This window comes from Colias eurytheme, chromosome 1 (assembly GCF_061535395.1).
Source record: "Colias eurytheme isolate Ceu_HAF_F1 chromosome 1, ilColEury1 Martin Lab GWU primary, whole genome shotgun sequence".
Classification (NCBI taxonomy): Eukaryota; Metazoa; Arthropoda; class Insecta; order Lepidoptera; family Pieridae; genus Colias; species Colias eurytheme.
The window spans coordinates 4,020,967-4,093,055 of NC_142980.1; the positions used below are offsets into that span (position 1 = coordinate 4,020,967).

Here is a 72,089-nt window from a genome sequence, read left to right on the forward strand (position 1 = left end):
ATTTATTTTACACTTTTTTAGGAATAAAACAAAAATTACTAAGGGATATGGCAAAGATATGTAAGTAATTAAAGAACGTGGTCGCTAGAACTACAAGATATCTGATATGTAAATAATTCTTCTAGTCCACTGAAATGTTAAATTTTGTGGCCGTTCCCAGAAGAAGCTTTTTTTTATGTGGGTCTACATATAGATAGCCCGGTATAGAATGGAATAAGTTATAAACGTATAAACATTAAACAAGTAGATTTTTTCTCAATATGTATAAAAGGTCTTTCCGAAAGGACGGCTCACGGCTGACATTTTTGGAGTACTATAAAACAAACAAAAATTAAAATAAAGGTCTGATGTCATTTGCAGCAAAGTTCAATTTTCAAGATAGCGCCCGCAAGACAAGGTTACCCCCTACATATAAAACAATTACTCAGAAACGCAACCGTCAATGTAACATTTCTATGGACTACAGGTTATAAAATATAAACAATTTGGTATAATTTTGGCATCGTTAACAAAATGAACTAACATAACTTAAAATAAACAACATTGAAAGATTAAAACAATCTTCACAAACAATAATCAACAAATCATAAATTATTATTTTCTAAAAGGTACTGGACTCAAAGTTTTCAAGATTTTCAAATTTACAAGACTGTGAACGTTTACTTGGTTGTGTGTCTTGTCCACTGCGAGCGCAGAGCTGCCATCAGATCGCTCCGATTCGGGACCTTTTCGCTGGTTGAGCGTGTGATCGGAGCTCCCGGAGCGAGTTGACTGGGGCCTGGAACGCTGAGAGTGGCTCCGGAGGGTCCGGCCTGTGGCTCAGCCACTTCAGCAGTGCTCTCGGAGGGGCTCACGGGCACTATCAAACGGACGCGGCCGTCTTGACCAGTTGCAGTCAAGGTCCCACTATGGGATAGCGGCCTTATGAATGGCCCCGCAAATTCCGAGCTGCTTGAATCGGAAGATGAACTAGAAGAACTAGATGTGTCGCTGGAACTGGACAGCGAACTTTGCGAATTCCCAAGGCTCATGGCTTGAGCCATGGCTTCTATTTCATCAGCTGTCTTGTTCTTCAGAAAGCTAGAAATATCAGAGTTGCTGAGATGACTTTTCAACGGTGGGATGTTCGGAAACGCGTTGGTGTTTTGATAGAAGAGCTGACCCTTAGCTTTAGTATCTTTATCGTTGCAAACCATAATATCTTTGAATTTCGATATCAAATAAGACTGTATTTGCTCGTTGGACATTGATCCAAAGTTGGGAGCCGAGCTGGGGCCGGCACGCTTCTCAGACGAATCTAGATTCAAGTAGTATTTATTCGGATCAAACTCATCGTCGTCTGAATCCTGGCTCACTTTAGCGCTATTCGTAAAGAAGTCGATGAGGTCATCTTCGTTCCTTGCTGAATTTCCATTACACGATCCTTCCGCTTTTGACCCTTTGTGGGCTCCAGAGGTCTTGGCCTAGAGATTTTGAAATAATTACAGGATATGTATGGGTACATTGTTCGTCTTAAAAATATGTGCTTATTCAGATTGAATTAAACCTTATTCACTCACCAAATTTACTATTAAAAAAATTACCTTTAGAGTTATAAATGTATGTCGAATGTTTTGGTTCAGTTTGGTTTATTTCAATACTGAATTACTGTATAAAATATTACAACAACTAACACTGACAAGGACGACGAACTTTTTTTTTTACTTTGGGAAATGCACTTACGCATCCCCCTCTACGTCATTCACAACTAGACTAAAGCTAAGCAAACGTCTTTTTAGTGAAATTAAAAGGAGTCATTTCAAAACAATGACATTTGCTTTGCTTAAGTTTTACATATAATAAAAATAAAATAATAATAAACATTAGATGCAATTAAAATAACACACACAGCAAACAACAAATGGATTAACCAAATAATTAATGATGAGGTTAAGGCAGAAAACAAAAAAACAGGCACAAAATGAAAACAATTTCACAAAAAAGCAACTTTTCTCGAAATGGAAAGTAAATTGTGTATAGAGATTTATAAGAAATAATCGAAATGTAATAATATATGAAACCGAATATGTAATCGGATATAAATTGTATCATACGAAGTTTTATCAAAACGTTATTCACAACTAAAATATTTGTATATACCGAATAACATTAGTTTAATTGACTAAAATTTTAAACGAAATTTTTAAACAGGCTTTTTTCTCCAGATCAGCGTTTATCGACTCCTCAAAACGTTTTTTCGAAAGAATTTGAACATGGTTTGCCAAAACAAAATGTTTGATTTTTGTCGCGTATCCACGAGGACATTGTTGGCATTGTTGTTATTAATATAAATCTATTTAGACGTGTAGATTGCAGGATAATAAAAAATATTCTTTCAATAAAATAATAGTGACGAAATATAAAAGGATTTAAAAAAAATATTCCACAAATAAAATAAAATAGTTACGAAATATAAAAGAAGCACATGCAAATGAATTACATGAAATTCTATTATTATATTACTAATGTCTGTCTGACCAGAAACATTTTATTATAATGTTCAATTTTTATTATGTTTCAGTAATTTTGAAATGTGGCGATGATTTTGATATCTTTGAATCTTGCCAAAGAAGTTACACTTCTGACACGAATGCTTGGCACACACGCTCTTTTTTTAAATATCTGGTCAGGCTTTGACTCTATGTAAAGTCCACAGTCGTGATATTATAATGTATCTACTATAATTTTGTAGTTTAAACATGATTCACTCTTATTATTATTTTTTCAAATTAAACACACGACTGAGACCCTTCTCTAAGCATAAATTAGTTAATTGTTAAACGGAATTGTTTGTGAAAGTGGTCGTAATAGAAATAAAATACAAATTATATTTGCAACCCTATGTAAATATGATAAAAATGTTATTATTAAATTACTATAAACAACAAACATTTTCCTTTTAAAAATTGAATCTTTTATAAGGCAAACTTGACAACCCTATGTGAAGAAACTTTAACACATTTAACAACCACTTTCACTTTATTTTATATCAAAGAAAGAGAGTATAAATAGGCACATCAAACCAAACTTAAGCGATTGCTGAGGTGGGATTGTAGGTGACATCTAATGTAAGCCCACTGTTTCAATAAATACCTGTGGCAGAAGTGTGAGCCGCTCTGCGTTGATTGGTCGAGGCGATCCCTTCTCGCTCGCTTGTAAATGATCAACTAAGCCCGCAATGTGTTCCAAGAGCTCCCTGTTGTGGACTATCAGTTGATGGGTGCGGGTCTAGAATAAATAAATATTACAAGACAATTTTGGATTGGATTTGGATGTGGATTATGGCATAAGACCTCATTTATATAAATAAAAATGAAAATGATATTTTTTTTTTACTTTTTGGTAAGGCACAAGGAAGGTTCTTCTGGAGACAAAATATTAATATTATTTTTGAGTTTGAGTTTGAGTTTATATGATAATCGTACCTGAGCCTCACACCGAGCCGCCTGTTCTGCAGCAAGCTGATCACGCAACAGCATGAGTTGCGCGACAGCTGCCTGTGTCTGCTGCGACTGCTGCTCCAGCCTCTCCTTCAGCAGCTTCAGTTGGTGCTGGGCGCTGAGCGGGGTGGTAGCGTCATCTGGCAATGGCGGCAGCTCTTTGACCTTTGTGATGCACTCTGGCAGGTCGGGCAAAGTCGGGCTTTGCGGGGGCAGCTGTGGATGTAAAGGTGATTTAGTAGTTTAGGAATACGAAAAATTACTGAAATAAATGAATTTCTAAAGGCTTACCACATTTATTTATGCGATAGAAAAAGAAGAGAACTTGATTAACAAGATTTATATACTTTGTAGCTTATATATTTTACTGCTTACTATATATTTTACTGCTAACTAGAACTGATATGTTCAAAAAATCTATAAACTTTAGGTTACTAAAAAGTCGTTATGTTTATTTCTTTTCCATCTTCACACGTTTTTACTCAGAATATAGCTAATCAATCAGCACAACTACGTATTTAGTTACAATAAAGAACGGAATGAAAATCAACCGTTACAATAAACTCGGAGTAAACAAAAGAAAACCTTAACAAGAAACTCAAAAGATCGTTAACTAAGTTATAATTGAGTCAGTCAAAATTTTATCAGAAAACTTGTTGTTTTCTTTAGTTACGGAGGGATATATGTATATTGTTACAGACCAAGAATTTTTTAAAAAGGTTACTGGCCTTTTTAGACTAATAAAAATATATGGAACGTTGTAGCTTACGATTTTTTCTGATTTTATCGATATAGTTATTTAACATGGTTTTCCATATTAATTACACGGTTGATAAAATGTATAATTTTTTTTGTATTCAACAGTAGGTAGGTATCTATCACATTATCTCATACAGATACAGCCCTTAGTAATATTGTAAACAGAAAAGATATTGTTTATTGTCTATGTTTCTAATGGATATGGATTCTAATGGATAAACTCAAAAAATGAAACTAAGATTATTATTTTGAAAATCTTTAATCAGTTAACTATCTTGACCAAAGCGTTTCCCTTCTTTCACAGATTTTAATAACTCAGGCCCCGGAATCACAGACACAATAGAAAATCTATTGGACCGATCGGGCCGTTCGGGGCTCAATGGGTTAAAATTATGTTCTCAATTTAGAATAATTATAAGTAATGCTTGTATGTATACTTACTATTTAACCTGAACCTAAACATTAATTAACCCTCTGTCCACAAAAGACAAACCTGTCTAGATATATTAAGCGAGCGATTACCCCTAATGGAACGGTTAGACCGACATCGATTCGATCAGTCGTTGACATTGATTAACGTTGACAAGATTCCGTTTACCACAAAACGTAGATTGGAACGCATTCATCAGGTAAATGGCCGACAAACAGTTTGTGAAGGCAACTGTTAAGATATTCGAAACAGTGGTAAAACAGAAATATAAAGACACATCGCGACCGATATACGACAAAAGATAGATATGCGTGAATTTAATTTTAAATTGAAAGTTCCGTAGCATAAGGTTTATTTTACAAGCAATTCATTATAATAGCCAGAGCCCAAGAAAGTCAGACCTTCGTTATTTTATAAAAGCTGAAAGTTTGTCTATGTGTATGTCTCCAACATAGGTAAGAGTTATATAATAAAAAAAAAATAAAAATCTTTATTAACCAAAATATTCAAACATTACATTGTTAATGTGACAACAGTAGGATTAGTTCACAAGGTTGCTAGTACAGTGATGTCCAAACTAGGCTAATGCCTGTATCTTGGATATCAGAAACGGAGTACAGGTCACTTTATTACGACGAATTATACAGTACATCATATAATATTATAATTATTAAAAATGAATGTATTTAATACTTTAATAATATGATGTATTCAGAGGTAATTTTAACAATGATATACTTAAGAACGTTTGGCAAGTTATACTGGAACCATGAACGTCTTAAATGTATTTCAACGGGGAAATAGCTTAACAATTAATAGTAGTCTACAATGACGAATGATATAGCAATTTCTCGGTGTAATATCTGAAAGGGGACAAAGCTGTGATGTATTCCTGTATTACCTGACCTAGTGAAACGTGTACATTGTACAAAGGACCGAATATCTTAAGAAGGAATATAGCTATTCATATTAGATTTGTGAACAATGAACTAGATTTGATAACCAATTTTACTATAATATAGAAAGGTATATCGAAGCGCTTTCAATTTAAAATAGCGGTGTACTTTATAAACAAACTGCTAGGGTATAATAGATTTTTAAATACTTTGAGCTGATTCTGCTTACAGCGCAAGATATTGCACTATACTGTAGAGTCTCTGAGTTTTGATGTTATTATACTTAATTGAAGTTCTGTATCGAAGCGAAACTCTATCAAAATATCGTTGGTTCTAAGAAAACATTATCCAGAAACCCTCAATAATATTATCGTCCCATTTCCACATGGGGGAGTGTTACATACTAAAAATATCGAGTTTCCACAGGTGTATTCGTGCCAAAAATATTGGTTTTATTTACCTGACATACAATATTTGCATAGCAAAGCGGATCGGACCCTATACATTCTTTGTGTGAGCTGAAACTTTGGTCTTTGCATAATGACAAACCGTCGAATGCTTGTGATTTGCATCTAGCGTCTTTTCAAATGCAAATAGTTTCTGAAAGGGTTCGTAAAATTTTAGCATAATTTGACGGAATTGAAGGAATTTATTTTTCAATCTGTGCAATCTCCCTTTATTCCTAAAAGTTTAAAGGTTGGTACCGCAATAGGTTCTGTCTATAGTGCGAGGCTTTATCTGATGCTTACATAATATTACATCCTTAAAATATAAAAGTTTTATTGATACTGACTTCAACGCAAGAAAAAAAATATAGCTAATAATAATTCTGCCCAATCTTTATAATATCTAGTACATACAAAAAAAATATAAGAAGACTTGTAATTGCTTTAAAATGCTTTTATCAATTTTTCACAAAACACACGGGATCGGGAACTATGCGGGTTTTCCTTTGACTTAATACGTAAGCGGAACCACGAGCGAATATCTCTAGTATTAGATATACTGGTTGCACTCTTTCCTATTATATTTATTTTAAATACATCTTCAAAGAATATCCTATTTAGAAGTTGTTTATAAACAATTTATCAATTACAAAGCACTGGTTTTTATCGCTCTTGTCAATTCAAACACATTCAATTTTAAATGCGTAATTCATCGAATTAGATTATTAAGAAACTCTCTGATTTAACAGAGTTGGACTGTTAAAATAATTATATGCAATAATCTTATTTAAAACATCAAAAAATCGAAAATCGTGTAGTACGTGTATAATTTAACATTGCTTGTAGTTAAAAGTTACAAAGAAAAATAATAAATTAAATTCATACAATTAAATATGGTTATTTATTTAAGCTGCACTGTAAAACTTTTTTGTATGATCGCCAAGGTACCTACATTATAAATAAATAAAAGGTGTTCTAGGATTGCAGCAATCCATGTTTAATTATTATTTCAGTTACCTGTATCTTTCGGTATTTCAGCAGGAATTATAATTTATTTATGATCTTAAGGTTGGTTACATAATTTATATTTTACTAGCTTTCCGCCCGCGGCTTCGGCCGCGTTTTCAAAGAAAAACCCGTTCCCGTTGGATTTCCGGGATAAAACCTATCCTATGTCCTTTCTCGGGTATCAAAATATCTCTGTACCAAATTCCATGCAAATTAGGCGTGATTGAGTAACAGACAGAGTTACTTTCGCATTTATAATATTAGTATGGATGGACGAATATTTTTATTTTTTAAGTCCTACCCTGTCTGTTTACTGATTAGTTCAAATCCCACTTCCTAGAGAGTGTTACGTCAAGATTGGTTGAGCCAAAAGTTCTTACTCCCAATGATATTATTATAGATTTGATTTATTATTATACTTCTCTAGATTCGATGTGGGAGAGCGTTATTATGAGTATATTCTATTTTCAGTTTTGATATTGTTTCTATTTTTATTAAGTGGAAATTGTATAAATGCCACGATCCAATAATATATTGTGTATGATACCATCTCAATTTATTATGACGTGTGAGGTAAGACTGTATTTTTCCTTAATCAAGAAAAGAATATACATATACATATAGATATAGTATAGAATAGATATAGAATATAATATTTGAGTAGTTGTCGTGACGTACGGCTTAATTACCTTTGAAATGTAAAAATATCGATTACTCAGGTTTTTATTTCTAGAATTTAATGAAAAGAAGAACTTAGGTACCTAATCACGTAAGTATAGTAAAATCTCTTAGAATTATAAGATGAATAACAAGCATATAATAATTATATATCGAAACTGTTTAATTTTTTTCCCGTCAATTCTATGAACAAGTCTTTGATTTATACTGAAAAGAATATCATGGGCTTCTTTTTAATAATTAATGTCCCTTCAGTGGAGCGACAAAGTGATTTTTACGACGGCTATTAATATTCCACAATGACGTAAATTCTGTGGCTTCAATAATCTTCTTTACCGTTTATTAATTGATTTCATTTTTCAATTTTTCCTGAGGGGAAAATGATTATTCTTCACTTCCAAGAACACATAAATTACTTTAATATTCGTTTATTTTTGCGGCATCTTATTATTAGGTTTATTATTGGCGCCTCGTATTAATCTTTTTCGTGGAAGATATATTCGAAATTCCTTCATATTGGGTTAAATTTATTGTACAATAGAATTATATCATTATCATTCTTTATGAATAATACTCTATATGTAACTAAGATTAAAACTAACTATTGTGTCATATTTATATGCAGGATCATAATATACATATTGTAGATACAAACCTACACCAAAAACTTAGAAAAATAGATATATGTCGAAATTTACAGACACTATTTGTAAAAGCTCTTAATCACTTAGTCAGATTCAACTGAATACATATGTGTGGAAAAATATTCATAGACAAATAGTTTGTTATAAACAATCTGCAAACTGTGCCTGGTATAAGCGGCTTTTATTTTCTGACTGAAACTGAGGTTGTTTTTAATTGTGTTTGCACCCAATGCGTATCACAAAGGCTTTGAAAACTGTCATGTTTGAATAGAAGCGGATCAATCATGCTTGGTTTTAGTTTCGATAACATTTTTGAAAGCTTTTAAAATACTCTATGTTCGCTTCAATCAAATGTAAGCGAAAAATATAAAAGGGAAATGCATGTAAGCAAATAGTTTAAAAATTGACATCACAAACGATAGAGCGCGTCGTTTCAACATTTTTAAAGATATTTAATGAATTGAATACTAGACAATATTCAATGCAAGAATACCTATCCGGTATTTCAATTTGGTCTAACCCAGCCGGGAGATAAGTTATTGCGAGAGCTTGCCAAAAATTAAGAGCAATGTTTCTACAGAATCTACGATAACTCACGACTGGTTTACGTACGGTGGACGAACTTGCGTCCAATTTGAAACACTGATCTATGACATGAATTATGAAATCCAAAAAATATGAATAAAATAAATAAGAAGGGTGTCCTGTGTTCGATTCCCGGTGGAGAAGAAGAAAAAAAAATGTCTTGGTCTGGCAGGACACAGAAGGCTGATCACCTACTTATCCCTAAAGAAAATCGATCGGTGAAACAGATGTATAATGCCCCTTACCCCACTAAGGGACACGGGACTTCGCTTTACCTAACTTATTTGCTTCTATAATACTACTTTTACTTACGGGGGGCAATTTCCTGCTTTCCTTCTTTGGCGGCGGCCGCGGCGGTGGCGGCTTGTTCAGGTTCAGCGTCCGCGGTCGCTGGTGGACCTGGGCTCGCTCCTGGCGGTTCAGCCCTGACGTGGACGCTTCGCACTCTGACGCAACATCTGATGTACCAGCTAAAAATTCTAGTTTAAGTACGGAGTCTTATGCATAATATAGCAAAACGGCAGAAATAAGGTTGTACGCCTACACCATTATACGCAATATACAGTTTTATTTTTTCTTACTTAAGATAAATACAGTGCAGATAAAAAGGACATATTAATGTTTGAAGAACGATGGTGACATCAGTTGAAAGAAAACTAGTTTTGATAAAGAACAACGCATTACATTTAGCTAAGTTTATGAGAAAAGTTTTGCGTCGAACAAGAAATAGTCGAGAGCTTTAAGCATGTACAGTTTAAAGTGGAAAAACGTTTTAAAAAGTTTTATCAATTATCAATTTATATCATATGATACTAAAATAAATTTGATTTAATAATCCCATTTCATTATTAAGTTTAAATGATATTTAATAAATTTACGTTTTTCACATGATATTTTAAAATCAAAGTAAATATCAAAAATGTATTCATTGAAACGGATTTATTAAAAAGCGCAGCTATTAAAATGTGGATATGTAAAATTCATACGCATCATAGACAATCAAAGAGATTTCAGCTCTTTGAACGAACATGACACGGATAGACACGAAGTGGGTGTATTGTATTTCGAGACACGTTTGTTGCATTTTGCTTCTACATTCGCAAATACATTTCATACGTGTTCAGGATTTTACATCGAGCGAACTTCATTTGTATTGTAATATCCGCTATTCAGTGGCTGAAAAGCTTCATGTAAATATGAGATACACGTCCCGTATTAGCGCATATTGTATGCCAATAAACGTAGCAATGAGACCAATTGTTAGCTTGGTTTTAAAGTTTGTTTCTGGAATACGGGATTCGATGTAAAACAGTAGTTGATTGAGTATGTGAATATGCTTGGACATGAATTGCATAAAAGCTCGCAGTGTTATCAGGGAAATATAAGGGTTTTTGTTTTAGTGAAACTTCTTTATGCGTGTTAAGAGTAAAATTTTAAGGTCGCCTCATGGCCGCCGTAAAGTGTAAGACTATGATGTAAGGCGATGATTTTGGTATCTTAGAATCTTGCCAAAGAAGTTCCACTCCTGACACGTTTGCTTTTTAGTTATTTTTTTCTTTACAACATACATATTAAAGAGTGTCTGTAAACGTATTGCGGCTAACTACCCTTCGGGATACATCAAAGTTAAGGCGATCATTAAGTTAGTTTCAACCTTAGGTTTCAACCTCCCAGTTTTGATGCCACCGAAGCTATTAAATGTCCTTGTAAAAGATAAAATTATTGTGCACTAGAGTCTTTGGGCCTAGGAAACTTTGTATGCTAGTTTTATACACATTAGCTGCAGTCATCTATTGATAATATTTTTTAATGTTTGGTTTATTAGAAATGTAAAATAAAAAATGTAATATTAGTCCAGCGCAATGCGAAAAAGTTTACCTATTATTTTTTTACTTGACTTTGCAGTTTTCTTGCTTACTTTGTTTTTGCAGTTAAAACAAAACGTGATCCAACTTTAAATATAATAAAGATTAATACTTCTACTTGTATCCGTATATTATAATTGAAAAGACCATAAAATAATGTCCTAACCAATCGGGTATAAATGCATTATAAAATTTATTCCTAATTTTCAAATATCTCACGATGTTAAGATATACCTACAGATATTAGAATACATCGTGATGTGTATTATTATCTAAAGAACATATAGAGGTGGTAGTTGGTACGTATTAAGCAGACAGCCTGGTGATATTCTCTCATTCAACGGAGTTGGAACAATTTCGTACAATTAGTCTCAATTGAATATCTTCATTCATTCAACGCTGTCTAGGCGAAGCCTGCAATCGAAATAGTATGTAGTGTTAAATTGACTTTCAATATCGGTAGAAGAACAAGTTAATTCGTGAAAATCCTGCTTTCTAGATCTTATAGACGGCATAATACTGAGTCGTTATTTAACCGATATATTTAAAAGTTCTAAATATTTCTTCGGTAGCAGACTAAACGATAATCACAATTGGATTTTTAAATGCACGAAGCTTACAAACAAAGATGAAAAGTTCAAATAAATATTGCATAAGACTAAATAACTACAATATACATTTAAAATTCTTGATTAGAGGATTTCAAGTGGGAAGGAATCAGCGACGAATTAAACTAAACCTATAATTTGAATAAATCAAATCGTTAGTTAATCCATTTAAAAGGTGGTTTGTACTTTGACATTCAACTATTGACCATGACGTGCGGTTAAAGTCGCACGACAGTAACCAAATGGAGTGCATTTAAATGAAGCTGCAACTATTATATGGGGTACTAATGAATAAAGTTATTCAAACCGTGTAATAAAGCTCTTTTACTGCTGCTGGATTAAATGTTCATATTTTATAACGCAATTTGTAATGTTATGGTTCTGTGGATTATCTATCGAACAAATACGTACGATAAATTAAAAATAAGATTTTTTGTTATATATATTTTTCATGAAATAGGAAATGCATATCAAATTATAAAAAATAAGAATAATAAGCGATTTGTTGTTTTGTGTTGAGTTTGAAGTCGAAAGAGCAGAATATATTTTTATTAAGAGTCACATGTGAAAATGAAATATATTAACGTGTCTGGGAGAAAACCCACGGGACACAAGCAATACTGTATGTGGGTATGTAATATATGGTTAAACGTGAAATTTTTTAAAAATCTATATAAAACTACTTTTTTTAAACTTAAAAATTAAAATGTTTGTTTAGCAGGATGAAGAATGTTAAGATTTTAGTTGCCGGTAACACAATGGATTTGGGAAGGATACTAAACAGTGGGTTGAAAGATATGTAAGAATCCAATAGCTTCGTGATATAAAAATACATAGAATCTCTGAATGCTCTGAGTAGCGTGAACCTAGGTTATTTGTAATTTTATTACATAGAATATGCACAGATTACGTCAACTAATAACGTCACATCACCTGATTTATAGACTCAAGTTAGTTGAAAGATCGTTAATTTAAATCTTATACGACATGTTTATTAAATTCTGAATGTGTGGCAAAGTTTCATATAAAACACAAGTTCGAAGCTGAAATAAAAGTATTAAGTATGACGTCAATTTAACTACATTTAAGCTTTGATCGTGACTACGTGCTCTTGTATATTCTCAGTGAATACATAATGAATATCTTCAATATTTATTAAGAAAAAATATCAAAATATTATTAACTTGTCACTGCTAGAAAATATGAAAATATTATTAAGTTTAAGTATAGTGTGTACCAGTGTACACATTATGTTTACTACATTCACACGTAAACACGTATAGTTTATACGACTCGCATGTATGAACAATTTTTTACTCTCTGATGTTTGAATTTGAGGTCTTATATTTATATGCAGTATATTAAGAATACACTGATTAAATAATAATCTTTTGGAAACACAGAAAAAGTGGGGCAGCCCTATTTCAAGTAAGCTAATTTCAGAGAAAATTAGTCAGCTACTTGAAAAATCTTTAATTTATCCTAGCTACAGTACACAGTTCCTTGTCTATAAATAACCCTTAACAGAAGAAAATTTGGCTTTATACAATTCACAATTTAAAATATTAATATTTTAGTTATTGCAAAGAGTAAATGCGAGGAATTGCAACATTGAAAGTTTCTGTGCAAAAATCTTTACTTTAAACTCTCCTACTATGTCCAACGTAATATATGACTTTACAATGTTAATATTTCTAAAGGCTAATTATAATCCGCCCACGTTGAAAAGGTGATAATAAAGTTAGTTACGTTTTACATCATCGCACTATGATGGGTTAGATTTATATGCATTGACTTGGAATTATGGTGTTCGTCGTTACTGAGAATTAACGGGTTTTTATGTATCATAAAAACCCGGATTATAATTAGCCTTTAGAAATATTGGGGTTGTAAAGTCATAGATATAGAATGAGTATTCTTATCATTTAGTACCTAATGTTATATTAGTTTTAGCTATAGAATCTATTTTCATGTCTTTAAGTAGGATGGTAATGAATTTACTCAAGAAAATATGATTTGCTAAATACCTATAATCAACCGTTTTAGGAATATTGACTGCGAGAACAGTGATATATTAAATAAACAATAAAGATCATTTATTAAAAAAATTACCTAACTAACTTAAAGTATATACTTATACAAAAATAATCTTTAAAATAGTGAAAAAATTAATCGTTACAAACATAAAAATTGGAATCAATTGTACTATATTCTTCTAACACCCCAAATATATTTAGCGGAAGAGAATAAAAAATAAGTAGGACACAATAACTCGATACAAGATATTATAGTTTTAATAACAATGCTGAAGAGTATCCCGATCGTTTCAAATTATTTCTCATTTATTCCGACGCTTTGTTATCTTTATTTTTCCTCGTAATAAAGGGAAATTTATTAAGAAACAAGAGTACACTCTGAACGACTGAATGTTATTTAACAGCCAATAAACCTTGCTGTATTAGGGTTCCTACAAGCCTTATTAGACGCAGAGGAATTATGTTACTGTTACGGTTTTCTTTGCAATTAAACTGTATTTATGGATACTCGTGGAGAATAAAATAACACTGATTGGTGAATTGAGCTGCTGTTGAGCTTTGGCAGGCAGACGATAACGTATGACGTTTTGTTTGTTTTATTTTTAACGGAAATGAGGGTGAAGGAAAATTTTAATTGGATGTAAAGAGGAATAAACTTTATAAGAGTTTATAATCTTATCTTATCTTATCTTAATATAATATATAAATCTCGTGTCACAATGTTTGTCCTCAATGGACTCCTAAACCACTTAACCGATTATAATAAAATTCGCACACCATGTGCAGTTCGATCCAACTTGAGAGATATGATAGTTTAAACATGTAGGTACCACGGGCGAAGCCGGGGAGGACCGCTAGTTTTTATATGTAAAAAGATAATTTGAATTTGCTTATGTTTGAAATGTAACTGAAATCTGTACATAGAGTTACTTATAAATGTAATATTTCATTTAGTATACTAAAATTTTCATACTATACAGCTTTTAAACATGTTGTTACGAATTAATACATATTCATTACTCGAGAATATTGGGATCGTTTCGTTGAAATGTCACACATCGTCATGTCGTAACTGCAACGCCAACAAATATTATTTTCACGCATTTTCACGCTTAATAATTTCATCAAACGTCAAAAAATGTCTCTTGAAGGCAATAAAGTACATGCGCAGTAAAACTTTAACTGCCGTCTCGTTGGATGATGTCCCTCAATAATTATGATTCAAATACTTGGCACATTTCAGTTATAGATTTACGATTGTACGCTCAATGACCTGGACGACTTCGGCGTAAAATAAAATGGAAACAAAGCCACGTTATGGCTTTATTCCTGAATCTGGATCGCCGAATGACGTGGATACTTAGATATAAGGGTTATAAAAACTTTGACATCAGGTGAGCTATTTAGGCTTTTTAGAAGGGCTGTTTTTATGGTGTAGTCCAATTTTTGAATTTATTTTATCGTTTTGTATAGAGCCAAGAATTTACCTTAGAGACTTTGGTATATGTATAATAATAAGTGTCATGTAGATTTTAGGACAAAAGGTAGTCGCCTTTATCCTCGCCACTAAGAATTTTGGGTCAATGCTTGCAATTCAACAATTTCCAGGAGTTAGTTCCACATTATACGATTATTTTACGCTATTGTATTTAAAGCAATAATTCGACTATTTCTTGTAGACGACAAAGTTTTCAGCACCTGCCTGTTTGTGAAATGCAGAGATAAATAAAAAATTGCAAATTACATGCGTTTCCATGTACAACAATACATCTGTCACCATCGTTCTGTTTAAAATGTAACATTCGCTTAATTTTTAACGTTCGCCGTGCCAAAAAGCGAGCAACACAGTGACAAATTATAAGCAATTTTTATCTTTCGCCGTGCGAAACAGTAAACGCCAGCAATACATAATACTGAGAAATGAAACTACGTGGGCGGGAAATGAACAGGATGTCAACTGCAGTTAGGGGAAACGGTTGGCATAAAGATGGAGTAAATAAACAATTGCGTGGAGCCGTATGGAGCGTATACGGAATCGCAGGAGCGCAGGGGACTGGCTACTGTGCCCAGAAACAAAATGCAACTACTAAATAATGACTGCGGTTCCGTATACGCTCTTTATGCGCACAAATATCTAGACAAATCGTCCAGAATACTAATTGTAACAGTTAAATACCTTTGGATGTGCTGGGCTCGCTTGGGTTGTAGAAGACTGGCGCATCTACTGCCGACGACGTCGATGGCGTCTCGCTCTCTGGGCTATTTATCTGCATCTTATGGCACACCTCGAATGCCTGCCCCACTGTGCGCACGATGTCCATTGCTTGGCCCTGGGAACAAATACCGGCCGGCATGTCTGAGTTTGTGATCTTTGGTATGGTGCTTTTTGGGGTTAGCAAGAAAAATGTTAGGAAGTCTCAGGTCAACCCAGAGTTAATCAGCTAGTTTGTTAAAATATTGTTAGAGTACATTTATTAATGTTTTAGTTTACAAACATTATCTATTGATAGAATGCGAATAACAGCATATTGTTAGTATCGAACTAATTATGCATTAGTAATTAAAAAATATATAATACGAGCTAACTAGTTAATAAGAGTCAAGTTCGTTAGGAAGAGTGCTCATTCAACTGAATAATATGATAAAAAAGGGGCGAGTAAGTAATTAATAGATATTAATCGAATTATGTTTAACCCCGGGGCCCAAACCCCGCGTATCTGGAAAAGTTAGTGCATAATATGTTTTAGTATTGCTAACTTATAAATACCAACGACATTCAAACATGCCAATTTGTGAATTCGCAAATATGCTATCACTCAAAATGAACAGATTCTGAAGTAAAGCCATGTTTATTAACGAGTAATTAGGATACATGTGGACGAATGACTTTAATCTGTTAATTAACAGCTTCGCTTATCTCATATCAAACACGTAATAAATTTAACAAATTGGATTGCTGTTAACACAGCTACCGCGGCATTTGATGTTCAGAATTTAAAAGGACATGATATCATTTTATTCCTATGTAAATAGGACAATGTGTCCATATTCCAATATAATTAGTTACAAACGCAGTAAACAATTGTTTAGGATTGCAGGCTATAATTTTAGATGCATTAATTATCAGTAACACAGTTATTATACTCCACACAATACCGCTTTGATATAGATTCCAATACAAATTGCAAATTACACCCACTGAATTCAAATTTCTAATTAATATCTAATAAATCTGCCGTAAAATAGCTCGAATAGCGACAAATAAATGATCATACACAATTTACCATAGAAATCTAAATAACAAGACACATAGAAGTGCTATAATGTCATAATTCGTATAAAAACCGCTGTCGCCAAAATCAACACATTCAAACCGAAAGCTAAACAGTACACACAAGTAAACTATGCCTTTTATTGGACAGCTTGATTTTAGTGAAAACTAACTTATCTATTAAATTAAGCTTTTGAATATGTATCCTAACGCACGAATTTACGGTTTATTTTAGAATAACATCCCTAAGTATATGAGACTTTTTGCTCCAATACGAACAAACGTGATAATAAGAATGGTCGACTGTGTCATTCATTGTTATTTCGATTACTATGGTGACACTCGTAATACTTGTAAATATTCTATAATTTTAAGGAAAAACGGCATTATTTCTAAAAAAAATATTTTCCGATGAAATATTATTCCTTTATAAGTATAATTACAACTTGTGGAAGAATTTCCGCAATGGGAATTGCTGAAACACACCATGTATACACTCATACGTCTCCAGAGCAACTGAACAGTGACGAATGCACTGGTGATGTGCAAATCACCTGAGTGGCGACAAGGTCACGCACGCTTACGACTTCTAGTGTCTTGTTATTTAGATTTCTATGCAATTTACAGTAAAGTACTAATCACATCGTTTAACGTCAGTTAAGACACATCAAATAATTATATTAAATAAAATAACGATTTAAGTGCAATCGTATAATCCACCCAGAAATAATACACAGCCATCAATAGCTTGTTATAATTAGTTTTGGCACTTTTGGCATAATTCAAAACGTAGGCGGATATCCCAGTAGATAGTAGGATATATAAATCTTTGCGAAAACATGACAAAATATACATTAACTATCTTTACAGATCTTATTTGGAAATGATTTATGGCATATCATATATTATTACATTTGATGTCGATGATTAATATTTGTGTTATTGCTTGTTTGATAACGATCTTGCGAAAGCTTTTTTTAATATTTTGTTTGTATGTATTTGATTTGTTTTATTATTGTAGGAGTAACTTTGGTAACAATTGTGACAATTTTTTTTAACTTTTCGATGCAGTATCAAATACGATAATTAATGAAGTAGTTAAATAAATAAAAAGTGTTACTTTCGATTTGTCGATTAAATATCGGCTATCTTGATCAGGCGTTACAGTTTCGTCTCTGCGATCTACGCGCTTACAAGAGATTTCTATCGCCGGTTAATCACAAGGCTACAATTTATTCTTGCGCCAAAAAAGGCAAATCATTAAGTATAATACATACTTATAACAAAGTTAACGAAGAACGTTTGATGTTTCTATGCAGCGTGTTGTCGCTCACAACAAACTGTCACGTCTCACGCTGTCAGAAACAAAGGCTTGCGTAAACCACCTCTAAACTGAATATCGGGCAAGGTGACGCGAAAATTGAAATCCCGTCGAATTTGATGTAACGTAAAACACTTCCAAAATTGTGACATCATTTTTTTCGTGCGCATTTTTGCCGCGAACTTTTTAATTTTGTAATGCGTTCGAATTTTGAATTCTTTTTAATTTTGAATTGCTGTTAGAGAGAGATGGCGATATATTAAATTATTTTTTAATCTATTGTTTATGCCAGTGTTAAATAAACCAAAATTTTATTTTGAAATGGTAACAAAAAAAAGAGATTGAGTGAGAGACCCTATTATATTTTAATAATAATTAACGACATGTATTTTTCTTCACACTAGCAACTATGTAGTAAGAAAAATCTCTGTTTTTTTTAAGATCTACATATTTTTATAATCACGCGGCATTATTTCCCGCGGAAAAAAATGTATAAAAAATATAAAAATAGACTTAATAATTATTTAGGACCTACAATATTTATTCATAATTAACTCATAATATTGTTTCTCTCAGTAAAATTCAGGTGTTTCCAGCCGTTTTCTTCAATGGTTATAACCGAAGACTAAATAATGTAGGCGCAAACTGCAAAGGGTCTTAGAAGTTAGAATTAGCGGGAGTATCCATCAGTGTAGGTAATAGATATTGGGCGCAAAAGTAATTATTTACAATGTGGTTAGGTATAAATTCGTACGGTTAAGATAAATCGTTTTATGAAAGCCTATTTTTAAATAGATAAACAGATGAGTAGAAATATGAAATTGAGATAAGTAGTTTATATTACTGAATAATTAGTTAATAGTGTTATTAAATTGTTATGTTTAATATTTAAACATTAAAAAACAATACAACGATTCTATAATTGAGTTGATTAAACAAACTTGAGTTTGTAATTAATATGAAGGGTATTTTTTTTTGATAAGTAAATCCACGTTTTAAGCAATGTATACAGACATTTAATTGAGCAAAAAATAATAAATGAATAAATAATAGAAGTAGTATATGTTGTTGAAGTTCAATATCAAATGAAAATAACTTTGTTGACATTGGCCGTTGACCGCGAAATCCATTTTCAAAATAAGGAAAATAATTGAATAAACATTCGTTCTGAAACGACATACGAATGTAAACAAATGAATAATGATTTTATTTGTATTTAATTTAATTTATCTGGCAGTTCTTTATTATGCCATTAAACTATTTAAATTTTAATGCATGTAGATATTTTTTATAAATATAGATAATTATCAACGCCTTTTAGTATCTCTAATATTTAAACAAAAAAATTAATTGTAATTCTTATTTTTATATTCTTGTTTTTATTAATAGCTTCACCATTATAGGTTTAGCCATTAGTGCATTCATATTATTATGTACCTAGTGATGTACTTAAATTACATACCCGCATAGGTTTGATTACTTACTTAAAAGTTTGTGTATAGGTTGAATTCGTGCTGATCCTTTGATAAAAGAAAGGACATTATATTTTATTGAGTTATGCCAATATGGGCATATTGGCATAATATAGCTTCGACTATAAATTGTCTTTAGATGCATTATTATCAAGAAGGTCTCTACAATATGCAGTCCCTATGTTATTTTTTTGTTTTATAAGTATTAGATAACACAACATTCAAATTAAAATAATGTTTAGGATAAGGCCCTTTTAGCTACAAGTGTTTATCGGACGGAAAAAAACAAATGCAGAAAAAGTTCTAATCGGACATATTGAATCGGAGTTTTACAAACTTATGAAAAACAATAGTAAGGAATTATCAGACTTGGAACACTGTTTTATGTTACTGACAATGTATTATACGCCTGCAAGACAAATGAGACGTTACAACTTAACGTCCATCTTCATGAACGTGTAATAGTAGCAGACAATAGACATTATAGGCTTAAACGGTGGTCATAACTCAAATTAAATGAAAACCCCCTGACCCCTTTTAGTTTAATAACATAGAATAATAATTATTAATTATTATAGTCTCTATAATACGAAGATACGAGGCAAACAAATAACAGGAGAAATAGAATAAAATAGATTCTGTGGTAAGTACTTCTTCAAACAACAACACTCATTATTGTCAATAGTAATGGAATACGTGTCCAATCAAATAAAACGTGAATTCATTTAACACTAGAGCGAATTGAAGCGAACACATCCAGAAGGTCAAGGACGAGCATAATTGGAGTTCAATTCGGAATCTCAACACGTGTTTATTGACTTGCAATTAATATTGATACGGAACTAATCAAAGTTATGTGTGCCTTTCTATCTCCCGTGATACACGTGCAGGTCCCTACAGTGCGAAAAGCGTATGGATGTGGTATAACAAAATGACGTCACGCGCGCTTTCCTAGGCCAAGATTTTCGTGGCGCGGCTAGTCACCACATCAAGCCGCATCTTTTTTTTGTGTGGTGATTCTCAATGTTAGCCAGAAGGGCTACTACATTTTAACGCGGACGCGTGGGTGAACTGAAGGTTCACCCTGGTAGCGACATGCGCAAGGGCTTCCCCTCTTGACGGGGATCTCGAACCTCGGCTTTGGCTGTCGCTTGAGTGGAGGAGGCCGGTAGGGCCCTAGTCGGACGGACGCTCACCCGGGTAGGCGATCAAGCCGCATCGCTAGCCTATTTACACAGGTGACTAAAATTGCATGCGACTCGAACGTTTTCTTCGAAAATGTTGAGAAGAATAGGTGTTCGTGCCGATGCATTCTGAGCCGCTTCGCGCAGCAATTGCTTCGCGAGGCTGCTCGCTCTGTGTGGAACCGCCTTATAAAGTATGAGCTAAACAACATTGCACAAAGTATAGACAGCGTCAAAATTATTGAAGAGCAATCGTTGGCTGTTATCCAATAATCGTTGGAAAAAATCGTTTTTAACTCTATATTTGTTGAGTAAATGGGATTGTTGATATTTCAGCGTACTTCGACTGTATGAATATAAACGCATCTCTTGGGATTCGTGCGTGAGGTAAACAATCTAGTATTCGACGGTGAATATTTTATGTTCGTAAACGTGTGCCCTTAATGTGTGTATTGATTGTTAAATTATACAGGCAAATGTGTTAATAAACATTGGATCATATATATTTTTCCAAAAAAACTACAGTATTTAACATATAAAAAAACACATTCAAAATTGTCTATCCAATTGATTTTATACAGTCTCTCATACAAATTATATTCCCTTAGCAACCAAACCGATCCATCCATCATCTTCAACTTAACGCGCTTACCGAACATATTCGTAAACACATCATAATATTACGAAACATTAACACTTTGTTTACTCACAAATTTATAAATTATCAACGGTTTTCTCTCGCGGGAAATGCAGCAAAATTATTTATAGTTGTTTATTGCTTTTAATATTTAACATATATAATATTAAAAATTATACCTGACAAAGGTAAAATATTTAAAAAAATGTTGAAAATGTCTGGTCGAATAATTTTAAATAATTAGATCTGCTCATGTTTATGAATTCGCGTATAATATTTGTAGTTGAAAATGTTTCCGTTAAGATAATATTCATTGATAAAATACTGTAAGTGTACATATGGAATATTTTCTTAAGAAACTTCAATAAAATTGTAGAAAGCTTACAATAAAATAACAATTGTTTATAAATACCACTAATGGTGTGAAATAGGTGGTATTTTGTTTTTGTGTTGATCTTGAAGGTAAGCTCTCTTGGCTCGTACTCCACACGTAGTTCAGTTGTGTGCCTTGCATTTAAGGTGAAGAAAATTCAACTCCTATTTGCTGATAGAAATAGAGGTTATATAAATGTATTTTCTTGTACGAAATCCATAATTGGAGTGTGGGGATTTGGAAAATTTTATGAGGTGTGACTCTTTTTTGAAGGTGGGGACCTTTTACGGGATAAGTAGCCTTTTATGTACCGATCGGCCCCGTAATATTATTATAGCGACGTACGTATTAAGAAAAATCTAAATATTCATCTTCATTCACCAGGTGATCCAATCCATGATTTTTGTAGTAAGACGCATGCACTAAGTACTTAACGGGCCAGGAAATGATGTTCCTAAATATAAAATATCTAAGTTTATCTACTAATATTATAAAGAGGAAAAGTTTGTAATTATGTAATTATGTATGTATGGCTTTCAAGCACAAACCTCTCAACCGATTTTTATTAAATTTGGCACAGACAATCTTTAGATCCTGAGAAAGAACATAGGCTACATTTTATTGCGAAATATGTACCACGGGCGAAGCCGGGGCGGACCGCTAGTTAATAATATTTATAATTACTTTTTAATCCTTTGGTAGGTGTAGATTTTAGTCTTCAAATACTCATGTGTAATTTTTTTTTCCGTACGACCTAGTGTACTAATAACATTAAGTAGTTATAATTTTTTTATTGGTACCAAAAATAGTTTATGTATATTGGTCAACTAATGTCATTGCATTAGATACATAAACACAACATAAATCGTCAACTTGATGTATTTACACTTATAGCATTTCCATTCGAAGCGTGTAAGAAACTAGATTAGGGAGACGGTTCCAGGGTGGAATACGAATGAATTGATTTTTCTTCGCATTGACAAGGGTATCTGTCAGATAGGTGTTTCTTTGTTTTGTAGGAATTCGCTCCGTATAATTATAGTAAAAAAAGTTATAATTTATACCATAATTGACGGGATTGATTGATTGATTTGGGACCAAGTATTTTTGTGCGTTTTGTATGACTACAATATTAGACGAGAATGAAGGAAAAAGAAAAGGTCTATTAGATTTAGAAAATTGTTCTATGACTTGCACAAAATGTGTGAGACTTTTCTATTAACATTTCTTCTGTAAATTTAACGTGCGCTGTATGAAAACGTGTCTAGATATGAAAGACATCTGAGTTATTTCAGACTAAGCTCTGAGTAAAAAAATTCGACTCGTATTTTCATTATTCAACCTAGACCTATTTTTAATCGGAAGACGCGCTCATCTATTAAAATATCAGGTGATTAAAATTAAGAATTTTTACTTCAGTATAGCTTATCTCATGTAGATAATTACATTCTGAAACTACCAATTCTAGCTTGTAAAAGTGAAACTTCTATAAGCGCGTTGATAGTAAAATTTCAAGATCGCGACATGGCTATACTTGCTGCACGCCATGGAGTAAGGCGACGTTTTTGGTATCTTTGAATCTTGCTACAGAAGTTTCACTTCTAACAAGTGTGCTCGGCACACATGCTTTTTTTTAAAATACTTAATTTTCACACTAATAGCGCTTCAAAAGTGCAAAATTTTCCACCACAATCACCTGCACCTTTGCGAAAAGTCTCCCACTAAAATACTTCCCAGAACGTAAATTTGTCTTTCCATTACCCATGTTTACATCGCAAACGATAAAATAAAAAGCTTTGTAGTTACTTCGCCTACGCTTGCGTTAGCAGTCAATGTAGGTACCTCAGAATACGAAGGATTATTATCAGTCACAGAATGAAAGGATTTTTAATTGCTGAGAATTATTCCGTTTGGTTATCCACCAGTGTAAAAGACTGGATGCGACTCTTGGCTCACCGTAAGATATTTAAACAATCCGAATAAAACAAAAGTTTATAAAAGTGCAACCTTTGCATTAACGTTATTTTTTTTTCTATTCTAGTCTATGTCTATTACCATTATGCGTTGCAAGCATTATTTAAATATCTTTACCATTACTTAAACTATTCCATTTCAATTTGATATAGAAATCGGACCTTAAATTATATTATAATTTGAGGTTCAGCTTTACAGTTTACAATCTGAAATAGGATATTATAAAATTGCTGTTAAAATGTTTTGTATGAAAATCATAATATGTTTAATTACACTATAATTTGAAGTTTTGTTTTATAGTTAAAATTGAGATATTCGAAGCCGCCAATTAAATTTAAATGCTCCGAAATACTCAATAATCTCGACCGTGAAACAGCCTGAAACCCAATTTATTTGCAATATCCGATCCGAGTAACACTAACGCTTTATTATTTTGTAATTAAATGCCTATTAATTGATGTTTGTTTGTACTCTATAATACAATTCAGTTAAATTACGACGAAAATTTAAAAATTAATGTTTCTTTTTTATATTTAGGGCTGATTTTTCAATCCTTGGTTAAAACTTATTCGTTGAATTATTTATAAAACTACCATTTTAAAAACGTATTCTAATTGCCCGTAGCTGACAGTTTACGTGACATTTTAATATTATGGTGTAATACTTTATTGGACAGATAAGTTTTATCCAAGCATTGAAAAATCGGCCCTTAGAGTTAATATTTTTTAAACCATTAATGTTTCGTTATTCATCAGTTATGAAAAGTTTTGGAAGATTCTTTCAGTATCGTCAAATAGTGCCAATCAATCAATATTTCAAAGTGATGAATACCTACAGTATTTCTTCTTCCAAGATTAATAATGTTTTTGCCAAGATGTCGCATTGTCAATAGGCTATTACAGAGTCGAAATGTCGAAACTTTGAGACAAGGCAATTGTCAAAGAAGTCTACGCAATAATTAACATTACAATTGGCTCGAAGTTGGAAACTTTATAACATGAAAGCCGATGAGTTCCGAAATTAGGGACCGATATTGTTTCTTACTTTCAATTTAACATTGTCTTGGGTTTGTTCAATATTCATATCAACGTGTGAAACTGAATTACTAATTTAAATGTTAACTCGAATTCAAACAGTATAAGTTATAAGCCTTTTATAAGCCTTTAAGTTTTGACAGTTTGTCTAATTAATGATGTTTGTTTGTTTAGGAGTATCTTGACCTTGATTGCGGAAAGGACTCTGAGAGTTTGTGTAACTGTATGTTTTGTTCATTGTGAATGGTTATTCATAGTATTTTGATACTTGTAACATCAATATGATTGTAAAATGTAGGTCTTTAAATACAATAACGGATGATTTTATTATTGTACGTAAGGAAATTTATTAAGCCACCTCGAAATATATAGGCTGCTATAACAAAAAGGAGTGATTAGAAAATTCTTAACAAGGCAAAAAAAACTACAATATATTGCAAGTTGAAAAGCTTATCAAGATTCGTTCAACAAACCGCAGACAATACTATATTTAAGTGGAACTATAAACGCGATTCTACTTCACGTCTGTCCATTAGCACTTACGATACAGAACGTAAATTCAAACGAATTAACGATAGCTAACCTCAAATTCAACAAGAGTGCGTATTTCGCACGTTTGTTCCAAAATATCCCGAAAGCACATTGAGCTTGGTTTTCTAAATAATAAATGAATGCGACGACGGAAGTATGAGCCTTGACGCAAGTGTCTTGGGACCTTTTTATAGTACCGTAATGCGGGTACATTAATGTTGACTAACGAGATATCTATAAAAATACACAGACTAAATATAGATGAACTAAAACAGCGGTTTATTTTTATAACAAAGTAATTGACAACGGATGTACGTGATTCTTTCAGTATTGTGTAAAGCTAGACTATGGTTTAGGCTTATGATAGTTGAAAATATTGGGAGTTCAGTATAATTATTACTTTTGTGTTCTTCATTAACAACGCTTTATATTTATAAGAAGTATTTAATACAGGAAAGTGTAAAAATTATTTTTAAGAAAATACCTAGATACTCGAAAATATTTAGCATGTTCATTGTTCAAGCCTCAAATTAATTCATACAAAAGCCGGTTAGTAATTTCATCTTTCCGTTCATTATTTTTTTCAGAGGCTTAATTTATTTTAATTGTATGCCAGTACTACCGCTAATGAAGGATCTAATAAATTTCGAAACGTTGCTCCACGACCAGATCACTAAGGAAAGTTATGAAAATATTTACGTAATTAATCTCGGGTAATGCATTGTTTAGCACTATATCAAATATCTATTTTTGTTATACAAAGTAATTTTGGCCGGTACCGAAAACTTCCGTGAATACGTCAGATAACGCATAATCAAAATAAATATAGGACAATATTGAAACAGCTCTCATCATGTCTGTTGTATACTATGATTTATTGAAGTCTATCAATAACTGTTCCGCTGGTTCTGCAGGCATTTGTATTTTATGCGATTTATTTTTCGTGTCATCTTTTTCTTTAAAGTATAAAAAGTATCACAAGAAAATATTAACTGTAGTTTAAATAATTAGTTTAATGCATATGTACGCATGGGAATTTAGTATTAAATAATGTGGAAGATTACAAAAATCACTTCTAAAATAAATTGACTTAAAACATCAATGTCAAAAAACAATGTTGGTACGTAACTGTCGAATATAAAATTTTAGAATCAATGAACGAAACACATAAACGTTTTAAAATTAAACCCGTGGATACTTTGGAGTTTTGTCGACATAATTACTTCGATTTATTAGTACCATTTCTTGAAATCAATCTCAATTTAATAGTCCTCCAACGCGAAGCCAGTAAACATAAACGGCCAATCAAAGCAAAACAAATTAATAAACTTTGATCTCGGTAAACTGTTATTTTCGAGCCGGCCATTCTTCGTTTGACTGTATTCAGACGCGTCTAGGATAAATTTATGATATAGTTTCAATGACTTTTTCAAATCCGTCCCATTAATCAGTTTATTTTCGATCAATGTCGTTGTTGGGTAATATTTACAGAGGTATTGCGGGTTTTGTCTCTTTCGCATCAGAAATACGTAAAGCAGATTCCCACGGATAATTATAGCCTATTTGTGAATACTAGAAACCAGAGTTTCTAGTATTGAGAGCAATATATTCTAAATAAGACACTTATGCACTCGCGCTCTACTTGCATCGGTATAAAATATTTGACAGCGGCCACAAATGTTTCACACCTGAATAACGATTGCAAAATTACCTGCTTTATACACCTGTAACGCAGTTTCAAAATACACGAAACGCCTATAAAAATACCGGGCAGTGTTGCCAAAACAATAACTTTGTAATAATACATTAAACTGAAAAATTGGAGGAATCGCCAAAAAATGCACATAAATTTGTTAACTTCCCTTACCTCTAAATCGGAATCCATGCCTTCTAAACTAGGGTTGGGTTCATTTCGTATCGACGCTCTATTTCTTCGTGTGAGACTATTAACGCCCATGAGTTTACTAGAACGTCCTAGAGTAGCACTACCACTAGTTACAATTTCAGGTTCACGAAAGGAAAGTTTCTTTCTTGGTCTTTCATTTACATCTTGCATATGATTGTCCTGGAACCTATCTATCACTGGAAGCACTAGTCGCGACTGCACGTATACTTCGTCAGATGATTCAAACCTTCGGTGTAAAGGAGATGATTCCTTTGGAAGCGTATTACTATTATTATATTCCATGGCATCTTCATATCGCTTTGTTGCCCCAACCGACATGGGTCTCGGCCTTACCCCTAAATAATCTCTAGGCGCTTCATCGATACGACTTCTGTGTTTCACCTTTCGCATTTCACTGAACTCCGGTTCCGACCTGCTGCTTTTGAGCCTTTCATTCTTCTTGCTTTTCGTTTCTTGTTTTTTCTGACGGTCTTTGGATTTCAGAGCTCCAAGCGAGACGAGAGTGCTCCTCGCTTTCAGGAGCACCTCGGAGGGGAGGCTCTTCAAGAGGTGTTCGTTTCGTCGATGCTTTTCATGATCCTTGTGGTTGGACATTTCGCTGATATTCGTATAGAGCACATGTGATTTATTATCTGTCGGCACGTTCCGTGTATTTGGCGTGTTCGCTTTGTGTGAAACGCGCTCTTCCGCACTGCTTCCCACGAAACAACTGACTCGCTGGCGGCATGGTCGGCGCGTGCGTCGCGTCTCTACCACCACAAATAAACACACGCTAGTATTCCCACCTCGGAAATTACGCTCACACTGAACATGACATAGACATTGCCAACACGAATATCTCAGTCGAGTGAGTACCGAATACAAGAGCCATTAATCAGCGGTTCCTATGCTGTTTATGTAATACTTGTCACGGATATTTTGGAATCTGTCGGTATATTTTATAGTACCTTCATACATAATATATTTTATTATGCGTGTTTTCAAGCTTCCCGGTTTAAATTGGATTAACAGAATACACTCAAAAAATTATAACCAACTGACAATACTATTTTTACATTGCTAATAGCACTTGAGTATTCCTAAACATTAACACAAATTTTTGTTGTCACTCATAAACTTTTGTTTGTTATGTTTAAATTCGTAAAACTTTGTAATACTTATGTATAATAAAATATACACCTCTCGCATTCCAATTACTTAGATTAAAAGTACTCAATATCCGGTCTATCCTCAAAAGGAACTTTGAAGCCTAATTAAAGAGCGGGCTTTATTTTAGTATTCGACACCCATTAACAAAATTAAATTAAACTTTTCAGTCGTTTATTTGTGAATACAAAGACGAGCAGTCAGCAGCTAATTAATTTGATATTTGACACTGACCTATCTACATTTGAATACGTAGGTATGTATAGTGATTTTCAAACAACTATAGTAATATGTACAAGCTAAAGCTCTCCATATTAGTTCTTTTAAAACTGACCCATTATAACTATTACATTCAGCAATATAGATGTATAAAATTATTTTCGTATGAAAAATGTGACATGATATCAAACAAAAAAAGTAAGTGCTATAACGTAAGCTTCCGATTAAGTACATTGTTAACAATAACATTAAAAATCCTTTTGATAAACGCTTATTAGATTATTGGACAAAGGCTGCATCAAATGAATTATTCATAGTATAATCATCGCTGTTACTATGAATCTTTCTAGCTCAAAGAGCTTGTGCTCTTTTACATACGAAGCCAAACATTATTGAATCCATAAATACTGCATTTTATAAGAGACATTAATATTCTTACAATTAAGGCTTTTAAAGCAGAATTAATGCGTCATTTTCATTTCCATTACCTTTATTAAATATGTATTAAGGTATACAAAGGGCAAAATAATATTTAATTTATAACTACTACTTTTGACTATAGTTTAAATCATATCGTTTAGCATACAATGACAAAGCACCATTGAAGTAGAAAATTACATTTATGCAAATGAAGGCTGGTCGTATATTTAATAAATAAGGGTCGTATTAATATATAATACATATATTCTTTCGTTTTTATAAATACGAAGCAGATGCATTTTACATTTGTATTAAAAACAACTATGTATATAGAATTGGACTAAAATTCATGCTCTGTCAAAATATGTTATATTTTTTATCGCTTTATTCAATTTCTTAGAGCTTTTTTTCTGTTGTTGTTTTTTTTAGTCCTAGTGCTTGAGTCGGAAACTTATAGTTATGTGAATTTTAGGTGATATATTGTGAGCCAATATAAATAAACTAACATCAAGTGTGGATAAATGAAACAAACGTTCGTCCTGTATTACCAAAATGAGCCGTGCGTAAAATTTGAGTCCGATCATAATATAACATGAATAGAGGAACTTTGTCTATTAATCTAACAGATAGCTCAACTACTGCGTTAACATTTACTGCGCTATAACAAAAATCCAAACAAATATATACAGCAATAGAATTAGACTTTTGAATCGATACACGAATTTTTATTAGTGTATCGATTCGATCGGTGATTATAAGAGATCGCTACCAATATCTTAAATGCTCTAAGACCAATATACGTCAAATGTAACCCATAAATTCCGAATTGCACTAGGTAAATTAGATAATTCTTTTTTTATGTCAGACAATGTTTGTACAAACTTTTAAAATGAACCGAAAACTTTAGTATACACAAAGCCTAAAAAAAGCAAGCAAGCCTCATATGAAAAAAAAAAAATTAAATAAATACCTAATTATTCTTAACATTACTTACTACTGCTTATTATATCGTAACAAAACCCTAATAGGGAATACGGAGCCATAAATAATTCCATAGCAGTCATCGTTATTTATGTTTCGACGGGTTATTATTTTAAAATAAATTTAATTATATTTACGAGGGAAATATAATGCACTACACTTATTGATTTACATGATAGTAAAGTCTGTGTCTGAGTGAGATTAACGGGAATATAAGGATCTGGAACTGTTGAGATCCAAAACTATTGAATGATTGGAAGCAAATTTAAATAAACACAGCTCTGAGCGCAAGGGCGCTGTCAGGTAGACAAATAAATAGTTTGAAATACAACGAAATAATAGAAATAGAATTGGGCAAAATCTATTTATGGACATAGATGTGGTTTCAGGTAATGTACGATATTTGAATCCGATTTAGACCATATAAAACACGCGAAGCTTCAAATGCAATGGAAAGAAAATTATAAATGTTAGTTATTTGCCAGTGGAAAATCCCATCAAAATCCATCCAGCTGTTTCATAAGTTAGTAACAGAGTCAGGGAAAATATTCTTTCGTCTTCATTCATCTGTATTGACTAAATGTCAATGATTCAGTATGTCGATATTCACGTGAATGATTAGGTATTTTCCATTCATTTACAGCAAGCATTCTGCATACAACTTCACAAATAAACCCTGAACATAGCATACCCATAAAGTTCATTAATTCACTATGTATCCACTATCGATTCCATAATACCAACATTCAGAAAGTATCACCGGGCGTGTCCATGCATTTTTACCTAGATAATGTGTGTACTTTTGCCTTCCCATAAAACGTCAAATGCGAGCAAAGATACCATAGAGCCAGAGTGACGTCACATTCATCGAACGATTTGCATTTGCTGGACGGTCGCTGTGTTTACTTTACGATATAAGGCTGTTATTCTTTTTTATGAGTTATTGTTCCATTCGTATAATTTTCTTTACAATGTATGTATGTTATGTAAGAAAGATGTTTTTAAAAGTCTAGAAATATAACGCATTGATTGTCAAGTAAGGCAATCAAGGCGTTAAGAACTTCGAGGAAAATAAATAAATGTTAGTAATTTTTTTTAATATCTAGAAATATTATATATCGCCCCGTGATCTAGTTACACAGTAATACATATTTCAAAGCAAATGCATTTTACTCTTGTGTGTAATGTGGTAAGATTGCTTCTAAACAGACAAATTTTTGGCAACGTGTCTAATTGTTTCGGCGAACTTCTGAGAAAGTTTCCCGGCTTTACAACTCAGTAACGTTAAGTACCACAGAACAATGTAAAGAAGGCCTAGCGTCTGTTCCCTTTGATCGAATAAAGACTTTCTTCATTGTAATATTGTATTACAAGCCGTAAAGGACAGTAGTTGAATTTCACAAGGTTATTAGTATAGGGCGTCAATGTAAATACGGTTCACTTGGAATTAACAAAGCCTGTTTAGCTTGTACTTATTATAAATTGGGCGAATTACGTTTGTATCACGTAAGTGGATATTCTTTCATTTCCACTGATCTGATAAATGATATTTTACACAGCTGAAATTGAATAAAAATATCTCAACAACTTTCGAGAATATTTCACAAGTTTTTGCCTTCCTTCTTCATTATTTTACACCATTAGGAGATATTTAAAAATTGTATCGAAATGAATTCAGAATTTATAATAATAATTTTAGAACCAGAAAGTAACAGTTTATTAGTCTGAGTCAAAACATCACAACCAACATTTAGGTCGATAAAAAAATTAAAACATTGTGTTACCTGAGGAGAGAAAAAGTCAGTGCCGTTTATACAAACGGCACCCGTATTTGTTATCATTACAAGTAAGGAAGTAATTCCACTACAAGCTTCGATAGAACCAAGGTATAAACGAAAACTTCTAAAATCTTGCGGAGGATTCATAGTCAGAAAGTCAGAACAAAGAAAATATAATTTTTAACAATTATTGGATCTAGTTTCCAAAAAAACTAAGCAAAAAAGAATTTTCGTAAAAAATAGATAATTAATGTTTCATTTTAATATTTCGACGTGTATTATATTGTCGTAGCCGCTGTTTATAGGCAATATTGTTATTTCTTGCGCGTAGTGGAGACTGCTACCTTCAAAGGATATAGATGTATCATCATAGAATAGAATCATGAAATCTCGAATATCAAATCGCTTTTTGATAAAATGCTTTCCACAGTATGACGCATCATGTAAGCTATACACGCTACGGCCTATACGGCCCGCCTACAGGTGGACCTACCAGGTGTACCGTAGTGTGTGTAGCAGTCAACAGGCGTTCTTTTTGTAATCAAAATTGTTTAGTACCTATTACATTGTCACGCTTACGTCCATACGTAACAACATTCATCGGAGTATCAGGAATCCAACTGTTACAGGAGACCCGACCTGCATATAAGCATATTCGTTGCTTCGCTCCGAGATGCAACGCAGGCAAGCACTCACAAAGTGTTTTTCCACAACGTCAAATGGGTCTTTGATCTTGATTTGCGTTCAAATAAATATATACGGAGCGTCACAGTCGCGATTTTCGTGGACGTGGTATCACAAAAACCGTCTATTTTTATTCAGCCGAGAATAAATGATTTGTCCCGTGTCTCTGACGTGCTACCTGGAACAGCGGATGGGTATTTCGGAGATTTATATGAGACTAAATAAGCGAGTCTTTGTAGCCTGCAAGGATTTGTTTTTAAGGAATCAAAGATTATCCTTCAGTTTAATATGAGAGGAAATAGCGTTCGGCTACAGTGAGATATGACTTCTTAAGTTCTTGAAAGTATATGTAGTTTTGGTCCTGTGTTGTTAAGCTGAAAATTTTAATATCTTGTAATAAAATATGCAATAGAATATCCGTCAAAGTTGTTGGTATATTTTGATTTTATGCGTGCATTATCTTTTTTATGTATCATTAATTCACAGGTTATGTGAAAATATTAACTGTAGTTTACAAAATATAAAATAAAATCCAGATATTACAATATGATATAATGTATAAATAATATTCTCATTAAAACTCAATGTTTTTATTACAAATCGCTATAGAGAACAAGGAAGAATGAAACCACCAATTAAATATAAAATGAAGGAGATATAATCAAAGTTTATTCTAACTTCAAATTAATATAAATGTATTGTGGTCTGTGGTTATGTTTATGTTAACGCTGAAAGTGGTTTAAAAGGTTCTTATACTGTAAGATTTATAATAATAAACATAACACTTTAGAAGGTATTGTTTTCATGTAATTTTGCATAAGTAATATAAATTACGTTTCATATTATAAAAATCAAATTAAATAATTTGAATTTGATTTTTAGGGCTTATTTTGTGATCTAGAAAAGCCACATTTTCACAATAAAAATACTAAAAAGAAGAATACATATGCATATTATTTTAATTAAAATAAACAATTAAGAAATGAATCACCTATCTGGGAATTATTCCATGGTCTGCCTAATCCACAAATTATTTATTTTACTTCCATAAATGAAAATTTTGCACCAAGTTACTCGGAAGTATTAACCGCCATCCCTGGAGTGCTTTTTAACGACCTTCCGTATAGGCAAAGCTAGATGTTAAAATATGTTCAAGAAAAATAGACTCTATTACCTGTATGTAAAGTGCAAATTGCAGAATTAACGGATGCCATAGAGTGGCATATTATTTGTGGAGATGTATTTAAAAAAAATATACTCTATTACCTGCATGTAAAGTGCAAAATGCAGAATTAATAAATGCCATAGAGTACCATAATATTTTATAGTAATGTATTTAAATCGATCGATCTTTTTATAATCCTTTTATTGTTGCTTCTTATTAAGAATCAATGGGATTTTCTACTGATACTCAATTATTTAATAGCCTTTTTATTCAATGTATGGATGTAATTATAATTTATGAGAGTTTTAATTTTACGAGTTAATGTAATAAATCTTTATACATACTTACTATTTATTTATGGACAGCCTGTATGAAATAAACATAAGATGTCTGCTTTGATATTATTATGACATCTTTGATATTATTATATAATGTTGTTTTTAGCATTATTGGTTAATTTAAATTGTTGTGAAACTGGATGATATTTATAAATATTTTTATTTCTTCCTTTAAATTAAAATCGTCATTGCTGGATGATAAATTGTAATAAATAGTCGCTCGAGTAATATGAAATATTATTTTCAAAATGAAAAGGAAAACTTACAACAGATTAATTCGTAACAGATTAAATTGAACGTATGAAAAGAAAATTCTTATTATTTCTTTATACGTATTCAATTACTTCTCTTGAGAGAAATTAAATATCGATTTCTTTTCATTTACTTTAATTAAATAGCATTTTCCTAGTAATTTATATAAGCAATCTATACCTACCGGTGGTAAACGTTAAAAATATGTAATGACGATTCGAAATTACTTCTAAAAGAAGTCTAATTGAATAAATAAATGTTTGAGTTTGAGTTTACCTATAAAGGAAGTTCCACGCTAAATGTGTATTTTATACAATAAAACAATATTTCACCAAGAAGAATCGTAACCCACAACGTTTGAACTTTGAAAAGTTATATTTCATAAAATTTAAAATTCTAAAGCTCTCGTGTGCTACAAAAAGGGTTAAACCCGTGTTAAATCGTATTTTTAAGCTCTTTTGGTAACAGTTGGTCGTCATTTATAAGCTGTTATTTGGCTCATGACGCGTGGATATGTAGAATATGACTTTTATGTCCAACCTATGTTACTGAAAATAAATACGGTTTATTATAATTCTTTATTTCCAAAAATTTTGTTTTGGTCCTGATTATTTCTAAATATAAAGGCATATTGTAATGAAAGTGTCAATAACATTAAATTAGTTCATATGTAAAGCAATATACATAAGAAATATGTTCATAAATACACAGTAAAAACAATTGTAAAACGTTAAAATATACCATAGCATTTTAGCAAGTAGAGCATTAAATATTACCAATGACAATTAACGAATCTACTAGAAAAATTGCTAAAAATCATAAGATTTACCGCTTTACTGAGAGTAGGTACACTCCTACCGACGAACCTCTCAATCACTTCCAAATATCCCTCATCAATCACAAAAAGGATCATGATGAACAAAACCGAGGCTATCGTTATACTTATACAGTTAAAGAATAGAACGATTTCGATTCTGCCCTTTTAAAGAAATAATAGACATACTTTATATTTATTCTAGTCACGATGTTATTGAGTTTAATTATTTTATACAAAGACTAGCGGCCCGGCCCATATGAAAAATAGATGTTGGCCGATTCTCAGACTTACCCGATATGCACAGAAAATTTCATGAGAATCGGTTCACCCGTTTCGGAGGAGTATGCAGACTAACATTGTGACACGAGAATTTTATATACCTACTAGCGGCCCGCCCCGGCTTCGCCCGTGGTACATATGAAAAATAGATGTTGGCCGATTCTCAGACTTACCCGATATGCACAGAAAATTTCATGAGAATCGGTCCACCCGTTTCGGAGGAGTATGCAGACTAACATTGTGACACAAGAATTTTATATATAAGATAAGATATGATTGATGATGATTTTATTAGATTTTGCACTTATTATCTTCACGTTGATTAATGTTTCGAATTACAACTATATATTTGGAAGTTCCAGAAGATTCTACAGATAAACTAAAACATGGAACTGATAACAAATATTGGAATTCATTGTTTGCAATTATGCCAATTCAGCCCATACCTACACTACGGTTGAAGCAATGCAAGTTAAAACTGGGCAGAGACAGAGTGTTCCAAATAACTTGCCTGAAACTTGTTACAACTAGATTCACTAAATAATTGTTATAATTTGGTTTCCAGGTTTGAGAATTTGATTATTTGCGTCTAAGGTCTATCCCAATTTAATAATGTTGCATTCATTTGGAAATTAAAGATTTTAACGAATTTAAAACGCGATTTATTCATAATATTATTTTCCCGACTTTTCGCACACTTTGCAGCAAACGTGGTCACATATAAATCGCGTTTAAAATCCGTTAAATTATTTAATTTCTAAATTTATAATACTCGCGTTAAATCAAACACTACAAAATACAATGTTGGATTCAGTTTGGTATGATATCATGAATTGTATGATGGCTGAGTTAGTAAACTTATTATTTTAGTTTTATATGAAACTAGCTGCTCCGCGGGGTTTCACCCCCGTGGCTCCACCCCTGTTGCGTGATCTCGTAGCGTGATGATATATAGCCTATAACCTTCCTCGATAAATGGGCTATCTAACACCGAAAGAATTTTTCAAATCGGACCAGTAGTTCCCGAGATTAGCGCGTTCAAACAAACAAACAAACAAAGAAACAAACTCTTCAGCTTTATAATATTAGTATAGATATGGGATTGATTGAACTTTGCAACATGCAAATTTACTGGAAGCTTAATTATAAACTTCATACCTTGCGAACTTTATTTCTTGGTAGAGACAATTTTGCGTCGTAGGCGGTACCTCCTTGCTCAAGTTTATTTTATTTTAAAATTCTTAATTATACAACTAACCTTTTTTTCTCGTGAATATTTTAAGCACGAATTTTAATATGTTTAAATATTTATTCTACTCTCCGTAGCTAAGGAAAGCTTTTGGGTATAATTAATCCGAATTTCTACACATTGTAACGTTATTTTTAACGCGCATTTTGTTATATTTATAAATTACCAAAACCTAACATGTTGTAGCAATCATGTTTTCAAATACACTCATGAATTATCCGCAGCTAAAACCAGATTCCAACTTTCATAGTTCTACATTATCCCAATTCTCCATGGCACAAAAACGATCTATGTAACAGGCATTATTATTGACTCCGAACTTTTCCCGTCCCGGCCAGAAAGTTGGCCAACAAGAGAATTAAGAAATATAGTCCTAAATCCTTTAACAACTAACTCGTAGCCCAGTAACTCTACATTTCCCCTGGGACACATTAAAATACCATTAGTGACAAGGAGAGAAAGGTTAGAGGGTATTTTTAAAAACAAAATGTTTGAAAACGCAGTTTGGTCAAGAAGTTAGTTGTATATGTGCGCAATACGTTAGACTTATGTAAAATATTTTTCATAAAATTAAACATGACTTTGATCTTACTGAAACAAGGCTGAAGGTTAAATATATTAGCCTCTATAATCTAATCACAAAACTCATTTTGGGGCTTCTTAGAAATCGTATTTTCAATTCATTATCATTTGACCAGTCTTGTGTTGAAACGACAATAACTCTTCCAAAAATACTTTGACAAAGACGCTAACATAATCACGAAACATTGAGACAAAAGGTAAATATAAATCAGTTTTATTGCCGGAATAAAATGCTTTACGGGCAGAGAAAGTAATTTATGAGTAACAAAAAATAAGATTAAATCTGAAAATGGAATCAAAATATCTTAATGTTGAAAATTTGAAATATAAACTGTTTTATGAAGAATTATTAAAAAATAATTGAAATATTTTTAATGCAATGATAATTTAATCGTTTCTTCACAGTAATTCATTTAAATAGCTCTGGGGTCAATCTAAAAATTTGCAGAATTTTACCTTCGATAATACTGTTCCATTAGTACTCAAATATCATAAAACTAAAGGCAATGATTCATTTTAGAAGTATGATTAATAAGAAGTTAGTATCAAAATTACAATTTAATTATTCGGCATGTTTGACTTGTCGTGCTTATATAAAGCTTAAGCCTATATACTCACGCGGAAACGATATAACTCACTTCCTCACTAACCTCTCTGTTGCTCTTGAAGACACTGCACTTGAAGCCGTTTGTTCGGCAGTCTCTCGCTATGTACGAGAATATCTTCAAGTCGCTGGTGTCGTGCGACACATAGAAGATCCGATATATCGGATGGTTCAATATCTCAACATTCTCCTTCTTCTTCTTCTTTTTGCTTTTGTTTTTGCGTGAAAACAAAAATCTCGGGCTCTGTAACAAATGTGAGTCGTAAATACTTTTTACAGCACCGGCTAATGGCGAGTCAGATGTCGTTCGTTTGAACTTGTAAAAGCATTTCAAAGGGTTTAGACTTTACAGCACTGAGAATGTACTCGTGTTTGTAAAGAAGTATAATTTAGTGGTATTTGATAGCATTGCGTTATTCAACATGGCCTGCGCAATGTGAACGGCAAAGGAGAATGGCAAACTCCCATAGGACTTTGGGCCTGATCGTTACACTGATGATTTATGTGGGGTTAAATAGATAAAAATATACAGATTCTATATATATAACAATTAAAGATCTGTTCTATGGGATAGCAGAGATATTGAGCATGTAACGTCACTAAAATTGAGGTTAGGTTTGCTCGAGTTCAATGAATAGCTTTGTTTCTTTCTAAGTAGAGGTAAGTTTATATCCTATAATATACATTATTTAGATAAAGAGTGAACCAGAAGAACAGTTAGGTAATAGAGATATTGGATCGAACTTTTATTCTTTTAGATTACCTACCAAAACATCGTAGGTACTTATATATAAAATAAAACACGTTTTTTCATAAATCGTTTATTCATCATTATCATCATAAACAATTAACACAGCATCCAGAAACTGTGCTGGCAGCATTAAATCTGGTTGATACCTTGCCCAGCTAAGGTACCATATTATGCACATAACGTGACAGCAGCAACCTACAGTTCTTCTTCCTACTAAACAATTACAATAATAAACTGTTATTGCTTCCCTTCCTATGAGAGCCCTCACCCAGCAAGAATGACATAGATATGTTGCTCTATTTCCAATCTGTAAAGAAATACTTTGTTAAAACACCTTTTATTTTTACTTTGAGATTTAAAAAGAAGATTATTGGCAACTTTTTACTTAAAATATTATCAAAACACTCAATAACTTAAATGACGAGGTAATATCCACTCTAATACCTATCACTGGCCACTGCTCTCATTCTTTGATCGCGTTGAGAATCAGTTCTTAGTTAATGAAACCGTGTGCGCAATACAGAACGTCCACAATAAATGCATACACGTTGATGACCAAGAGTTACAGTGTCTTCTTCATGATTTTCAATCCTCAAAGAATCATTTGCAAGTTTCCAGCATGCATCACATATGTGATCAGAGTGAGTGATCTACAAATAAAGAATTAATATTACAATTGGACAAAAGAAAGTGAATAGTGTGAGTTCGATCCAACTTGAGAGATAGGATAGTTTAAACATGTAGGTACCACGGGTGAAGCCGGGGTGGACCGCTAGTATATATATAAAACAATGTGTGTTTACGTTTTTGTTTGATTTCAATAGCTAGTACTAAATACCTTAGATAATACTAATCCACTAACCGTTAGAGGAGCAGCACACCCTTGTATAGGTAATTGATATTATTGCGTTATCTTGTAACAAATGCATACGTATAGCATTGTTACGATTAGCATTAATACCACAGTTGATGCAGTTCATATTTGTAAATGAAAAATCGGATGCAAAGTCGGTGTCCAGGTAGGGTAGCAACTAGCAGTAGTGAGTCGTAAAGGCAGGTAATCAAAGTCCGGTGTGCAAGCGTTGGTTGGTACTTGGTAGTAATAACAGAGATCGTCAGTGTCCGTAATACGTAGCGAAAGTCGATAAAGATGAAGAAAATAAGTTAACCACGAAACGAAAAACCTCAATCAAATGTCAAAAGTCAAACGACAAACATGACATTGTAATTAAAATTGAAGCGGCCAGCTACAGTTCAAATGTAAAAATGTGTAGAATTACCTAAATAAATAGCGTGCTAAAAAGTTAAAAATAAAATATGTATCGCAGTTAACTTATATTTCTGATTTATAAAGCATTTGAATTTTATATAAAACTAAAAATGAAAATAAATATTCATTCGTTTTAATCGATATATCGACTATTTTACTCCTGACAGCACTGACAATCTCTGCTTGATAAGACCGGTAGTCATAGAAATCTAAATAACAATGCCGAGTGAACACATTATCTTTTTTTTCAAACATTTGTTTTCCCATAGAATCAGAAGTCAATATTTTACCAAGAATTATTAAAAATAACATAATGAATTTTAAATATATTATGATTTCTGTAAGGCCCTAATTTTGTTAGGCCCAGTTTCGCCATTCTCCTTTGTTTGGTAATATAAATAATGTCGGTCCATGGTGTTATATTTAGATACGTACATACTTAAAAACAAAACAATAGTAAGAATTAAATTGGTGAAAATGTCCAGACTTTATTTATATTTATGGGTCGACAACGTTATAAAGACACAGAGTTTTTACAATTGGTATTTTCGGAAGTAAAATCGGATTTGCTTTTCTGCGTATTCGGGTGTCAAATAATGGCAGGCGCGTGTTGCGGGCCCGAATTCGACGCGCTCTGAATTACTTATGACTGGTACATGTTTGGTACGAACATGTCCTTTACGAATATTTAAAAATAAATAATTTATTTAAATAAATAAAAATAATGTTCTTGATTTATTTTTTGTTTTTATAAAAAAATAATTTTATTTATTCAAACGATGTACATTTTAACAGAACGATCTATCTAATTATTATTTTTGGCAAAACAAAAATAAATATGAGGCTGAAAAATTACACTTACCTAAAGATATAAAATTTATATTTTCATAAAATAAATACTTGGCAGGATTAATGTAGTTGGTTTAATTTAAAATGTTCGCAATTCGAGTAATGTTTACAGAAATGTTTTTCATGCATTAATAAAGAAAATTTCTTAAAATTTTAATGTAAACATGTTTCAATATTAAACGCGAGTTAATTTACATGAAAGAGCTTAAAAGCTGCGATTAAGTTAAAAACAAAACTTTACCTTAAATACCTATATGAGAAGTATTTTAATACGAAATGCCATGTTAAAATTAAAATAGCTATAATACAAAAGTTCGTAAAGCACTACTTGAGAGTTGTGGAGTTTAGAAACCACGGAATGTAGTCTATTGCAATTCGTTAAAACTGCTAGTTGGGGCGCGAAACCGAGTCTCAGAGGATTACTTTATGCAATGCAAAGATATTTCTTTTTTATGAGATAAATGATTGAAAATATCCTTGAATATTTTGGACGTTTATTTTCATATTTCAATTTATTTTCCTATTACGTTTAGTTTTAATTATAACTAACCCGACAATGATAATTTATTATGCGAAAGTATTGTTGAAGATATTTATGTTATAGTATATATTTTTAACTACTGTATTACCAAAAGAACCAATACTAGATGAAATCGGTATCTATAATCTAAGAGGGTAAATAAGAATCAAGTCAATCGTGAAGAAAGGCTCAAATAATTGTATTATTTCTTTTATCTATGACTGGATCATTATCTGTTTGTGGTAGATACAGTTTTCAAAAGATTTCTAGGTTATTTCTAGGAGATTTGATCGTAAAAATGATAGAGTCATAAATAGATTGTAAGTAATTGTAGTTATGTATAGAGTAAGACATTTGATTTATTTTTATTAGTTTAGTTAAAGTGATTTTATTATTATTGAGTTACGATTAGAAAACGTTATAAAGAAATATAGATGCAGTATTGTATTACTATTAAAATCTGTAAAATTTGTGTGTATTGCAGAAGATATTAAAAGTATGTAACCATTAAAATTAGGTTATCTAATATAATTATCCTAGTGACGTATGTAGATATTATTTTGTGAACTAAACACGGTTGATTTGCGCTTTACATTTATTTTAGCAAACTAAATAAATATTTTTAGGGCAAGTGGATCAAATTCACTGAATTTATGGTAGTGTTTTGTTGAGTATGTTCGGACATTAGACGTGACTCTTGGGACGTGACGTACATTACAAGGTAAATAAAGTAATAATCTTGTGCCTGAAAATCCTTTTCCACAACAAATATTCTTACTTCATTCCCTTATTTCTAGTCAGCACTCACATATATTTTAATTTATCATGATGTGTTCGAAATGTGTGAGAATCTTGTTGGAATATTTATTTATGTTTCTTGTTATTATTAGGACATGCATTATGTAACATTATTAGAGCAGGCTCCAAGGACTATTTTGAATTATTTAAAATAATAATTTAAAAAATATATTCATGAGTTTTCAATCTATAGTGATTTAAAGTTAACTCAAAAATGGAGCATTTTCGTAAATTTTCTAAAAAATCTTAGAGAAAGTGTAAGAAATGTTAGAGTATGCTATATATTCGTGATCTACTCAATAAGCTCTTTCATTTGATACCCCACACGGCATGTTTTGGAAATTTTTATTTTTTTCTTTGTATGCCATATTTTAATTACCGGGGTGCGGGGAGGGGGACCACAAAACTGGTTGGCAACATCTGTCTATAGGATGTCTGGGATCTATACAATATATATCAGAAGTCAGATTTAGGTCCGCTATTTTTGCAAACGAACATCTCCTTGGAGCCTGCTCTATATTATGTATTGTCACTTGTACTTCAGTAAATTGGCTGCAATATAAAGAGGTTGTCAATTTGTTATTTCATTGCTATCCAAAATATATTAAGCCGCTACAACCAAAAATACTATTAAATATAATTTTATATGATACATAAGTAAGATAAATAATAATAGGTATTATGTACATGTTTGTATGAGTATGAACTATGAACGAATGAATAAAAACGCTTTACACCATTACAAATAGGAAAAAGACATATATACACATACAACAGGGAGACATGCACAAATGGCTGCCTTATGGCTTTAGTTGCCATCTCTTCCAGGCAACCACAAGTTAGGTAAAAACTATAAACATAATAAATGTAAATAAAAAACAACATTTATAATAACATGTAAAGGTTGTAGCACTTACAAGTAGCCGAATCACGAGCGCCTTTGCATGATGGAAAAAATGTTATTATTGTTAGAAAATATAATATTTAAGTTGTCCTATATATCACATAGATCGCTTCCTTGATACAGTGGTTGAAGCGTGAGCGTAGCACCGAGGGGTTCTGGGTTCGATTCCCGGTGGAGAAAAAAAAATGTCTCGGTCTGGCAGGACACAGAAGGCTGATCACCTACTTGTCCCTAAAGAAAATCGATCAGTGAAACAGATGTATAATGCTTCTGCCCCTTACCCCACTAGGGGACATGGAACTTCACACATAATATTATATCATAACGTTTTTCTGGTACACTTAATTGAAAAACTATGACACTTTTAAGATGAGCTTTGACCAAACTTTGACATAACTTTAGAATTAATGAATAAATTAAGCAACTCACTAAAAAAGGAAAGTTTTTTAGTTAACTTTATAAAAAATATCTATTATTCGACTTCATACATGCAATGATCCAGTGTAGATCCAGGCAGTTTAGTATTCATGATTTTTGTATATAGCAAATTCATATGAATTAAAATTGAATTTACCTACTTACAAAATTCATTGATTTCGGTTCATAGTTTTGAACCTTCAAGTAATGCTATTCAGCTTAACTGTTTAAAGGATTATTTCTTTCTAGGACAGTTTTAATTTAAGTTATTAAATTATGGTATTTTGTATCTAGTTGTTATTAATTATGAAGCTTATTAATAGTTAACATAGGTACATACCTTCCTCTTTACGCGTGTGGTAACCTTCACACCTTTTGTGGAGACGTCGACTGTGACCTTTCTCTTCTTTATACCTCGTGCTTTGAATTCGTACTGAAAAACATATTAAATTAATACTTTACAGGGAAAAATAATGTGTAAGTACTTAATACTACGTATACTAGAAAACAATTAAAAATTATTAAGCAAATCATACAATATGTTTGAATGTTATTGATTCAATTTGCTATCGGAATGCTTTGTAAAATCAGTACTAATGCCTATGATTGAAACATATCAATTCGTAGAGAAAAATAATTAATTGCAACGTAAATTCACAATAATTTGTAAATAAGACTTGGGAAATAGAATTAAATTTCAAACTTTCGACTCGACATAATGCTAATTCTTTGACCAGCAGTTTTGTATGTAGGTCGAATAGAATACAAAAGTTAGAAGGGTTTTTTATAGGACACTTGGGATTTTTGTAAAACCCTTTAGAAATTGTTCTGAATGTGTTGTGAAATTCCTACGTAATGTGGCTATTTGAGATAGTCTGACTGTTTCTAACTGCACAAAGCATAGTTTAAAGTTTCATTTCAGTTTAAAGTAATTTAGACGCTGACTTCGTTATCTATTACTTCTTATGTCTATTATACTTCAAATTATACTGAATATTCCTTATATTAATTAAATTAAATCACTTTTATTATAATAACAAATACTGTATATAAAGAAGCTGCCCATAGTAAATCAAGTAAGTTAATTTAGGTATATCACGACAGCTTCTGGAGTATATAATATATTATTAAGCTAGGCCAAATCGCAATGGACTTTTCATATTATTATGATTCAAATAACTGACTAACTATTGCATTTATACGACTTCTTAATTTGGCAAAAAAGAAGCTAATTCGAAAAAATAACTTCCATAGTTTTCCAGATATCTCTTTACAACTTTATCACACTGGTATACATTTTCTCCCTTTATATTATAGTCCATATATCATATTGACCCACAAGACATCGTAACCATTTGTCACAAATTTCATAGCATATATTTTCAGTAATATGGGAAAGAAAATCAACGCGACTGCCGTTTCCTAGAGTTGTTATTTACGTGACTAGATAAAGTATATTTATTATTTATTTATAAAAATATGTACTAAACACTCTACATCTCAATTATTAAATAGTACATATAGATATACAATACAAATTCATAAAAAATGGAAATTAAAATCGCAATGGAATCATTTTTTATTTATTTTGTTTGATATCCCTTGTTGAAATGTGACAATATATGTTTCTTCCCTATTTGTTTTATAGCACCTGTTATTACATTTTATATTTGTCCGCTATATAAAATAAATTGGTTTCACTTTATTATCAGCCATGACAACGGAATGTAATAAACTTCGACAGTCACTGTGTTAATTGTTTCTTATTTACTATCAAAAGCATTGGATAATATTCTTATCAAGGTTGAGAAATAGCCGAACTTTCCCAATTTATAGGCGTGATAATTATTTTGATATTACTAACTTTTTTTGTTAAATTCTCTTTTCTTTCAGACAAATGAAAACTAATTTGAAGAAGTGATTGTATCAATAACATTAAAATATCATAAGCTTCTATTTCAGACATAACGATTGATTTTTTATATTAGGTACATAAAATATATATTTTTTATTGTATTATACAAATGCAAGCTTTTTATTATTACTAAGTAATTCACAAATGACGAAATAAACGAAGGTATATTCTTGATTCCTTTCATAATATCCTAATATTAAAGCGTTTGTGTATTACCCCCCTAATAAATAAATTTATTTTCAAACATATAGGTAAACACTAATTAGTAACACACTATTAAAACACACACTAGTAACACATTATTAAAATTATAATTATTAAAATAATAATCTCTATATATAAAAATGAATCTCTATTTCACTTCGTCACGGCATCACGCATGAACGGGTGGATCGATTTCGATAATTATTTTTTAATATATTCCTTGTAGTACGAGGATGGTTCTTATGGAAAGTACCACGGGCGAAGCCGGGGCGGACTGCTAGTTAAGAATAAAAAGTAAAACTTACACGAACTCTGCGCATTGCAGATACGATTTCAACTCTGCTTGTGGGGCGCGGAATGGACATGGTCCCAATGTACTGGAACAAAAAAATGTTTTGTTAAAAACCTTATCTTCTTATATATAAAAATGAATCGCAAAATGTGTTGGTAAGCGCATAACTCGAGAACGGCTGAACCGATTTCGATAATTCTTTTTTTATTATATTCCTTGAAGTACGAGGATGGTTTTTACGTAGAGAAAACGTAAATATGTACCACGGGCGAAGCCGGGGCGGACCGCTAGGAATTAATAAATGGGATTAAAAGTTATAACCGATTTCATATAAGTATATACTTAGTTCGAAAATTAACGGATAATTTATTTAAGGAAAAGATATAAAATTTTACTTAAAAAATACGATTTCTTCAAGCTACAAACTACAGTTTGCTACATCATCGAGTACTTCACGTAAAAAATTCTACTTCAATCTCAATTACTTAATTGTAAATCATATTTCCAGTAAAAGTGTAATAAATTAAAACTGCAATCCATAAGGTACGAAAAGGTATTCATAAAAATCAAAGTAATAAAATGGAATGAAAAGAAATCTATCAACTTAACGAAGGCAAAGAGACAGTTTTTCAGAAATACCCGTTTAATTAATTTTTATTAAAACCAATTTCTTGGGAATTCACAGGCTTTACTTTTATTTAATTAACTACAAGAGAGTCGGTCATGAAATAAATTCTATTTTCTTTCAGGATTCAATAAATTCGAGGAAACAAACAGGTTTCACATTAAAATTTAATACAACAAAATACTTCATGATCCAAGTTTCTCTGAAATATCAATTTATTGGTGAAAGCTTTTTAATTTTATTAAAGCTAAGTTTACAATTCCTAGTAAAAGTTACAATAACACTTCAAATTACAAAACAAAAGAAGGAATGTACTAATGGAATATTCATTTTCTAGGAATCGCTACGTGCCTTAATAATTAAATAAAGGATTACCGATAATAAAGCTTATAATAAATCATAATAATTAATTAATTATTCATATTATCAAGTCCATATATTTATAGAGTCATATAATTATTTATATAGTACTGGGAATTTCAATAAAATAAATTGTCTTCAATTAGCCGATTGCAAATATTATGTAAGTTGTAAAAATTAATACTATTTTTTTTAATCTAGTAAATCTCTGGCAATTAAATTAACTATTCAATCTTAATATAATAATAATAGTCTATGTTCCTTGGAAATTACTTACGGTAACCAATGTAAGCCGAAGTAAGACGATTCTAAATTCAGGGAAACGCCATAGCCATGTCTCTGAGCAAATTCGCAGCGCATGCATGTCTGTGTTTAAATTTTAAACATACTTGCGGGTTACTACGTTATAATTTTAAAGTAGTTTAAAGACACAATAAAGTATATATGTAATAAATAAAACTCAGTTATAAAATGAGTTGATTGTGTAACTATTTAAGAGACGATTCTTAAAACTCTAAATTATATCTACATTTAAGACAATTTATAATGTGCATAAAAAGTAACTCAATGGATACTAATTCCACAAAATCAATATAGTTTTGCTACAACTCTAGTCAAAAGACTCAAACAAAATCAATATAGTTTTGCTACAACTCTAGTAAATTAAACAATAACATATCAGATAAAAATATCGCAAATACAAATAAAGCCATAATATTTTCCCCAGCACTAAATTCAGGTTAGGCATATAAACATGAAACTTTGAGTGTTATTTCATACATGATATTATTAGACGTGATAACGCCTCTGGGAAAGGACACGTGTATCAAAGACTAAATCTTTACAATGTGTGATATTGTTTTCCGCTAGGGCTGCCAGTGAAATAAATGGTGCGGAAAATTCTAGATGAAATTTCTATTTCATTTCCAACGTTGTGTCGTAAATATGAACGGATACTGGGTATTTAGCTGTGCTATGTGTAGCAATTAAATGTACCTTATTGGAGAAATATAATAAAATTGTAGTAATTTTTTTTAAGTGAAACTTCTTTATCGGGGTTGGAAAAAAATTTTGTGTAACAATTTTATGTTACGCGCCATCTTTTTCTTATCCCTACCACGCGTGATTGATTCGAGGTATTTCTGTAAAGTTGCATATAAAATAAGGTCATAAAGAAGTTACACTTCTTACGTCGATACACCAGTATACGCACACATTTTTTTTTACCTCAGCCGATATATCAGTTTTAATATTATTTGAACAGAAGCAAGCAACAGTTCTATTTTGCAGTATTTGCACTTAATTTAGAAAATATTTTGGCCATCAAAACGCAGCACCACACCACACAATGTAGTATTCAAAAGTAATAACTCTTACGTTTTATTTGAAGAATTTTATAATACGTAGTTCCTTTTTTAATTTAAAGATGTTGCACCCTACTTTGACCTCGAGTTTTATGCTAATACTAAAATACACGTGCGGCAACCTTAGGGCCCATTTGAAGCCTGGATAGGGTTAAATTACATTCCACTCAGGTCCAGTATTGCCGATACACTAACCCACGTTACGTCATACAACGTCAGTATAGAAGATTACAAATGAATTGGTTTGTGTCTCAATTCTAAGTTTAATACAGTTTAATTCGTTCTAATACTATTTTGGAATGTTCTCTATTTTGGGTCCAATCTTTCGAAGTTTTGGCAACAGACCGGATTAAGCGCCTATTAGAAAACTGTCAATTTTCGCATGTTTATATATAAGTCTTTACAGAATTATGAAGTCTTGTAGTATGATAAACCCGTATATATGTAGATTGTAGATATCTAATTTATCGTATCGTACGTATTAAATAGATAAAATAGTAAATGTCTGTCCGTGATTCTACCCCGTAACATTCATTACCAATGACTAGGCTTAAAACTGCCAAAAAGCTTTGGAATAGAATTATTATTTAGAATCTTACAATTACACCAACATACAACGCTACAGTATTCGAGTCTCATATTATGATACATGACTTGTACAAAACCGCAGCACACAACAGTGTTCACAAACAATGACTAACGGCACGTGTGTAAATTTAACCAATAACATGAATTACATTATTCAGTTAAAGTTCGCGATAACTAGTTTAAACTTCCTTACACTAATTCATCACTTATAGATGTACGTTGAAACTTGTAACTTAATGTTGTACAGAATGGGTTGGTTTGAAATCTATGTTTATATTATGTAAGCGAGGACAATTCGAGCTTTAAAATGTCACGTCTAATTTGTACAACTGCATGCATTAGGTTAAAAGTTAAAACTTTTCGTACTTTTAAATGCTATTTTACAGGTGCTTATAGTGTAGAAAAATAAATAGAACTAGGTTATTGCGTATCAAGATAATTGTGATGATGTTTCTTTTGTATGTGTAAGAATACCTACATTTAAAATCCTCAAGTTAAATATAATAACTTAATCGCTTTAAAAACCCATATTTCTTCCCCGCGCTTCATTTCGTATTTATCCAATGGACCGAGAATTTCACGTTAAATGATTATACGTACAATGCCATACAATAATTTATAGCTCTTCTTCGTCCACTATTTTTATAACAAAAATCTTATTCCAGAGGTTCTCGTAAAACGAAATTAACTGCCTTCAAATGGCCATCCCGTAAAATAATATTTACCGTTTGATGGCTCCCAAATTCCATTCATGCCGATAACATACCGAGGGTATAAAAACATTTCGTCTCAAGGAAATTTCGGCAAGAGAAATTAAATTTGGCAAACGTAATTCACATACGTACTGTGTACACTTGGTGGCATCACGTAGTAAAAGATTTTCTCTTTAGATTTCTTACTTCTGACTTGGAACGAGGTTAATACTTTATCTCCAGTAGCAGCCTTTTTTTGTTATGCACCTGACTTCTTTAGATAAATTAATCTTTCAGAGACTTAAATAAGAGACTTTTATTTATATGGATTAGAAGGTAGTATCTTGATTTAAGCATTGATATACTTATTTATAAAAACAACAATAATTCTTCTAAGCATCTAAATTGTAGTTTATGTGACACACGCTATGTACTAAGGTAAGTTGTTAGAAATAAACCCTTTTCTTTCGTTATACTTAGCGTGTAAGAAAAGTTAAAGAAAACTCGAGTGTGGTCGCGAACGAGAGTTTTTAGTAAGCCGAGAAGCTTTACTCACAAGGGTTATGTTATAGAGTGCATACATAAATAAGTTTGTTTCACAAACTGGTAGCTAAAAGTTTGGACTTCAGTACAGATATTTTAAAGCAACAATTTAATACTTTTTAGATCTACTATATAATGAGAGAGATAAAATGCAGCCGTCATCGTTCATGTATTGTAATAGTGTTTTACTTTTTTAAATTTCTTTTCATTTGTGCTTATTGCACATTCAAAAATGAATAAATAATTAAATAGTTACCTAAAAATATTCTTTTTTTGTATAACGCAACAAGGAACATGGAAATTCACATCGTGAAATCAAATCCTATCTCAAAAATAATAAGGCAGGATAGGTTCATATGTTTTTTCTTGAGATAAAAAAACTGGATCACCAAATATCAATTTTGCCTGAGGATTCACGCCGGGTGTGTTTTAGATGTTCTGGGTTTATAAAGACACTTATTTGTATGAGAAATAACAATTATTCATTTTGTATTATTTACCTAATAGGTATATCTAATATTTTAAAAGAATCATACAAGCATACTTATTACGATAATTAAGCGAAGTCTAACTTTTATTTGTTCTATAAAATACAAACAAAGACAAACGTATTATTATAATGACATAATTATATTATAGCAAAACTGTTTGCTATTGCTTATCTATACTTAATATTATAAAGCTGGAGAACTCTTCAGCTGTTTGTTTGTTTGAACGCGCTAATCTCAAGAACTACTTACAGGTTCGATTTGAAAAATTTTTTCCTTGTTGGATAGCCCATTTATCGAGGAAGCCATATCATCACACTAAGACCAACAGAAGCGGAGCCACGCGGGTGAAACCGCGGAGCGCAGCTAGTCAAAAATAAACTTACTGAATACGAACAAAATCGTACAACCTCAAGCAACAGCTTATACAGAAAAGGCGAAATAAGTTCACGATATAGGTATTACCGCGAGGCGATGCATTTTCGTGAGCAAAGTCGTTCAGTATAAGGATATTTAATGTTACAAGGCATCAAAAATAAATTGCGTGCCCTTTTAAAGCTGTGTCTGCAGTGGGGTTACCATGATGTCTTATAGCAGTATTATTGCCAGTGTGGGAAAGTGATGACGCTATACGACGTATATAGCGTTGTCACTTTTCGACTCTGGAAAGTATACTGCTTTAAGACGCCATGGTACGAGGGCAGAGCTAGTAGACGTGTTGAGTGTTAAATGTCAGAGTGCAAATCGAATATTATAAATATGATAACGTTTATAGACCTCTGGGTGGTATTTACAGTCGTTGACATTCATGGTATTTAGTATTTGATGCCGATATTTTGTCCTCTATAATTAACCTATCTCACGCTCCCAGACTGATTTCGACATAAATATTAATTTAGGACTCGAATTATAGATAAAGAAGTAGTCAAACAATCTAAGAGTACCCATGGTACCCATGCAATTCTATTGAGTAGAATCTATATTTTATATTTTCATCTGTATTCTCGTGTCACACGAAGTTGCTAAGGAGAATGACAACAAACAAGTTTTTATGAAATTTTCTGTGTACATTCGATTAGTCGAATAGGTCGTAAACTGTTTTATGCCCTTAAGTGATAAGGGTAAGGCAGGACAATGTTTGCCGGGTCAGCTAGCATTATCATAAAGTAATTTAATGTTTATGTGTCAGTAAACTATTTTGAAATTTTATTAATGATTGGTCTTGACGTGAATAAAGAGGAACCATTATCTCTGATCATTAACCTATTCCCAATGAAACGATTTGAATATGTTAAATTTATTCCTCTAAAATAAGATACAATAACGATTTTGCGGCACATCTCATCGGAAAGTCAGTTATGTTTATGTCGAGAATACCTAAAAATTAATTGTTTTAAATCTCCCATAACAATTTAGAAATTTCACAGCTTACCTATATCAAAATGTGTTTTATATAATATGTTATATCAAAATGAATTCAAATAAAAAAATTCAACTAATTCCATTTCAATGCTCTCTGTTTTAAAAACACTTAAAGAAATCACTTCTACATAGACAACACCAATTCCTTACAATAAAAAAATATATTTTATAGGCCAGCTTTTTTACGAAGTTTAAAATATTCGCAACGTCTCAGCCTAATAACGGCAAGTGGAAGGTCAAGGTCGACAGCTATCACAATGGTTAAAGCGATCAGACATGAGCCAAAAATAAATTTGCGAATACAATTTTAAACAACAAGAATCATAAACATATAATCATCAGACCATATTTTTTCCCTCTGCTGAGACACTAACCTCTGCGGATTCAGGCCATAATCCACCTCGCTGGCAAAGTGCGGGTTGCCTGAATATGTCACGATATGATGTTTTCCTTCACTGCACCGTGGTGATGTTATTATCTATCATGTTTATTTCTATGAAATTATCTTTTCATAGAAAAAAAACCCCGACTACTAATTTATGTAACCACCGTTCTGCTGATTGCAACTGTATGGGCTGTTAGGCATGCCAAAGAAATATACGTATACATACGTGCACTCAAAAAACATAACCCTCTTTACGCAGTCGAGTAAAAACCTGTGAGTGTGCTTTTGAAATGCTTATATTATTAGCTGTGACATATAGCGCCAATAAACTTTGTGGAAATTCCTGTAATTTAATATTTCACGGATCCCAACCAAAATCTCTGTAATGAAGCTTTCAATAATTGGGAACGAATGTATTATTCGCAATTCTAAATTAGACTCCACACCTGTGGTTGAGGTTTAGCCGTATTATGATAATCGGATATTATGTCACGATATATTCTATAATAGATATAGTATTTTATCAAAAGAATATAAACAAATGACACCTAAATACAATACTTGGATACTAGACATTTTTACATTAAAAATATACATTTATTTGTACGTATAACATATCACACAGACCTATTATAAAAATAAAATAATTAAAAATAATTTTACGGTACAAAAAGCTGTATTCCAATATCATCGCCACTCAACTAAATAGAGTGAAGAGTCTAATGAGGATATTTTATCAGATAGATATAAGCTGACAGTTTTTAACATAATATCACGGGCGTAATATGAAAAGTTTGAAAGCGTTTAACAAAAGCCACGCTCAAACAGACCGCAAAATGAATCCGTAGCGAGTGAACTCAACGTTAGAGTTGCGCATGCTTATAACAAAGACTGCGATCAACATACGAACTGTTAGCTACCATTTGAAGAACAAAAGACTTACATAGAAAAGGATATACGTCAATATTCAGTAACGATTTTATGGTGCAATTTAATTCTAATTTATCGAGGCTTTTATTTTTAATGGCATTAATTAGAAGACTATTGCAGTATAATACCAAATTCAAGCCACAGCTAGATAAACTTATATTTTTTGTAGTTTAGATTATTTTATTTTGTTTAAAACTTAATAAAAGTGGAACAAGTGAATTGTGTGCTTCCTTAAAAAATCTAAACTAAACTATTAAGAGGTATCAAAGCATAAATTGTAAAACGAATACCACCAAACTATTAAATCACAAGCGCATTTAACACTTCGTCTGTTTAATACAATTTTCACGAGCTCGTAAAGCATTTTCCACATACATCAGATTATAACAAGCGTCACTCCAGGCGTTGTCTGCATGAGATGGTTTGACAGCATTGCACTTCAATTTACCCGTAAATTGTAGGATTTAGCCTTCCTTGATTAATATCTTTAGTCTGCAGGTAACGAGGTAAAATCTATGCATTGAATTTATGATGTCAAGCAAATTTTAAGTCATTTGGCGATTTTATTGGAGATAGCAACGATATCAAAATTTTACTGATATGTGTAAATTAAGAATAATCGATATAAATGGAAACATAATTATATTCTGTACCAATAAAATATATTACTGAAAAGCGTATTAAACATGATCTGATTAAAATCAATTCGTAAAAAATGTACAATTGCAAAAAAGTTATAAATGATAAATAAATAACTGAAAATTACAGTTATCGTTGCTGATGTAAAGTATTTTACGAAAATGAATAATCTTCTTCTTCTTATATATAAAAATGAATCGCAAAATGTGTTGGTAAGCGCATAACTCGAGAACGGCTGAACCGATTTCGATAATTATTTTTTTATTATATTCCTTGAAGTACGAGGATGGTTTTTATGTAGAGAAAACGTAAGTACCACGGGCGAAGCCGGGGCGGACCGCTAGTCTATAATATAAAAATGAATCCCAAAATGTGTTGGTAAGCGCATAACTTGAGAACGGCTGAACCGATTTCGATAATTCTTTTTTTATTATATTCCTTGAAGTACGAGGATGGTTCTTATGTAGAGAAAACGTAAATATGTACCACGGGCGAAGCCGGGGCGGACCGCTAGTCTTATATATAAAAATGAATCGCAAAATGTGTTGGTAAGCGCATAACTCGAGAACGGCTGAACCGATTTCGATAATTCTTTTTTTATTATATTCCTTGAAGTACGAGGATGGTTTTTATGTAGAGAAAACGTAAATATGTACCACGGGCGAAGCCGGGGCGGACCGCTAGTCTTATATATAAAAATGAATCGCAAAATGTGTTGGTAAGCGCATAACTCGAGAACGGCTGAACCGATTTCGATAATTCTTTTTTTATTATATTCCTTGAAGTACGAGGATGGTTTTTATGTAGAGAAAACGTAAATATGTACCACGGGCGAAGCCGGGGCGGACCGCTAGTCTTATATATAAAAATGAATCGCAAAATGTGTTGGTAAGCGCATAACTCGAGAACGGCTGAACCGATTTCGATAATTCTTTTTTTATTACATTCCTTGAAGTACGACGATGGTTTTTATGTAGAGAAAACGTAAACATGTACCACGGGCGAAGCCGGGGCGGACCGCTAGTAATTTATATAAAAATGAATCGCAAAATGTGTTGGTAAGCGCATAACTCGAGAACGGCTGAACCGATTTCGATAATTCTTTTTTTATTATATTTCTTGAAGTACGAGGATGGTTTTTATGTAGAGAAAACGTAAATATGTACCACGGGCGAAGCCGGGGCGGACCGCTAGTCTTATATATAAAAATGAATCGCAAAATGTGTTGGTAAGCGCATAACTCGAGAACGGCTGAACCGATTTCGATAATTCTTTTTTTATTATATTCCTTGAAGTACGAGGATGGTTTTTACGTAGAGAAAACGTAAATATGTACCACGGGCGAAGCCGGGGCGGACCGCTAGTAATTTATATAAAATTGGGTTCAATTTAATGATGTTACATATGTATGAGAATGCATTAATAATTTTAATAAGTATAAATGAGGTGTTTACTGTTTACCTAGTGTACGAACATGCAATATTATTATTACGTATTTATAAATATAATTAAAACAGTGAAAATACGGAAAATTGTATATATTTTCAATACGCTTTTCATTTTTATTATTATTCGTGTAAACATTGTGTGAGGATGTCACAACAACAGGATAAGTGTTTAATAACAATATTGTTGAAATTCTCCGAAACTCTCTCTGAATAAAATTTCATCATATTGTTCATTGGAAATTCGGTTTTCATATAACTATGAACTTATTTAATAAGCATTATTCAGAAAACATTGTTTAATTAAAGTAATATTCTGTTTATGAGTTAATTTTTTCATATTTTCTTAAACTTATTAATTATACTATTAGACTACAGGCCGGTATATAAAAAATATGGGTCATTTGAACCACCAGGTGCAACTCTCGTCTACCTGTACTTTCGAATTCTGATCTGCACTCAGTTTGACAGCTTACAAGTGACGGCATAGTGCTGAATCTTATTATTTTATGCTCTTCTATCGTTCTAGATAGGTCACCTGGTGGTTCAAATGACCCATATTTTTTTTATATACCGGCCTCTAAGACCGGCCTGTAGTCTATAAATAAAGAGATTGACAATGTCTCACAAATATTAAAACTAATTTGAATGTCAACTTCTTCGGACATAAATATTAAACTCAAATGAAATGGGTACTTAGGTACTTATATAACTATAATTTAATCTTTTACGCAATGTCCTTGGAACGTTCTAGAAATAATACACTTACATAATAACACAAAGGTAAAGATAATATATATATGGACATAACTAAGAGGGTTGGTCCTGACCTCTACAGAGCATACATAACAGACGTGGGTGCTATACAATTAATATAAGTTTCCCACCCGCGACTTACCCCACCAAGTCAAAGAAAATTCCCTTGGAAATAGCCTATTTCACTGTCTAGTTTTCTTACTATCTTCAAACACAAAATCATCATGAGATCGCTCCGTTGTGATATGAAAGACAAATAATGCTTTTTAATAACAAATTGAACCACCTTAAGTTCAAGTTATCAGAACTAAACCAAATTTAAATAGGCCACATACGAAACACCAGCTATAAAATAAAATAAAAGTATTGGCAAAATTCGAAAGCTCTGATATAAAATACCAAAAAAAGGGCAGTCGACCTAAGAACCTCCTTCCTCCTTTTTAAAGTCGCTTTACTTGCATGTCTAAGAAATTTTAAAAGAATAGAAAATTGAATGCTATAAAACTAGATATAAATTATTTGATTGTATGTTATATCGCGTTGAAACATCTGAACTCCATGCGAATTACCTACAACCAAGCGAAGCCGCGGCTGAAAGCTAGTATTTTATGATTAGTTCACCTATGTATCCGCACAGAGGACAAATACTCCAGTCAGTCAAGACATTCAATTCACAATAATTCCAAAAGTTTTCAAACTTGGGTCGGGTACATTGGGACGACAATAAATCTCATTGCAACCTTGTCCGCAGTCCGGAACTGCAATTAAATTATTTTTTGCTGTAAATGCTGTAAAAAAATTCCAAAAGTTCTGCAAACTTGGGGAAGTTTTCGATATAATATTTCATATCACGTATTAAATTTGCAACCAATCTCTACTAACTACTAAGACTTTCTCGTTTCAAATTATTAAGCCAAGCTAGGAGGTTCTTAACACCTGTACAGGTATAAACAGATTTCTTGAGCTAGCGAGGTATTAATATTATATTACAGAACACACAGAGGCGTCATTTGATGTCAAATAATGTTTGATCCTACGCAAGATTATATAAAGGATATAAGCTACAGCCACACAGATTTTCTTATAGGAATAAATTTTATTATCACATTCGAAATAAATCTAAAAATAATAATGTATGTAATTAATTCAAGGAATAATAATAACGTTTAAAGTAGCAAGTCTCTTTCAGAAGATTTAGTTCATTTATTCACATATTTTTGTTTATTTGCGCGTTAAATGCTCATAAATGATAACCCCTTAATAGGTATTTATCCTTTGTAAACTATTATTACCGAAGTTTCATAAAGAAAACATAGTGATTGGTTTACTAACAACATATTATTTCAGTAAACCAACACCATTTCTTTTTGAAAACAAAATTTTCCGTGTGAATATTCCTGCACTATGAAACACTAATTGGAAATTGAAATCGAACCTTTTGAGGATACACATATATGGATCGTTAATACCTTTTAAACTGTGTCTATTTGTCAACGATTGGGAACCTATCACCTTATAAACATGAACAATTGAACATATTAACGCTCTTTGCGAATAAGATCGGTTCCCGATGAATGGGTAATGTAAGGCGATTTAAAGATACTCCGCTGAATGAATAATTCATACGGGGTCCGAATACACTTGGGTTCTGTGAATGCCTTCTATCTATTGACGTTAAATACCCTGTGCCTGTATAGATTACAAAGGACTGCTATTTAACATTAATACACATTATTAGTTATAATGTCGTTATTATTACAATTGCTATGGTCTTTATTAATAGTCCTTCGTAGTCATTTTATAGTTTTTGAAAGGGAAATGTTTCAAAATTATTATTTTGTCCTAAGAAATATGAAATAACTAACGACTTATTTTTTTTGTCGCGGTCAGATCGTAGGTGGTCGAGCCGTCTAAGACATCGATACGGTATAGGAACGAACGAAACCTAACGAAAGTCCCGAAATATATATGCTTATTCCATTCTAGTCAATTGTAAAAAAATATGTAGATCAAGGTGGATTGTAAAAAATATGTACGTAATTAATTAGGCTGACTGTAGGTATATCTTCTCTCTCTTCTATTCTATAGTTTTTGACGTTTTTGTTAAGGCACAAGAAAGGTTCTTACGAAAAGATGAAGGAGGGGTAATAATATGTCTGCTGGGGCAGCGATTTACTAGTAAAGCTTAACAAATTAGGCGTTTCAAACAATATATCGCCTTAATACAGTAACATTATACGCTTGAATAAACAACTCTCCAATAAAACGTAACATGCATTTTGATAACAAATTCCAGTATATGTTTATTGGAATAATGTCAAAGGAATACAATCGAAGAAAACTCGGAAGCATTATCTATTACCAGACTATTCGGAGAACTACAAAGGTACTTAAATTACTTGTTCAATAGATATCTTTGCTTATCTGTACCACTCTTATAAGCTTTTATACTGCATATGAAATTCAATTTCTCCTTCCAAAAAATATCATACAATCTCTTTGAAATTAATTTTAAGTGATGTTTCAACGGAGAAGAGGAAATAAGTTTACATTTTTTTAACTCATGCTTTTATTTATAGTGCTTTAAACTTATTAAATCTGATATTTATTGGTTAAATTTATTTAATAGTTGTAATGTATTTTAGACCTTTTTCTATAGGTTTTTAAAACGTACAAGATCCCTTCTGCATCTGATCAGACCGAAACGGGGATTGACCCAGGACATCTCGGGTGAGAGCAGTGGTGGCTCAGTGGTGAGACCTCGGACTTCGAATCGATAAGTCCGGGGTTCGAGACCAGGCGAGCGCGCAGGAAATAAATTGATTTTTCAATTTATCTGCGCATGTTGTAACATCACCACTGCTCGAACGGTGAAGGAAAACATCGTGAGGAAACCGACATGTCGAAGAATCAAAAGTTCGACGACATGTGTCATCCGCCAACCCGCACTTGGCCAGCGTGGTGGATTATGGCCTGTACCCTCATAGGAGGCCCGTGTCCCAGCAGTGGGAACGTATATGGGCTGATGATGATGATGATGATCTCGGGTGAACGCACACGCATTAACAGCTTTACCAAGGAGGCAATGGTCAAGTTTATACTTAAGAACCCTCTTTATTTAAAACATTATACATTGGATTTGTAACTCTACGAAATTTGAAAGTATGTATACAAAATATAGCAGCATTGATACAAAATGTACATGTAAATTTATATCTCAACAAACATACCACCCACTAAGTATCCTAAGCAGACGGTATAAACGGCGAACATTTGGTAAAATTAACGTTGAATTTATTTACAATTTGATTTACAACGCCTTTCCCGGGTAACCACTGACTGTGTCGACTGAATACCAATGATCCTATAAATAAAGGATGTCAGCTTTGATAACAATGCTTTTACATTACTTCGAACAACGCTGAGGTACATACTGAAATTGGTTGGGTTATCGGTCATACTGCATAGGCCCTCCACACTATGGGCAGCGTTGGGCGAGTAGAGGCAATCACGATAGTTTCTTAGCCTAATTGTACATGATCGGCAGTCATGGTAGTTTATGAATAACCCCGTATCATCGCCAACATCGTCGATCATTTGTTGGGCCAACGCTGCCCATTGTGTGGAGGGCTCAGCACGTTTAACCTATCTATCACGCAATTCAATCGAACTACTCATTTCCTTATTACACAGCAATGCAGCTGCAACTGATTGGCTATGTTATTAGTGGTGGTTTGGTTTGACATATATTAGGTATGTCAATAAATGTCAAATGTGTTTTATTACATTCATGATAGTAATAATTGGATCAAATGCTAATTTATGGAACATCAAAAGTACCTTTGTTTTTGAAATATTGCTACTGATGGTCGGTAGAAAATAAATCAAATAAAAAAAAATTATGTATTAATTTACCATTTCAAAAATCTCTGATCAGATGTCTTACAATTATCATGGAGTTGTAATGTAAATTAAATAATTATCAATTATGCACAGCAGATATTATTAGACATCCTATTGTTAGCATAAACCCCGAAACGTTAATGCCATCTATTGATGTAAGATCTAATGTGAGTGAAGTGAGTGAAGTCCCATGTCCCCGACTGGGGTATTACATTATACATCTGTTTCACTGATCGATTTTTTTCTTTAGGGACAAGTAGGTGATGAGCCTTCTGTGTCCTGTCCAGACCAAGACTTTTTTTTTCTTTGTCTCCACCGGGAATCGAACCCAGGACCCCTCGGTTCTACGCTCACGCGTCAACCGCTGTACCAAGGAGGCGGTCAATCTAATTATACTACATAATATATGTACGTAGATCTGATATCTAGCAATATTAAAAAGATAAAATATACATAAACTAAACAGTAGAATCTGTTAATGTAAACTTTAAGTTACAAAATGAACTATTGCATTCATTACCTTAAACAAAAAGAAACATTCGCTATGGTCCGGTTGAAATAATATAGCTACTGCAAAAACACAAAGTAATGATCATCGCAAAGCAAAGGACACAAAGTTAAATATTTGAAATCTTATATATAAAATTCTCGTGTCACAATGTTAGTCTGCATACTCCTCCGAAACGGGTGGACCGATTCTCATGAAGTTTTCTGTGCATATCGGGTAAGTCTGAGAATCGGCCAACATCTATTTTTCATATGTACCACGGGCGAAGCCGGGGCGGACCGCTAGTAATGTATAAAATATAAAATCATAATAATATCTATCAAACAAATAAATATAATTTAATATTTAAAGTTCAAGATAGATTCAATAGGGCTCTTTTACGGAAAAGTTGATAGCAGTGCTCAGGTGACTCGTCTGTCTCCGTTTCCTTACGAGAATTTTGTAGTTATATAAATTCTATTGGAGTCACCTTGCAATAGCTGTATATCTCAACTATACCTCATTTAACAGGAAACATGTTTTCTTTACATTGTCATTTCAGTAAGAAAGGTTTAGGTATCAATGAGTCAATATTATGGGAAATTTTGTTAAATATTTTTCGTTTATTTATATTGAAAGTGATATGAGATCTCTTTATAGATCTATATGTATATAGTATCTAATAGTGTTTGAATAAATCGCGTTTAAAATCCATTAAAAAGTCTTTAATTTCTATATGTATATGTTAAACGTTTTCTTAAAAAAAAGACGGGTTGCACTCCGGGAGTGCCGGCAGAAGTGAAAACGCGCGTAGTAGAGAGGGGATAGCTGTCTACTCTCCATCCGTCTTACGCTTTTTCGATCAGGTGACGTGTCCTGACGCGAGTTTAAGATTTTATACATGCCCATTACAGAAAAAGTACTCAACGCCGCTAAAGAAGTTTTCACTTCAACAGATATTCATAAAATAGTCGGTACATTTATTTTAAGAGACTATCTTAAACTAGTTAATGAAAGTTTCAATTGAATTAAATTTCAACTGCAGTTGCAAATCAACTAATGGGTTTGTATCAAGATAATTATAATAATGAACTTTGAAATTAAAAAAACTTAAACCAGAGCGAAAAATCTATTAGGAATTTTAATATATTTTTGTGTTACTAAAAAGTAAAATCTGTTCATCGCATTGCTAAAAATATGGTTTATCCAACCTTTAAACAGCGGTAAATCCGTAAATATTACAAATTTACAAATATTGTATTATTACCTGTGAACAAATAAAAATATGATTATTGTAAGCAGTTTTGAAAGAAAAGAATAAGAACTTAAAACTCAAAATCGTTCAAAACAACAATTGGAAAATGTATTATTTTTATAGTTCAATTTTGTACACGCACACATTTTAGTTCTCAAGAACAGATAAGACATTCGAATCATATTTTGGCTTCCTCAAATAAATCTCAACAAGACCTTAATTGATTGAATTCTAGAAAATATTTGGCAAGGAAATAAATGAGGAACAATTTATTTTCGTTACTACTTGCTTCAGTTACCTGATTTTCTACCGCAAATAAAGTAATAAATTGTATTTGCTCTAGCCAGAAGATATTGGAAACTTTTTACTTTCGAGAAAAGAACATAATATATAGCTTCGACCTGCGCATGATCCAAGCCACATATAAAAATCTAATGTTAAATCCTAAGAATACTCGAAAAGGGACTTTCATTTCATGTAAAATTTTAAACATACAATTTGGTATCATATTTTTCAAAGCGCAATTTGACTTGCCAAAGCGCAAGAAACATTATTTGAACTGTTGATAGCTTTATGTATTTACTTGAGAATTTGAGATATGTATTGTTATGTATCGCTTCATCTCGTCTTATATACGGGATGAAATCGTGTTTGTACCTTGCTTTCTATTGTCATTTTTTTACCAAAGCAAAAACAGAAATAACAAGTATTTTTTCTCATCAAACATTCGCATAGAGCTTGTAGCTGTAAATTTGAATATTTTCTACGCATCCATTAACATATCTAAATTTAAAGGTGTTAACGTTGTTTAAAATGCGGAGATCACGATTGAGTCTGATGGCCATTAGGCACGTAGTCGGTAGTCACTTAAACGGCAACAAAGGCCTCCCTCGTAATCCGTTTATGTTGGAACAAGCCCAGACGACGCTTTGTCAAATGCCCCACTTAACTTTGACGCAAAACATTTGTTTTTCCCTCCCGAAACTTTGTAAGCATTAGAATGAAAGTTTTAACAAATGCCCCTTGCTTATCTTGCCTTGTGACGTAAAAGTTACGGAATAATAAGGTGCCTTCACACGTCCGATTTTGTAATACGCATTTCGGAATCACAACATAGTATAAAACAAAGTATCTTTCCGCTGTCTGTTTATCTGTATGCTAAGGATATTTTAATAGATACTATCTACGCAACAAATTTTGATAGATAGAGAGATTTTTTTTGGTAGATAGAGTCATTATTGAGGAACGGTTTTGTATATTTTATAATTTATTAGGTTTTAGACAAAGCGGGCGATGCCGCGGGCGGAATTCTACTCTGGTTAATAAAAACCTAACTCTTGTGGTTAATTCCTAAGTAAGAACCAAAATATAATTGAGTGAACAAGAACAATTTAATACAATCAATACGATTGCTCATACATTCTTTCATATAAAATAAAGGAACTCGCTTTGGTACTTTAATACAAGAGTCATTACGTTAAAAGAAATATATATTTTTCCATCCAAAAATATTTTCCTAACCTCATATTTGGGACACGGGTATATTGTTTTGGTATAAAATTATCTGGCGTGTTTTAATAGGACTATACAGGGCTATCTTTATTATTATAATATTCCTTGTATAGTTTAAGAACAGAGCTTCGATTTTTACAATAATATTATATTAAAATAATTGAAGAGAACATATTCTTGCTTCTGTTTAATGGGTAATTGAAAATATTATCAATAAACTCTTAGGAAGCTCTTAGGTATCTATTTTAAAACAATTTTGTGTAACAATGATAGATTAAGAGGCGTGCCTTAAATTAGAAACACTTTCAATAGACAATAACTAACATTCGTATTAAATGAAAATTTCTTCAAAGTTCACATGAAAAGTGAAAAATTGTTTACCAAGTTTTTAATTCCATTGCATTTTGTAAATGGTTTTGTTATACTCAGTCTTCAATTTTAAAACAAATTGATCGTTATCCTATAAACCGCTTATTCCTCAAACTAATTGCTACAATTGGAAAGTTTCTAGACCAATATAACTTATATAGATGGGAACAAAATTTATATTTAGTTGTGTTGGAAATTTTGTATAAACTACTAATTCGTCGATTAGTCTTCGACTTCAGAATAAGCATTTACATTTACACGATTGGTTCTTTGCATGTGTATTATAATAATTATTTCTTGTCTCCCCGATTTAATTAAAATTAAAACAATAATTCGACCAACGTTAAGGTATTTTAGTCAATTGATTCAAATGTACATAAAGAGTTTCGAAAAATACGATTTGGAAAATACAATCGAATCAAATCTTGGTTATAATATAGTAACTTCTATATTGAGAATTTATTAACGATATACCAATATATTGATTTAATCGTCATCAATTTTAATTCAAATCAATAACACCTACGCTCTACTAAATAGGCAATAGTAACAGTGAATTGACGAGCAATTCTAAAAGTTACTACAAATTCCACGATTCAGGCTACAAAACAAGCTCATTTGCTACAAGATGGGTAGAATTTCCGTTGTAATCAAAATGACTCAATTTATACGAACATAGTAAAGTCTGGTAACTGAATTAAATATTAAACGAATAACGGGATGTTTCCACAAGGGTCCAGGGCCTAATAGGGGGCTGTATTGAAGTGACAAGTTGACAAAGGGTTGCCGACATCTATAATGTAAATAACGATGTGAACTAAATACATGTTTGAAATAACTTTTGAATAATGAAATTTCTATTTATAAATGTTACGTAGGTTTTCAAGAGAAACTACTTTACCTCGTCATGGCGATACGGTCACGTCATGAAGTAAGACGACTTTTGGTATCTTTGACAAAGAAGTTTCACTCCTGACACGTCTGCTCGGCACACACGCTCTTTTTTAAGTAAATTTATACAATGTATAATAACATCAATTTATTATTGTATAAGACTATATTCAATTAATAAGATCTCTTAAGAAGAACCTAAACTTCATGCTTCTGCATTACCAGTTTTTTTTTTTGTATTTCAACCAGATTATAGGGTAGAACCAGGGTATAGGGCAGATTTCCTATCTATCTAATGACACTATTCCCGAGAGGTTAACAATCTTCTGAGCCATCTGATCGGATCCTTGACCAACATTCTAAAGGGTGTGTTTGTCACAATACTTGAGAGGTAATCAATCTTATAATTTACACGTGAAGCTGTAATATACACCCAAACCCAACCACAAAAATCTTGCATAAGCCTGTGGTTATTCCAAACAGAAAATATCAGCAATATACAGTTATATACAAGAATTTCAAACTTCGTTTTAAACCGAGCGATATTGATATAACGTTAAAACTAAACTCAAATAAAGTCTTCAATCAAATATTGCCACTTGGCACAATAACGGAAATGACAGGAGATTGCAAAAAGGAATCCGCTTGAATCTAAATAGCTCTAAATAAACGGAATATTCAAACTTCAATGCGGCAATGCTGTTACAGTGAACGTATGTGGAAATTTCAGTAAATATAGTTTTAAAATGCATTTGTGAACTGATGTAATGTATATAAATTGCCATTATTTAGGAGTAAGGAAAGGTTGGAGAAAAAGCCTCAGAATTTGTTATTATCTCAAAACTATTCTCTGAAATTACCATTTTGTTATTCACCAAAGTAATTGGATTTACTATGGTTAGGGCGAATTTTCAACGCTTCGTTAAAACTTATCCGCCCAATGAAGTATTACATAATAATATAAAATGTTAATAACAGGCAATTAACACAGGCAACGAGCAATTTTTAATCGGTTGTTTAATACGATGTTCGACAGTAAATAACTAATAAAAGTAAATAACAGGTTTGAAAAATCAGTAAGGATTGAAAAGTCAGCCCGTAGGGCGTTCCCGCGTTTCATCACAGTTACACATCAAATAGTAAAATAACTAGATAATAAAACATAGTTATTTTACACTATTTTGCTCAAGTGGAAGAGTTCAAGAAATTCTCCCATTAGATGTTATTATACGTAGAATTAGTTCGACATCTGCTTCGAATTAGATTTGAAATTGTATATTGTGGGATGTGTAAACATGTGTTAACAATGCCGTAACTTGAGATAAAAACATAAGTTCTAGAATTAACTAAATATCTATGCAATTACATAAACCAATATCAAGTCTATTTCCTAAATATATGTATTAGTTTGATGTAAAAATGCACGTGTAGGTACTCTCTAATTATAGTAGTTACCTGATTTCATGATGTAATTATTTTAGGAAAGAAAGAAAATAATAAACATTTCCACGTTAAAAACTACATTGATTAGGTAAGTTTGATTTGTTTCTTTAAAAATTTAAACACAAAGGCAAACCATTCAATTAGCAAGATTCAATGTTTTTGTAATCTAAAAACACGGTAAAAATGCTTGGAAAGTTGAAAGTTAAAGCCAAGGGAACATTATAAATTCTGAAAACTGTACATAACTCTGTTAGATACTTGTTTGATCAAAGTCAAATTTTACGTAGCTTTAGTGAAATGTAAATTTAGAAGTCAGTATTGCCAGTTCGTGTTCATCTTAGAAACAATTTATGGGGAAATTATAAAATAAGTGTGTTTTATTAGAAAATTCAAAATTACTTTAAAAAATGCCTTTATTCGATGAGATTGAATTCTTGATTGATTGAATGAGATTGAATTGAACTTGTTTTCAATATATTACTAATGTGTTATCGTAAATATGTTTGCTTTCGCTAAGAGCATGCTGACACTATTGCCCATGTTAATTCAGGTAATCTAGACTATAATCAGCTATCTCTGTATCAAATTTCATGCATATCCGATCAGCTGTTTTAGCGTGAAAGAGTAATAAACATACATGCTAACAAACAATTTCTTAGGTAGTTCTTTAGAATATTAACTCAAGTAAGTTCAATAGCAACCGACTATATGGCATAATAAAACATTACCAAATACTTAATGAAATAATATAACTTTTTAATGTGTCTCAAATTACGGATAGAAGCCGGTAATCTCCAATCTGATTGCCCGCAAAAATATAACGTAAAAAGCCAACACGGAAGTACGTTTTCACATTAAGGAACATGAAATGACTTTTAATATAAGTCATTCTCGCATGGAGGTTATACGATCTTATAGATTCAGGGAACAGGGAAGAAATAGTATATTACAATATTATTTTCGATTATAATTACATTATTATATGCAGCATAATATTCTTTTACAATTAAGATTCTAAATTGTTAAGAAAAACTATAATCTCTTTTGTTTTAAGAAGGTTTATCATAGGTTCATAAAATATTGATATAAAGATTTCCAAAATAAAATATAGTTCACAGAATATAAAATAATATGAATCGTAAAACTCTCGGTCAAGCACCTCAATGAATACTTCGCGTCTGAAATTCACTAGAGGCAATGTAAGGCAAATTTCATCTTATATATAAAATCTTATATATAAAAATGAATCGCAAAATGTGTTGGTAAGCGCATAACTCGAGAACGGCTGAACAGATTTCGATAATTCTTTTTTTATTATATTCCTTGAAGTAAGAGGATGGTTCTTATGTAGAGAAAACGTACATGTAACATGTACCACGGGCGAAGCCGGGGCGGACCGCTAGTATCAAATAAATTAAAATCAATTAATGCTTTTCGATTATAGGACATATCATACTATCCCATACAAGTGTTACAGGCGAATAAAGACTTAAATGCAGATTGCACATTAAAGGCTGAATAATAAAAGATATATGTATTTGAGTTAGGACGGTGACTAAGCAATCTTTGACGAGGATTAACATTTAACACCCACTCTAGGAATCCTATATATTTTCAGCTGCATATATGAAGATAACATTACATTTAAAATGAGGGTTAGAGGTAATTTGGTTCTAGAATATTCTAGTAAAATCTTTACTGGATACGTTGCGAAGTATTGAATGTATTTTCTATATCCATTTACTTTATTGCTCTAAAGTTCGATTGATTTCTGTAAATGGCCAATTCGAGAGCAAATTTAAGGTCATAAATTGGATGAGAAATATCGAGCTTTTTAGGATTAAAGTTCACAAATACCCTCTTAAATATATTATAGTTATTTTGTCTGACTGATTGCTGTTTTGTTAAGGACAATACATTTTTAAGACACAATTTAGATTAAATTCGTATGATTAATGATATATGTATGTATGTACATAAATAGATTTATACTATGTAAATGCAAATAACGAATAAGGGTTATTTCAGAGCCATTAATTATTAATTAATGGCTCTGAAATGGCTCTGAAATAATTTTAAGAGTCTGCTTAGCTGCTTAAGTTCAAAATCTCGAATGAACATAACCTCTGAATATGCTTTGATTTAGTAAAATGTTTTCGCCAAATATAATAAAAGAAGAAAGAGAAAATCTCCATAAAGCGTGGTTTTACATCTGTGACCAGATTATTATGCAAATTTGCACCCAAAACAGTTGTAGGTATGACTTAATATTAAAATTCCTCAACACAGATATCTCAAGTTCGCACGTACATGAATAATTTTCTTGTTCTCTCGTCTTCGCTTGTGAATTTCCTGACTCTTCATATTGGCCAATGGCTAAATATTCGAAAATTGAAAAATATTTCAAAACAAAAATTTTTTTTACTATAATTACAATTTCAAATTCATTAAAATATAAATGTTTAAAGTATTTGTTTACAGTATATTATTCAAATAAATTTATGTAATACTATGATTGAATTGGGGTCTTTAAATTATCTATTTTTTTGTTTCCATGAACTCGAGGATCAACATCAACTTGGACGGATATTATGTCAACACTGGTCACTCTTCCATAGTTGGAAAGCTGAACTAACCGTTTAGAAGCCCGTTATGTCTGTATTTTTATAGGAACATTGTAAAGACATTAATTATTTCAATGTGAATAGGTATAAGTAAAGCAAAGTTTAGTCGCTTCTTTCGTCTGTGTGTATGTATGAATGCTTATATCTTTAAAACTACGTGATTCAAGAGGAAGGTTTTGATATATAATTTACTAGCTTTCCGCCCGCAGCTTCGCCCGCTTTGTCTAAAACATAATAAATTATATACTAAAACCTTCCTCTTGAATCACTCTATCTATTAAAAAAACCGCATCAAAATCCGTTGCGTAGTTTTAAAGATTTAAGCACACATAGGGACAGAGAAAGCGACTTTGTTTTATACTATGTAGTGATTAGCTTTTAGTCAAAGCGGGCAAAGCCGCGGGCGGAAAGCTAGTCACAGATAAAATAATACTATACTACTAAGTACCTTACTAGCACTAGTACTTACTAGGGACCTTCATCATCATCATCATCAGCCCATATACGTTCCCACTGCTGGGACACGGGCCTCCTATGAGGGTTTACGTTTTACCTTCATTGTTAATTATTCCCTGCTATATTCTCTTGTATAGCTTGTATAATTTATAAAAAGCTTTATTCATATGAAGATAATATAGCAAATAGAAAGGCAACAAATTGCATACCGTACACGCTTGCAACTTCAAGGATCGTCTTTTAAAATTCCTTTTGATATAGCGGTCTCGACATTGCACTTAGTACCTATACGTTAAAAAAATATTTTATCACTTTTTCTATACGAGAATATATTGCCTTGAGTGCTTAAACTGTATGTATGTTGAGTGGTAAGATTCTCAAAGCATCAAAATTAGTTCTTTATTTAATCAGGGACAAAATTATTTGAAAACGCTTCGTTTTATATAATTCTGACCTTTCCATAATACACAAATGCAAAATCTATACATTTTACAACAATTTGTTGTTTGTGTATAAAACGATCCATTTTCTTGAGTCTTTGTTCTATAGCTGCATTAACAAGTGCGAAACAATCTGTACAGCGCATCAAGTGATTGTAATGCAAAGCGATACACTGGCATTTAAAAATGCGTGGCATTCAATACCCTTCGTGCTAAAGATTCACGATTCGCAGAACCTTAAAGTAAATACTCCACGTTGCTCATGAGACCCTGGTACTTTTGTGGTAAAGATGAACGCGAAAGAAAGAATAATGTTTTAATTAAATTGATATTTTTTTCTAATCTATCTATTTTAAATTGATATTTTTTTCTAATCTATCTATTTTAAATTGATATTTTTATGAAGATTGATCATAATCATTTATATTTTTCTATATGGTTTTATTATTTGGATTGTATTAGAAGACTTTAGGCTTCATTAAAGTTTTAATTAACGCCAATTCAACTAATTTATTCAACAATGCGACGCATATTTTACATTTTTATTACTTCAAACAAAAGAATGGTGCATATTCTGATTTACGCGTAGTTCGACCTTTTAATACAATTTTATTGAAATACGTTTTTAATTTCGTACCATCTCACAATACGTGGAACCAAGAAAGTTTAGTTACGACGCTCTTGTCTGCTACTGATGGGTAATTCGAAATAAGCATTGAGAATATTTTGTAAAAACTTTTATCCAAGCTATTTATTATAATAAAAAGAATCTTTACTTGAGGTCATGACATTTGGTATGAAAGTATGTTTTACGATTTTTAATTCTAATCTTCTAATAATCAATTTACTAAACATAAAAAAAGTATTTTGGTCTAAAGATAGTAGCCGTAATTCTGAGCCTTAAGAAGGTACTTTTAATAGCGTCTTTTTACGAATAAATTGTCAGATATTAAAGTTGTTTGGATATTTTTAGATATGACGTGGTGTTGATTAAAAATAAATATTGCTCCCACGTAGAAATTTTTAAGATTCAATTATTATTTTTTTATATGTGAAGAATAATTCATAACATCAAATGAAAAAAAGAATAAACCATGTTCCGAGAATTATTTCTTGTACTAAATATAGCCTTACAGATGAACTCACCGAAAATACATCTTTACTTTTATTTATATTATCCTTCATTTTATATTAACAACGCTACTAAACTTGGCATAAAAGCGACAAATACTTAGGTTTAAAGGAATTAATAGTAATATAATAATATCCTCTATAATAATTAACTAATTACAAGCATTTTATTAAACTTTTAATTCATTAAAACATTTACGTAATCACACAGACAATGTGCTAAAATAAAAAAACTTCTGTTTACAATACACCCGGAGAGAGACCTTTTTCACAAAAAAAATATTTTACAAAATTAAACTTTTAAAAGTTCTTTTAGTACCGCTTAACCGCACGCATTCAAAGGGTACCGAAAGATTACAAGTGTGCTTCGTAATTGCAATATCAATTTAAAATAATATTTTGTTTCCTGATATTTTAAAAAATGATAATAATTATTTTACGTGGTAATTTTATTAGTGTTATTTGTTCATGGCGTACTTATAAAGACTTTATTTCACATTTCGTCAGAAAAATTAAAAACAGAAACGATGTTCCGTTAAAGTACGTAATCAAGTTTTAAATTGATTTTGGTAAGATGTTCTTTAGATTTAATATTAACGAAGCGTGATCTTGAAAAAACATACTTTTATATTAGAATGCTTTGTTGTTTTAACGATGTTTCAATGTAAAGAGATTGTTTAATACATTTAACATATTATAGTGTTGACCAGAAAAGAGATTTCTCTACCACCCTATATCTTACTCAATGTAAAGCCGGGGTAGGAAACTAATCTCCATAAAAAATGTTTACCTTGTAGATCTTCACTAGAATGTTTATTAAGAAGGATATACACTTGTATTCATAAATTAACAAAATGGAAATAAAATATATCTGACTGAGAAGATAATTAATGGTGCAGATACACCTGCGGCCGTAATTAATGGGTGTGTAAAGCTATGTACACAAGTACTTGGGATAATAAATAGTGAGATAGGTCGCGTTATTTGAACAGTTATTAGAATTAAGTGAAGATTTTAGTTTAATAAAGATGTAAGAAACTTTGTATATAGTGTCTTAGTTAAGTGAGTTAGATGGCATTTAAAATTTTAGTTTGAAAAGAAAAGGCAAGTTCTATGATACTTCTATAACGAATAGGTAAGTGACGTAAGCCTATCATATATTCATTCACTTTATAAAGTGAATTTCATAATAGGAGTAACTCAATTCGACCAGATGATCAAATCGCCGACCTTTTACGAAGCAATAAAACATTCAATAAAAATCTAGAATATGGAAAGAACATAATGCTCAAATTCGTAAATCTACGATGTGGTCACGGCATATACACAAATATGTATGTATGTATGAATATTTAAAAAGTTTCATGCAATTTGCACGCATGATTTCGAGTCGATGTCCATCTGTCAGCTAATTGCAATTTACATCTATTTTGCTTATTGATTCATGGCATCGAATAATGTCTCCCGCTGAAACGAATTTTTTGTCCCTACGTGTATTTAATTGAATTTTCAGTTATAATATTTTATAGGCCTCTGAATATGAATTTTACCAATCTTTAGATTGGTAAAATTCGCACTCTCGCAGTAGTAAAGACGCACACTTTCTGTTACATAAAATGTTAATTAGGTACGTATGCTACTTTTCGAATGGAGATGTATTTTAATTTTTGATTAATTTAAAAAGTAACAACAAACCTTCTTCAAGTCCACTTTAATAATGTCCTATTATCAACTACATATTTTTCGAGATTGCCGTATCAATTCGTAAAC

General features: G+C 31.9%; 2 protein-coding genes across 2 annotated transcripts; both read right to left on the bottom strand.

The window, feature by feature from the left end:
- Nucleotides 1-503: 503 nt before the first annotated feature.
- Nucleotides 504-27,821, bottom strand: LOC149910963 (uncharacterized). Its single transcript, XM_090101532.1, has 6 exons — nt 27,099-27,821; nt 15,611-15,764; nt 9,238-9,395; nt 3,465-3,695; nt 3,133-3,267; nt 504-1,463 (listed from the first exon to the last, which is right to left on the bottom strand). The coding sequence occupies exons 1-6, from the start codon at nt 27,729-27,731 to the stop codon at nt 660-662; spliced, it is 2,115 nt and encodes a 704-aa protein (XP_089957658.1). The 5' UTR covers nt 27,732-27,821; the 3' UTR covers nt 504-659.
- Nucleotides 27,822-37,324: 9,503 nt separating this feature from the next.
- LOC149910964 (capon-like protein) lies at nt 37,325-45,644 on the bottom strand. Its single transcript, XM_090107033.1, has 5 exons — nt 45,585-45,644; nt 43,501-43,593; nt 38,969-39,052; nt 37,698-37,895; nt 37,325-37,330 (listed from the first exon to the last, which is right to left on the bottom strand). The coding sequence occupies exons 1-5, from the start codon at nt 45,642-45,644 to the stop codon at nt 37,325-37,327; spliced, it is 441 nt and encodes a 146-aa protein (XP_089963159.1).
- Nucleotides 45,645-72,089: the final 26,445 nt, after the last annotated feature.

Bases quoted from the DNA above. Each gene is read 5' to 3' on its own strand.
- LOC149910964 (XM_090107033.1), bottom strand. From the start codon at position 45,644: ATGTCCATTCCGCGCCCCACAAGCAGAGTTGAAATCGTATCTGCAATG. The intron at 43,594-45,584 runs GTAAGTTTTACT...TATGTTTTTCAG, and splicing joins CTGCAATGCGCAGAGTTCGT to TACGAATTCAAAGCACGAGG. The intron at 39,053-43,500 runs GTATGTACCTAT...CTTTATTTGTAG, and splicing joins CCACACGCGTAAAGAGGAAG to ATCACTCACTCTGATCACAT.
- LOC149910963 (XM_090101532.1), bottom strand. From the start codon at position 27,731: ATGTCCAACCACAAGGATCATGAAAAGCATCGACGAAACGAACACCTC. The intron at 9,396-15,610 runs GTATTTAACTGT...TAGAATTTTTAG, and splicing joins CGAGCCCAGCACATCCAAAG to CTGGTACATCAGATGTTGCG. The intron at 3,696-9,237 runs GTAAGTAAAAGT...TTACATCCACAG, and splicing joins AAAGCAGGAAATTGCCCCCC to CTGCCCCCGCAAAGCCCGAC.